The sequence below is a fragment of the Helianthus annuus genome, chromosome 3, assembly GCF_002127325.2.
Source record: "Helianthus annuus cultivar XRQ/B chromosome 3, HanXRQr2.0-SUNRISE, whole genome shotgun sequence".
Taxonomy (NCBI): domain Eukaryota; kingdom Viridiplantae; phylum Streptophyta; class Magnoliopsida; order Asterales; family Asteraceae; genus Helianthus; species Helianthus annuus.
This window is the reverse complement of record NC_035435.2, coordinates 150,850,192-150,922,280: the sequence shown is the minus strand read 5'-3', so window position 1 is coordinate 150,922,280 and position 72,089 is coordinate 150,850,192. Positions and strand designations below refer to the sequence as shown.

At 38.2% G+C, this 72,089-nt stretch overlaps 3 protein-coding genes across 3 annotated transcripts; 1 reads left to right on the top strand and 2 right to left on the bottom strand.

The window, feature by feature from the left end:
• The first annotated feature begins 21,880 nt into the window (after window positions 1-21,880).
• Window positions 21,881-24,957, top strand: LOC110930206 (protein NUCLEAR FUSION DEFECTIVE 4). Its single transcript, XM_022173455.2, has 3 exons — window positions 21,881-22,274; window positions 23,100-23,961; window positions 24,169-24,957. The coding sequence occupies exons 1-3, from the start codon at window positions 21,957-21,959 to the stop codon at window positions 24,576-24,578; spliced, it is 1,590 nt and encodes a 529-aa protein (XP_022029147.1). The 5' UTR covers window positions 21,881-21,956; the 3' UTR covers window positions 24,579-24,957.
• A 218-nt stretch (window positions 24,958-25,175) lies between these two features.
• LOC110930205 (uncharacterized WD repeat-containing protein C17D11.16) lies at window positions 25,176-36,509 on the bottom strand. The gene is made up of 17 exons (XM_022173454.2): window positions 36,408-36,509; window positions 31,211-31,333; window positions 30,059-30,240; window positions 29,759-29,838; window positions 29,571-29,666; window positions 29,375-29,495; window positions 29,136-29,194; window positions 28,968-29,048; window positions 28,830-28,888; window positions 28,654-28,750; window positions 28,488-28,562; window positions 28,229-28,327; window positions 27,062-27,205; window positions 26,950-26,979; window positions 26,785-26,847; window positions 26,402-26,479; window positions 25,176-25,416 (listed from the first exon to the last, which is right to left on the bottom strand). Exons 2-17 carry the CDS (start codon window positions 31,330-31,332, stop codon window positions 25,339-25,341), a joined length of 1,464 nt encoding a protein of 487 aa, XP_022029146.1. The 5' UTR covers window position 31,333; window positions 36,408-36,509; the 3' UTR covers window positions 25,176-25,338.
• Window positions 36,510-40,673: 4,164 nt separating this feature from the next.
• Window positions 40,674-42,165, bottom strand: LOC110930204 (xylulose 5-phosphate/phosphate translocator, chloroplastic). Its single transcript, XM_022173452.2, has one exon. It carries the CDS (start codon window positions 42,042-42,044, stop codon window positions 40,830-40,832), a length of 1,215 nt encoding a protein of 404 aa, XP_022029144.1. The 5' UTR covers window positions 42,045-42,165; the 3' UTR covers window positions 40,674-40,829.
• Between the last annotated feature and the right edge of the window lie 29,924 nt (window positions 42,166-72,089).

Below are 72,089 nucleotides of genomic sequence, written 5' to 3'. Positions count from 1 at the left end.
ATTTCTTACCATCAGAAAGGCAGCTTACCCAGCTTCAAAAGCATGGTATACATAGTATGTCTAAGATGAGTTTGGGTCCTGTTAAGGCGTATAATGTTATGAAGACTGTTATTGGTGCTTTTGAAGATACTGGTACAAGTAATGTTATGAAGACTGTTATTGGCGGTTTTAAAGATACAAGAGGCAAATAGATTTGTTCATTGGTGAATATGATGTAGACATGGTTGTGAGACATCTACATCAGAAGAAACAATCTCAACCTATTTTTCCGTATGATTATTTCACAGACGATGACAATCGTTTGAAAGGACTGTTTTGGTACGATAATCAATGTACAGGTAATTGTCATGTTTTTTGGGATGTGATTTCATTTGATGCCACTTATAGTTCCAACAAGATTGAATTACATGTGTTTGGTGTTTTCATGTTTTTATGGTTTTGGTGTTTTTACATAGTGTTGTTATTATTATTTTTTTTTTGGTCAGATATTTTATGGTGTTTGTGATTTTTATAGGTATAGACAAACACCATAAAAATGCCACTTTTGGTATTGCATTACTGGATTTAGAAACGGCTGACACTTATATATGGATGTGAGGTTTTTTTTAAAGTTGTTGGTGAGCAACCGAAAGTATTTTTCTATATATACAACCTGAAGTAATTGGGATTGGGGATTGCATAAATTCTAGTTGCAGAGATCATCTTGATGGATTTGTTAAGTTTTTCCAAAATGATTTTCAATAGCCATGTTCTTCGTTATTCGAGGTAAGTGATGTTTTTTTCACAGATAATGGCGTTTTTATCACTTAAACTAGAAATTATGTGGGTTGCATGACTTTTGTCCCAAAAACATTTTAGTGATTAGTTTATCACGTTTTTATTGTACTTTTTCAATAATGTCACACCCCGATATTTCCACGTATTACCGGTGGGCCCGGTGGGGAGTATCGTGACGTAGTTGATATCATCATAGTCAATAATCACAGTTTAATGCATAGCGGAAGTCTAAAAGTAATAATATTACAAACCGAATGAAAAGTAGCATGAGTATTACAAACGGAATATAAAGGATCCACAGGCGGATCAAAACAAAGGAAAATATTGTTCAACAGATTTTAAAGTGATAAAGCTCGCATAACTCTTTATTTAATTCACTCAGGAGTAGCCAGCCTATTCCGCCTAGTACATGCACTTAACCTTTTGGAAAATACGTCAGTTTATACTGGTAAATACAATTAACTGACACTTTTGAAAATGTTTTAAGAAAATTGATTTAAATGCACAAGGCACAAATAATCTTTTATAACTTGGGATAATTATTTAAAAATAAACTTGTAAAAGAATTATATGTCTGTTATACGTTCAGTAGCCCGGGCTGAATACCGGGTTAAAGATTAATAGACACACCACATAATATACCCCACGGCGAGTTATTCTCGAACAGGCGGGTACATTAATTTACATATGCACCGGCAGGTGTATGCCTACACCCCGTGCTTAAGTCATGGCCATTTAATGAATGAGCCGAGGATATCTAGGACATGGTCATTAACCCCCCAAAGGCTTAAAACAAACAAAACAGATTAAACGGGTTATCTCCGACCAAGCGGTATTTTATATACCGTACCCCAAGCCGGTATAAGGGAAAATAAGTTAAAAGTATTTACCTGAGCAAAATATTCAAATTTATCTCAGCCGTATATAATCAGCAAGTGCAAATATCTTTTACTGGGCTCCTAAATACGGAACGAAGGTTTTAATAACCTATTAGATTCCTAACGGGTCTTACTTAAGTTTAAACTTAGACCGGTTAGTTTTAAAGAAGGATATACGGTTCAAAACGCAAGATTAAGCGAAGACCGGATTAGAATGTGATTTAGACCCGACAAGTTTAAAGACTTGTATAATATAGGTAAACTAAACACATTCTGGATTTCGAGGTAAAAATGATAAGGTTTGACCCGTTTCGGTCAATTTAAGCAAACTAGTCACATAAACCGTACCGAATGCGAAAAATGCATAACGGGTAACCAAATGAGTCATATTCAGGTTTTACAAGTTAATATGCCTTAAATATGTTGTGATATCAGTAGGATACCTTCCACTATGCCCAAAACGAATTTAAAATCAATTTATGCCCCGTAGGGGTATTTTGGTCATTTTAAAGGTTATAAAAGAGATTAAATATTAATTTGAGGTTCTGGTCTGAATTGAACAGTAAAAATATTTCTTTTTTCAAGCCATATCAGTAGGGTATTGCACATATGTGAAATTTATCATTTATAACCAAACTATGTGCCATAGGGGCATTTTGGTCTTTTCACATAAGCTTTAAAGGTCAAATTGGGAAATCTGAGTTCAAAACTTTTCTTACTGTTAAAGTATAAAAATTTACTTAAAAAATCAGTAGGTATTAAGTCTTCTATGCCAAAAATAGTTTTAATCCATACTATACGTTTAAAACGCGTAAAAAGTCGGTTTTAAGCGATTTTCAGGTCATATAAGGAAACCTGAGATTTTTATCAGTCCGGAAGGCTCAAAATATTTTATTTATCATATAAAATTAGTAGCAAAAGGTTTGGTATCAAAATGTTATGTAAAACTCATTTTATTAGCAAAAAGGGTATAACCGTCAATTACCGAATCAAAGCAAGAATCCCATGTTATGATCAGTTTAAAAATAAATAAAAATCTTCAAAAATCCCAAAATATTATATTACATTAGTGGGTAAAAGGTTTGGTGTCATAATTTGGGTTTAAATAGGCTTTATGCTATATATGCCGGTTAATTAATAAAAAGCTTTCAAATTACGATATCGAGCATAACTCCTAATTTAGACCTCAAACTGATGTCAAATTTTTAGGACATGTTTATAAATCAGTAACAAAGGTTTTTTTCCTCTCACATTTTCAAAAATCTCGTTTTAATGTCAAAAGGGTATAATGGTCAATTTTGGGCATTTAACGGAAACATGCAATGAACTAGGATTACAAAGGGACCATGTTGTATAAACTCAGAGGGTTATACTAACATGTAATATGGTCCTAATGGAACCTGAAAGGCATTTCTAAAACAAGCCAAATCGGGTCAGAATTGAAAGTCAGGGCAAAAGTCTACTTTTGCGACTTTCGGTCCCGAACCGAGCCTAAACTCAGAATTGTCGGGTTGAACATGCTTAGACATGTTCTTAGATTATTTACCAAGTTATTTTAGTGTTAAAACAGGTTCCATAACTTCTACATTGCTAGTTACGAATTTGTTTGCAAAATAGCTTTCTGTTGACTTTTTAATATTAAGTTTGACCCGACAATTGACCAAGTTAGAGTGATAATCAGGGGGTACCCTTTTAAGGACTTATTACCCCCATAATTACCAACTCATAGCCACTTTTAATTCGAAAAATGACTGGACCATTAGTGATTAATCACTAAGTCAAAGCTTAATTATGACGACTTCGACTTTTGGTCATTAAGCTAATAAAACTTGAACTAGGAAGGCTAAGAATGCTTACAAAGGCTCTTAGCATGAATTAGGAGCTGAAGGAAACTTGCTTAAGTCCAGAGAGCTCCAGAGAGTGAGTTGTGAATAATTTTTGAGAGTGAGCACATGAACTATCAAACAAGAACTCTTATATAGGAAATTCAAACTCACAATATCAATCCAACAAGGTCTACAAGTGATTCCTGATCATCCCAGGTGTCCCCTATGCATGTAAAACCATTGGTTCAGTCCTCGAATTCGAAAACCACCATGCAAAGGCGGTGTAACTTGCTGTACATGCAGCTGTCTTGTTTTTCTGCATCTGGCAGTTCTACGCGGCCCGCGTAAGAACTGCCTTGATGCATACGCGGCCCGCGTCAAGGCTATCACCGGTCACCAAGTTTCAGTTAATTGCAATATCAGTCCCTGGTCCCTCTAAACTTATTTTAACTTTCATTTATTGCACTTATAACCCCCAAACTTGACTTTTAAGGCTCTTGAGTCTTTATACATTTAACAATAAGCCTTCGGTTAGTTACGAGGTCACCCGAACGGTGTTGAAAATGCAATATTAACGCATTTGGCCCTTATTACTTATAATTACCGCTTTGCATATTTATATGCGTCGAAACTCCTCGAATTTAATATCTGATATTCTTGGGATCAAAATAAATTAGCACATTGTTTTTGGGATTGTTAAAAGGTCACTCAAATGTTACTTTCAACATGTTGACACTTTTAACCCCTATGTTTCACAAGATCCTTATTTCGAGCACAAACGACTTTTCAAGTTCGATAAATTATTCTTTAAAGAATACGAACGTCGTGTGAGGTCAATCAGAGGCACAAGAATGGCATGTTGACACTTTGGATCCCTTTATTAACATATTTACATTGTTTGACAATTTCAGTCCCTCCAGAAATAATTCCTTACATGTTTAAATTCCATGACACGCGTCTTCATTATATTGGTCGTGATTTTATGAGGTGTTACATCCTCACCCCCTTAAAAGAAATCTCGACCTCGAGATTTACTGAAATAAATAAGGGTACTTCTGTTTCATTGTGGACTCTACCTCCCACGTGTACTCGGGACCTCTACAGGCATCCCATTTAACTTTTACAATCGGTACATGCTTCTTTCGAAGCTTCTTAACCTGTCGATCCTCGATCGACAAAGGCTTTTCAACAAACCTTAAGCTCTCATCAATGTGTACATCTTTATGTGACATGGCTAGCGATTCATCAGCTAGACACTTCTTCAAATTGCAGATGTGAAATACATTATGGATTCCACTGAGCTCTTCAGGCAGATTTAACTTGTAAGCCACTGTTCCGACACATTCGATGATCTCGAATGGTCCTATGTATCGTGGGCTTAGCTTGCCTTTCTTGCCAAAACGCATCACCCCTTTCCAAGGTGATACCTTAAGTAGCACTTTATCACCTACCTCGAATTTCAGAGGTTTACGCCTTTTATCGGTGTAGCTTTTCTGCCTATCCCTGGCAGCTTTGAGACGATCACGTATCTGCATAATCTTATCTGTCGTCTCCAGGACTATATCAGGTCCTGTTAGTTGGACATCTCCAACTTTCGCCCAGCAAACCCGCGTCCTGCACTTTCTTCCATACAAAGCTTCAAAAGGTGCAGCTTGAATACTTGAATGATAGCTATTATTATATGAAAATTCAATCAATGGAAGATGATCATCCCAACTTCCACCTAAATCAATAACACAAGCTCGTAGCATATCCTCGAGCGTTTGAATTGTACGTTCGCTTTGACCATCCGTCTGAGGATGATATGCAGTGCTGAAATTTAACCAAGTGCCTAGGGATTGCTGAAAGCTTTTCCAAAAATGCGATGTATATCTCGTATCCCTATCAGAGATGATAGACACTGGCACCCCGTGGAGAGATACAATCTCGTCCACATACAGCTGAGCTAACTTATCTGAGCTGTGTGTTTCCTTAATAGGTAAGAAGTGGGATGACTTAGTTAACCTATCAACTATAACCCAATTAGTATCATTTCCTCGCTTTGTCTTTGGTAACTTAGTGATAAAATCCATAGTCACCATTTCCCACTTCCAGGTGGGAAGCTCAGGCTGTTGTAGCAAACCTGACGGCTTCTGGTGTTCTGCCTTAACTTGAGCACACGTTAGACATTTAGCCACATAAGTGGCTATAGATTTCTTCAAACCTATCCACCAGTTATTTGCCTTTAAATCCTGGTACATCTTGTCACTACCAGGGTGAACATAATACTTGGAACTATGGGCTTCTTAGAGGATAACGTCCCGAAGTCCTCCAGAGATTGGAACCCATATTCATCCATTCAATCTGAGGATCCCATCCTTGCCATATGATAACTATTCATCACTTACTCCCAACTTTTCATTTGGATAGTTGGCTTCTAATACAGCTTCCTTCTGAGCGGCTAACAACCTCTCATTCAAGCTGTTCCTCAACTCAATGCTTTTGGCATTGATTCTAATGGGCTTAACCCTTTCCTTCCTGCTTAAAGCATCAGCGACTACATTCGCCTTGCCTGGGTGGTATCGGATTTCACCGTCATAATTATTCAGTGTCTCCATCAATCGACGTTGTCTCATGTTCAAATCCTTCTGGTTAAACAGATGCTGAAGTCTTTTGTGATCAGAATAGATCACACACTTGGTACCATATAAATAATGCCTCCACAGTTTTAGTGCAAACACAATGGCACCCAATTCCAAGTCGTGGGTGGTGTAATTCTTTTCGTGCACTTTTAATTGTCGGGAAGCATAGGCAATAACCTTGACCTTCTGCATGAACACACATCCCATACCAGTGTGCGATGCATCGCAGTAAACCACAAATTCTTCAATCCTTTCAGGCAATGTCAACACAGGTGCATTGCTCAACTTCTGTTTAAGAATATCGAAGGATTCTTGTTGCTTAGGACCCCAATCAAACTTGATATTCTTGCGAGTTAATGAAGTTAGGGGTGCTGCAATCCTTGATACGAATCTCTATGGGCGTCTTCGGCTCTTGCCAATTCATGATAGCTTCAATCTTAGCGGTATCCACCTGGATACCACGCTCGCTAACCACATGTCCAAGAAATTGGACTTCATGAAGCCAAAACTCACATTTTGAAAACTTGACGTAAAGCTTCTCATGCTGAAGAAGTTTAAGAATACAACGAAGGTGCTTTTCATGGTCAGCCTGGTTCTTTGAATAAATAAGAATGTCATCAATGAAGACGATGACAAACTTGTCCAAGTAGGGTTTGCAAACGCGATTCATGAGATCCATGAACGCTGCTGGTGCATTAGTGAGCCCAAAAGGCATCACTAAGAACTCGTAGTAACCATAACGAGTTCTGAATGCAGTCTTATGTACATCTTCATCTCTAACCTTCAGCTGATGGTAACCTGATCTCAAATTAATCTTGGAGAAATAACTTACCCCTTGCAATTGATCGAATAGATCGTCGATCCTGGGCAATGGATATCTGTTCTTGATTGTAACCTTGTTCAGCTCTCGGTAATCAATGCATAAACGCATTGATCCATACTTTTTCTTCACAAACAGAATCGGTGCTCCCCAGGGAGATGAACTAGGTCAAATAAAACCTTTTGCCAACAAATCATCCAGTTGAGTTCTCAAATCTTTCATCTCAGTCGGTGCTAACCTGTAAGGTGCTCTTGCAACTGGTGCTGCTCCAGGAATAATGTCGATTCTGAACTCTACTTGTCTATCTGGTGGTAAACCAGGTAGTTCTTCAGGGAATACTTCTGGATATTCAGAAATGACAGGGATGTCTTCAACCTTGGGCTTTGGTTCATCAATAGTTACTTGTGCCATATAAATGACACAACCCTTCTTCAAACACCTTGACGCCTAAAGCATAGACACTTGCTTAGGCAACCCATACTGAGTATCTCCTTGTATGGTGAGTGGCTCACCATACGGAGTCTTGATAACCACTTGTTTCTTGTCACAAACAATCCGGGCTTGGTTATGAGATAACCAATCCATGCCAATCACTATGTCGAACCCAGCTAATTTTAAAGGAAGCAAAGATAACGGAAAGGAGTAGTTCCTAATGGATATAAAACATCCATCTAACACAGTTGAAGCAGTTTCTATGGTACCATCGGCTAATTCTACTTCATATTTTATGCTTAGGGTTTTAACAGGCAGATTTAACAACTTACAAAACTTATCATCAACAAACGACTTATCTGCACCTGAATCGAATAATACCCTTGCATAAACATCATTATAAGAAAGGTACCTGTTATCACGTTGTCATTTTGAATCGCTTCTTGTGCATTCATCTGAAAGACCCTAGCATTGGTCTTCTTACCTTTTTCAGGTTTCTTTGCATATTTTGGGCAGTTTGTCTTAATATGCCCCTTCTCGTTACAGTTGTAACAAGTTACATCCTTTATCTTCTTGCAATCCAAAGTCTTATGCTTACTAGACTTACAAATCCCACAAGCCCTAGGCTGCGAGTGGGATTTTGATTCATACCTGCACTTTCCCAGATGACGCTTCTTGCAGGTCTTGCATTTGGGCTTCTCACCCAACTATTGGTCATCTTTCTTAAATCCCGGACTCTTCTTGTGATCCGAGTTCCCTTTACGCTTCTTATTTGAATGGTGTGAGTTATCATCCTCACGTTTCTTTTTCCCCTCATTAGAATTCCTAAGCGATCTCTGCCTAACCGCATCGAGGGTAAGGGATAATGACAAATCAGCTACTGACCTAAAGGTCTGGATGCTTGCACACTAGCTTTGATCTCCGGGGCTAAACCCCCAATGAAACGGGCTATACGTTTTGGTTCCGGTGTCACCAAGTAAGGAACCAATCGACACATGGTGTTAAAACTCGTGAGATATGCCTGACAGTATAAGTTCTTCATAACAATGTCGGGAAGTCAGTCTCGATCTTCTCAACTTCATGTTGAGGACAGAAATTCTCTTTGATCAAAGCAACAAACTGAGCCCGTGTTAAGTTGTACAACGGAATCTTTCTAGTAGCTTGGATTAATGACCTCCACCAAGCTAGAGCTTCTCCCTTGAACAATTGTGAAACATACTTCACAATATCTTACTCTGCACACCCGCTAATTAATCAACCACTGTATCCATCTCGTCTAACCACGTCATGCAATCAATGGCTCCTTTTTCCCAGTGAAATCCCTTGGCTTACAGGAGACGAAATACTTATATGAACAGGTCTTTGCACGTGGCTCTTGGTTGAATATAATCTTCTTAGACAAAACACTATGCTGATTTGAGGAGTGTTGGGCATCGTCCTTTTTCGACTCATGAGATTTAGAAGGTGGCTTACTATGAGCCATAGAGTGAGTCTTAGGGTGTGATTTGGACTGGGGTACAGATAAGGTCTTGTTGTGTGTACCACTTGATTCTCTAAACTGCTTGTCCACAGCTTTAGAAACAGCATTGTCAATCAATGCTCGAAGTTCCACTCCAGTTATGTTGATTCTGGCAGTATCATGATTTTCTAGAGGGTGACTGTTGACTTCTTCAGATTCTGCCATGTAGCTTGATTGCTACATAAAATAATGACAATGTTTTATTCAGAAGTCGATTATGGGATTGTCTTTTATGGCAATCTTTTAACCATGGTAAAATTTAAGCCATATTGGTTAATTTTAATTTATTTAAATTTTTACTATATTTTATCCCAGTTATAAACTATTTAGGATAATAGGGTGGCATACAAAAGGCCTAGTCACAAGGACAATTTTTTTAAATTATAAGCCATGATCTTATAGGATCAAGGTATTAAGGCTTGAATATAGTTCATTACCTTATCTTAACAGGGAGTCGTAGACTACAACTGTCTTTTTGTCTCAAAGGACAATATGGCCCGTAGGCACTTCATCACTAATGGATGATTAAATAAAATAGAGAATAGGAATTGGAAGGATCCAATATAAGGATGACTTATGCGATTTTATCGAATCACATTTGCCAGGAGTGTTAACATGTTTTCAGATGTTAACAAGGATTTGAATCTTAATAAGGAACTACCATCATGGCCCTGTCTTAAAAAGACACATGGCTAGGTTTGGCCTTTAAGATTTTGTTTAATATATAATAGCAGATCTTACAAAAGGAATGATGTTTTTGATTTATTTCATATTTTATATTCATGCATATGATGACAGAAATGAAATTTAAACTTAAACATCCCATTAACTTAAAAAGGGAGTACATATTTGCCCTAAACGGGACTTTAACAGAAATAACTTGCCCACGCAGGGGCTAAACTGAAATACAAGTCCTCGCAGGGACTAAGTACATAAATAGATGTCCACGCAGGGACTTAATTGAAAATTAAAGAAATACAAAACAAACAAACAAACAAACAAGGAATTTCAATGATCCCTTCTGTTCTTCCCTTTGATTAAACTTGCCTTACCCTTAGGAAATCTCCGGTGGCTTCTATGCTCCTCTTGAACCTCACGCTCCACCTGGCTCAACCTCTAAAGAATCTCCTGCCTGTTGTGGTGGTTGGATCTGCGGTGGTTGCGGTTGCTGCTGCTGCATAGGTTGAGGAGGTGGCGGGTATTGATACCCATATGCTGGGTATCCAGTCTGATAGGGAGCTCCGTAGGGCCCCTTAGGATGAAGAGCATTGTAGTTTGTCGCTACAAGGTATGGGTCAACGTCGGGGACATTGTAGTAGTTATTGCCATAATGGCCTGGCTGCTCAAAAGGGTTATACGCTGCTGCACCGGCGTATGATGGTATTGGGTTATCAAAACCCATATGTGGTGGTGATGGTGGTGCGACTGGCGCAGAATCCACCTCGAAAACAGGGTTTGAAGGCCCACCCACCTGTGGGTCTTCATACAGTGGTGGGTAGTGACTGCCACTGTAGGGTTGGGGGGTGCTGAAATGGAATCCCCCTCGCACGGACATCCGTGCGTTTGATCTTCTCCCCCTCGGTGGCTCCGGAGGCGGCTGCTGCTCTGGCGGCGGTGGCGGTGGCGGAGTGACCGCCTGAAAACGAGAATCCTCAGAGGGATCCTGCTACTGCTGAGGTGCTGGGTTAAAAGGGGGAGTAAACTCCTAAGGGTATGAGGAAAACCTTCCTTCATAGCTGTCTGGGCCTCGGTATGGTGCACTGTGAAAGGACGATCCATCTGAAATTTCGATGGGATGCGTCGGTGTCCCACTCGGCGGCATCTCCGGATCGGGGTCATCATCCATATCCATAGCGTGGTCACCGGAGAAATGATCTTCTGGTCCCAATGGGTTAAAACCCACTGGTTCTTGCAACTGATTTGCCTGATTGAACCGACTCTGAAAGTACGGGGTCGGGTCTTCAAAGGCACGGTGTGAACCTGACCGCTGCAACGGCAAAAAGGAGTGGCGAGAATGATCGGACTCGTTGCCTTGATGGAGCCCAAAAGAATTATGGTACGAAGGTGAGGAGCTTAGCGAGACAGAACGCCTCGCAAGCTCTAAGTATGTCCTCCAGTCTTCTTGGGGACTCGTGCTCATCGTCACTGAAGGAGTTCGCCGGTGAGATGGCCCGGCTTCATGGTCGTGGCTGGTGAAGATTGGGGCCTTACCGCTTCTTCCTCGTCCTCTAATACGTGGTGGCATCTTCTGTTCCTGTCAAACAAACAAAGGAAACAACCAAGAAAACAATAAAGGACAAAATAAAAGATTAGGATTAGTCCTAAGTCCTTTGCCTAGACTCGGAAGTCAAGGAATGTGCAACTGTGTCATTGAGATTAAACACAAAAGGCTAGTGTTTAATTCACTCAATGTTGGCTCTGATATCAACCTGTCACACCCCGATATTTCCACGTATTACCAGTGGGCCCGGTGGGGAGTATCGTGATGTAGTTGATATCATCATAGTCAATAATCACAGTTTAATGCATAGCGGAAGTCTAAAAGTAATAATATTACAAACCGAATGAAAAGTAACATGAGTATTACAAACGGAATGTAAAGGATCCACAAGCGGATCAAAACAAAGGAAAATATTGTTCAACAGATTTTAAAGTGATAAAGCTCGCATAACTCTTTATTTAATTCACTCAGGAGTAGCCAGCCTATTCCGCCTAGTACCTGCACTTAACCTTTTGGAAAATATGTCAGTTTATACTGGTAAATACAATTAACTGATACTTTTGAAAATGTTTTAAGAAAATTGATTTAAATGCATAAGGCACAAATAATCTTTTATAACTTGGGATAATTATTTAAAAATAAACTTGTAAAAGAATTATATGTCTGTTATACGTTCAGTAGCTCGGGCTGAATACCGGGTTAAAGATTAATAGACAAACCACATAATATATCCCACGACGAGTTATTCTCGAACAGGCGGGTACATTATTTTACATACGCACCGGCAGGTGTATGCCTACACCCCGTGTTTAAGTCGTGGCCATTTCAATGAATGAGCTGAGGATATCCAGGACATAGTCATTAACCCCCCCCCCCAAAGGCTTAAAACAAACAAAACAGATTAAACAGGTTATCTCAATGATTTAATCTTCATATGATTAAAAATTCAATACCCAACCAAGCGGTATTTTATATACCGTACCCCAAGCCCGTATAAGGGAAAATAAGTTAAAAGTATTTACCTGAGAAAAATATTCAAATTTATCAAGCCGTATACAATCAGCAAGTGCAAATATCTTTTACTGGGTTCCTAAATCTGGAACGAAGGTTTTAATAACCTATTATATTCCTAACGGGTCTTACTTAAGTTTAAACTTAGACGAGTTAGTTTTAAAGAAGGATATACGGTTCAAAACGCAAGATTAAGCGAAGACCGGATTAGAGTGTGATTTAGACCCGACAAGTTTGAAGACTTGTATAATATGGGTAAACTAAACACATTCTGGATTTTGAGGCAAAAATGATAAGGTTTGACCCGTTTCGGTCAATTTATGCAAACTAGTCACATAAACCGTACCAAACGCGAAAAATGCATAACGGGTAACCAAATGAGTCATATACAGGTTTCACAAGTTAATATGCCTTAAATATGTTGTGATATCAGTATGATACCTTCCATTATGCCCAAAACGAGTTTAAAATCAATTTATGCCCCGTAGGGGTATTTTGGTCATTTTAAAGGTTATAAAAGATATTAAATATTAATCTGAGGTTTTGGTCTGAATTGATAAGTAAAAATATTTATTTTTGCAAGCCATATCAGCAGGGTATTGCACATATGTGAAATTTATCATTTATAACCAAACTATGTGCCATAGGGGCATTTTGGTATTTTCACATAAGCTTTAAAGGTCAGATTTGGAAATCTGAGTTCAAAACTTTTGCTTATTGTTAAAGTATAAAAATTTACTTAAAACATCAGTAGGTATTAAGTCTTATATGCCAAAAATAGTTTTAATCCATACAATGCGTTTAAAACGCGTAAAAAGTCGGTTTTAAGCGATTTTCAGGTTATATAAGAAAAGCTGAGATTTTTATCAGTCCAAAAGGCTCAAAATATTTTATTTATCATATAAAATCAGTAGCAAAAGGTTTGGTATCAAAATGTTATGTAAAACTCATTTTATTAGCAAAAAGGGTATAACCGTCAATTACTGAATCAAAGCAAGAATCCCATATTATGATCAGTTTAAAAATAAATAAAAATCTTCAAAAATCCCAAAATATTATATTAAATCAGTGGGTAAAAGATTTGGTGTCATAATTTGGGTTTAAATAGGCTTTATGCTAAATATGCCGATTAATTAATAAAAAGCTTTCAAATTACGATATCGAGCATAACTCCTAATTTAGACCTCAAACTGATGTCAAATTTTTAGGACATATTTATAAATCAGTAACAAAGGTTTTTATCCTCTCACATTTTCAAAAATCTCGTTTTAATGTCAAAAGGGCATAATGGTCAATTTTAGGCATTTAACGGAAACATGCAATGAACTAGGATTACAAAGGAACCACATTGTATAAACTCAGAGGGTGATAATAACATGTAGTATGGTCCTAATGGAACCCTAAGGCATTTCTAAAACAAAGCCAAATCGGGTCAGAATTCAAAGTCAAGGCAAAAGTCTACTTTTGCGACTTTCGGTCCCGAACCGAGCCTAAACTCAGAATTGTCGGGTTGAACATGCTTAGACATGTTCTTACATTATTTACCAAGTTATTTTAGTGTTAAAATAGGTTCCATAACTTCTACATTGCTAGTTATGAATTTATTTGCAAAATAGCTTTCTGTCAACTAATTAATATTAAGTTTGACCCGACAATTGACCAAGTTAGAGTGATAATCAGGGGGTACCCTTTTAAGGACTTATTACCCCCATAATTACCAACTCATAGCCACTTTCAATTCGAAAAATGATTGGACCATTAGTGATTAATCACTAAGTCAAAGCTTAATTACGACAGCTTTGACTTTTGGTCATTAAGCTAATAAAACTTGAACTAGGAAGGCTAAGAATGCTTACAAAGGCTCTTAGCACAAATTAGGAGCTGAAGGAAACTTGCTTTAAGTCGAGAGAGCTCCAGAGAGTGAGATGTGAATAATTTTTGAAAGTGAGCACATGAACTATCAAACAAGAACTCTTATATATGAAATTCAAACTCACAAGATCAATCCAACAAGGTCTACAAGTGATTCCTGATCATCCCAGGTGTCCCCTATGCATGTAAAACCATTGGTTCAGTCCCTGAATTCGAAAACCACCATGCAAAGGCTGTGTAACCTGCTGTACATGCAGCTGTCTTGTTTTTCTGCATCTGGCAGTTCTACGCGGCCCGCGTAAGAACTGCCTTGATGCTTACGCGGCCTGCGTCAAGGCTATCACTGGTCACCAAGTTTCAGTAATTGCAATATCAGTCCCTGGTCCCTCTAAACTTGTTTTAACTTTCATTTATTGCACTTATAACCCCTAAACTTGACTTTTAAGGGTCTTGAGTCTTTATACGTTTAACAATAAGCCTTCGGTTAGTTACGAGGTCACCCGAACGGTCTTGAAAATGCAATATTAATGCATTTGGCCCTTATTACTTTTAATTACCGCTTTGCTTATTTATATGCGTCGAAACTCACGAATTTAATATCCGATATTCTTGGGATCAAAATAAATTATCACATTGTTTTTGGGATTGTTAAATGGTCACTCAGAGGTTACTTTCAACATGTTGACACTTTTAACCCCTATGTTTCACAAGATCCTTATTTCGAGCACAAACGACTTTTCAAGTTCGATAAATTATTCTTTAAAGAATACGAACGTCGTGTGAGGTCAATCAGAGGCACAAGAATGGCATGTTGACACTTTGGATCCCTTTATTAACATATTTACATTGTTTGACAATTTCAGTCCCTCCAGAAATAATTCCTTACACGTTTAAAGTCCATGACACGTGTCTTCATTATATTGGTCGTGATTTTACGAGGTGTTACAAATAATGTCTTTATTGTTGTATACTTACTTTATGTTTTTGTATTACATGTTATGTTCCAGAAAACGTTTTTGTATTACTTTATGTTTTTTTATATATATATTAGGGGAGAGTTATCTTGAGAACGCTAAATATTGCGAGAACGCTAAGAACGAATGAAAAAACCAATTAAAACCAAGTTTTTTTTTAATACAAACCTCATTGTAATTAAGATACAACTATCAAAAAAAAATTTACAACATGAAATAATTCATTTCACCTCTCAAAATCACTCTTATTAGATTTTTTACACGTATGTATAGTTTAAAATTGACTAAACACATATAGTATGTTATCAAATCTTGAAACATACATATATGTATATAGTCAATTTTAAACTACATATATGTGTATATTACGGAAAGTTTAGAAAAAATGTGTGGTCTAGAATGCTTCTCAAATTTTCTTAATTCGCCTAATGCTTTTCACACAATCCTAACCCCCCTATATATGTATAGGGATGAGTTAAAATGAGAATCACTACGAGTTGTAAGAACCGTGAGAACTTTTTGATCTGGCGCGAGTTGGGCCAAATTTTTTTTTGCACAAACGTAGATGAAAACATTATAAACACATCTATAAAAAAAGTAAAAAAAAAATTGTCGAGTCGTTAGTTTTGACTGATTCAAGTTTTTTTTACGCTCTGATAAAAAAAATAGTTATCAACTATAAAATTTTACGCCAATGCGTAAAAAAACTTGCATCCGTCGAAACTAACGCCCTGACAATTTTTTTTACTTTTTTTACAGACATGTTTTTAATGTTTTCATCTACGTTTGTTCAAAAAAATTTGGCCCAACTCGCGCCAGATCAAAAAGTTCTCACGGTTCTCACAACTCGTAGTGGTTTTCATTTGAAGCGAATCCTATATATATATATATATATATATATATATATATATATATATATATATATATATATATATAGGATTCGCTTCAAATGAAAACCACTATGAGTTGTGAGAACCGTGAGAACTTCTCAGGTGCAGGAGCAGGATATTATCGGTTCTGGGGGTACAAGTAATGATGGCGCCGGAGAGGGGCGATCAGCGACGAGGTTTCCGTTGAACAGGAGGTTACAGAGACTGTCAAATTGGGAGCCATGGTGGGTATGGAGTTGGGTAACAACGAAGATCTGGTGAGGAATGTGATTCTTGGAAAGGGTATTAATGAGGTTCAAGTATGAATTTCTTATCTTTAAACATGAGAGGGTTGGGTGGGGATGAAAAAGCTAGATGGATTAAAGGGCTGAAGGTCAAAATTGGGGTTTGTTTTGCGGCGTTTCAAGAACGAAGTGCAGTGCGATGGATGAGAAGGCAGTCTCAAGGCTCTGGGGTTGCAGAGACGTCGGTGCGGATTGGGTGGACTCTAGCGGCCTGTCGGGCGGTTTGGTTAGCGTTTGGGATAAAAACGTGTTCGACTTCAGTGATTCGATAAAGGAAAGGAATTTTATTATCACCAGAGGCAAGATTAAAGGTAGTGGCCATCATATTAACATTGCGAATATTTATGCTCCACAAGATGTGCAGGCTAAAAAAGTTCTTTGGGATCGGCTTCTGGATGTTATTGAGGGCTCAACGGGTCTGTGGGTTCTTCTCGGAGACTTCAATGCGGTTCGGACGCCGGAAGAAAGACTGAACACTCGCTTTATTCACTCTTGTGCTGGTAATTTCAATTCCTTTATTTTCAATGCTCGGTTGTTGGAGTATGATATGAAAGACAGGAAATTTACTAGATGGGCTGATAAGGGAAGGAAATGTAGTAAGATTGATCGTGTCCTCGTCTGCCCGGATTTCTTTGGGTTATGGCCGAATGCTTGCCTTAGAGCTCTTCCGAGGCATTTGTCTGATCATAGTCCCATCATTCTTGTCACTAAGGAGTTTAATTTTGGGCCGAAACCCTTTAGAGTGTTTAACTCTTAGATCGGTCGGCCGGGTTTTGATAAGACGGTTAGAGATGCGGCTAGTTCGTTTGCTGGTGATGGGCCTGCCGATCTCTTTTTGCTGAAAAAAATTTGAGTTTATTAGATCTCGTATTAAGGAGTGAAGGGATGAAATGCTTAAGAAGGAAGGGGATATAGAATCTTCTGCCAGAACTGAGTTAGAAGAACTGGAGAAATTGATGGAGGCTAGGGATTTATTAGAGGAGGAGGAGTGGGTCCTTTCGGAAAATTTGAAGCTTGTTAAAGAAATCGAAGAGAATAAGACAAAAGATTTGAGACAACGTTCATGGGTTAAATGGGCCAAAGACGGAGACGAAAGTTCGAAATTTTTTCATACCATGATTAATTGTCGGAAAGCTAGGAATTCTATTCATGGTTTGCACATTAACGGGTCTTGGTGCTTTAAACCGTCCTTAATAAAAAAAGGTGTTCGAGTTTTTTCGGGGTAAGTTCAAGGAGGAGTTGGCCGATCGACCGACGGTTTTATTGGAGAACCTCAAAACCCTAAGTTAGGAGGATGCCGATAGTTTGGTCACGGAGTTCAGTGTGGAGGAGTTAAAACAGGCGGTTTAGGACTGCGGTAGTAATCGTGCCCCCGGCCCAGACAGGTTGAACTTTGAGTTTCTAAAGTATTTTTGGGATGTTTTCGAGGCCGATTTTTTGCAGGTCTTGAACGATTTTTTCTCGAGGGGGTCGTTTAGTAGAGGGTGTGCATCGGCATTTATTACGCTCATTCCGAAAGTTCATGACCCTACGGACCTGATTGAGTATCGCCCAATCAGCTTGATTGGTGCGATTAACAAAGTGGTTTCTAAGGTCCTTGCCAATCGGTTGAAGAAAGTCCTTGGTTAGGTCATCTCGAAGAATCAATCAGCTTTCCTTAATGGGAAGTTTATTTTAGACGGGCCCCTTATTATAAACGAAACTATGAACTGGCTCAAGAAGAACAAAAGGATGGCGTTTTTGTTCAAATTGGATTTTGAGAAAGCCTACGACAATGTCAACTGGGGTTTCTTTATATCGATTATGACACAGATGGGATTTCCTAGGTTGTGGTGTAAATGGGTTTATGGGATTCTGTCTTCAGCTAGAGCGGCGGTCTTGATCAATGGCTCTCCGACTTTTGATTTTCATTGTCAAAAGGGCATGCGGCAAGGTGACCCCTTATCCTCCTTCCTTTTCCTTATTGTGATGGAGGCCCTTACGTGTTGTTTCAAGAAGGCTTCTGAGAGCGGTATTGTCAATGGGGTTCGTCTTCCGAACAATGGGCCGATCCTTTCTCATCTTCTCTTTGCGGACGATGCGCTAATTATTGGGGAATGGTCCAAGGACAGCGTTTCTAATGTGGTGAGGATCCTTAGAGGCTTCCACATCTGCTCGGGGCTCCGTATTAACCTCCAAAAGTCGAGTATCTTTGGTGTTGGTGTTCCAGATTCGGAGTTGATCTCTTTGGCTTCGATGATCGGTTGTAAATCAGAGCTTCTGCCTTTCAAGTATCTTGGGTTACCTATGGGAGCTAACATGAATCGTATCTCCAACTGGCGATCGGTGATAGAGACTTTTGAGTCTAGGTTGTCGCTTTGGAAGGCTTCGGTTCTGTCGATCGGAGGAAGAGTCACCCTTATAAAATCTGTTTTGCAAAGCCTTCCTATCTACTATTTCTCTGTGTATAAAGTTCCGGTTGGTGTTGTTACCCACCTGGAGGCCATCATGAGGAAGTTCTTGTGGGGCAGTTCAGGATCGGACAGAAAGATGAGTTGGGTTTCGTGGGATTGTGTGGCGTCCCTGTTAGACAGGGGCGATCTTGGTATTCGAAAGCTTGGTTCCATCAATTTTTCTCTCCTCATGAAATGGGCGTGGAGGTTCAAAACCGATGTTAATTCTTTATGGGTGAAAGTTATCTTGGCGATTCACTTGCACCCTGGATCCTGGGATTTTCTTCCGCCTAAGGCGTCTTTAGGTGGTGTTTGGAAAAGTATTGTCAAATCTGTGGATAGGCCGTTGCGGGGGCTGGATCGGTTTCGGCACTTCGTCAAAGGGATCGTGGGGGATGGGTCGAATATAGCTTTCTGGCTGGACCCTTGGCTGTGCAAGGAGCCGCTGAGGTTTTGTTTCCCGAACCTGTTTCAGTTGGAGCTTGAAAAGAGGTGATGTGTCCGAGATCGGATCATCAACCCCTTCTCTAATCCGTCTACCGCCTGGCGGTGGAAAAGACCTCCGGATAGTAACATTGAATTGGCGGAATGGTCGGCTATTTGCTTGCTTCTTCGCGATACTTGTTTGTCCGACGATAGTGACAAATGGCGTTGGGCGAGTGATGTTTCCGACGTTTTCTCGGTGAAGTCTGCATATGCTCTTTTGAGCAATGAGAATATTGACATCAGTAGGGTCGTTTGGGATTGGTGTAGGTGGATACCAATCAAGTGCAATGTGTTTGCATGGAGGGCGGTGCTGGAAAGACTCCCTACGAGAGTGGAGTTATGCAAACGGAACATTTAGGTCCCGGATGTCGTGTGCCCGGTGTGCGAGTCTGGGGACGAGACGGTGGTCCACTTATTTACGGCATGTAGTTTTGCTACGACGATTTGGTCAAAGGTTAGTACTTGGTGCAATGTTCCCTTTCCAGTGGCGTTTTCATTCAAAGATGTTGTGGAAGCTTATCGTTACTGTGGGTTGAAAGGGAAGAATCAACTGGCGTATCAGGGCATTGTTATAATTGCTTGTTGGTTGATTTGGAAAGCTAGGAACGACTTAGTGTTTAATGCTAAAGTTCCGAAGGTAGAGGAGGTTTTTTGCTCGATTAGAACGCTCGGGTTCCTTTGGTTTAAGAATAGATCGAAATGTATAGATGTCATGGAAAGATTGATGTAAATTTGTATAGTCGGTTTGTGTTGTTTTGGTCGCCCGTTTTTCCGGGTTGGCCGGTTTTTAATAAAGTTATCCTTTCAAAAAAAATTATTTTTCAATCGCATAAAGAGTATCAAATGGGGTCGTGGAAAGTCAAGGCAAGCATAAATAAAACGGTGAAATGTGCCAAAAGTTGCTCAAATGTCTAGTTGACAAATACCATATGTCCATATTGCGGGGTAAAGGACATGAGTGAGAAGTTGAACGTTATGAAAGGCACGTCAAAGTTGAATTTTGCAATTATTAGACTTCTTAGTTCATACGTGTAACAAGTGGATTTTCAACTAGTTTATCTTTATAACATGTCACTATGTATTCCTTCGTATTCGCATTCGCGTTTGTATGTTCATGAATCATATTCATGTTGATAATTCTATTTTAAGTACGTTTTATTAATGTAGGATCTTCGCTCATAATCATTTCATCATTAACTTTGTTTTTAATCACAAAATTTATCACCTACAGGGTAGAAAGTATAATGAATGTGAAAGATTAAGACAAGAATCGTTAGAAGTCTGAACCAAGTTATGAATCCAGATCACAGTCTCTTCCGTTCAAATTCTAGTTTTCGTCGGTCGACTACGTCAAAGATTGATCAGTTATACTGATTGATGAGAAAAGAGAATGAAGCCTATATTTTATTAAAAGTTGGTAAAATAAAATTACTCGTCCGTATTATTGTGATCCATTATGAGAGTCTGCTAAAGCCCATAAGAAAACATATATATGCTCCATGAAGAGTAATTGTTGTTGCTTTGTTGGAGCCAACCCAAATAACATTTGGGCCTAATCAAACATCCAAACTCCACTTGATTTCCTTTTCAAATTTCAATCTTCTTTCTTGAAGCTGTTTGATTCTTCTTCATGGCTTCCAACTTGGGAAGTATACGCTTTGGTTTGAAAGCGTGAAACCACCCAAACCAGTAAACGGTTTGGTTTCATGGTCGGCTTTTTTTCTTAATTTTTGGTCAGTCGGTCAGTTTCAAAAGTTTCAAACCGTAGCGAACGGTTCAGCTTACGGTTTTACTGAAAACCCGGCGTATAAAACGAAGCGGACCAAAAATATTTGTTATGTTTATGTTTTTCAATGTTATAAATGATATATTTTACTTTATTATACTAGCCTAATTAAATATTAACTGGGTTAACATTAATTAACTGAAGTGGGCTAAGCCCAATCTCACTTTTGTTGAAATACATTTTGTTGTTTATGTTTTCATTTATGTTCCATATTTCTGCTGTTTGTATACTGTCAAAATATATACACTTGGTACGTTATCAAAACAATCCTAAAACTGATAACATAATCTTTTGGAAATTTTTATTGTTTGGGTGTCATACCTAGTTTCAGTTACAATAAGGGGCGGACTTACATTGAACGGATCGGGGTCCCCGAACCCTAATGTTTTTTAAAAAAATTAGTAGATCTGATATGTTAAATTGTATAAGAACCCCATAAATACAATTAGGTGGACACCATAGAAAAAAAAGAAAAGTTGGTGTAGTGGTAAAACCTCCTCTTTACCAACAAGAGGTAATAGGCTCAATCCTTGTATAGCCTGTTTTTATGGGTTTTTTTTAAATAATTCAAATCTCGCTCCGACCCGACCCGACCCGAATGAGGACCGACTCGAAAATTTTAACGTTTGGCTATGAAAATTTTGACCACCAAAAAAATGGACCCCATGAAAAAAAACCCTAGGTCCGCCACTGGTTACAATATTAAACCTTAATTTCATGCTTTAGTTTTAGTTTCAAATCTTAATGCTGCACATGACATAATTTAACAGAAAATTCTAATTGGGTTTGTCTTAAAGGACATAACGTGCAACATTTTCAAACATTAAGTACAAAAGTTAACAATTTTAAAGGTAAAGGACAGCGCCTGAAATTTGCTACAAACAAAAAGGACAAAACTTATCATTTACTCTTTTTTTTTTTTTTTGCTAATTAATACAGGGGTTAGTAAATTAATGGGTTTTAAAATGCAAATAAAAACAATCCAGGGACGAAACTTGTAGTTCACCCTAACTAACCCCACAACAACACCTTTAAAACATGCATGTAAGTAAATATTACATCAGTCAATAATTCCCACAACTCCTCCTCTGTTTCCTCGCCCGGAGACGTTGCCGGAGAAGTGAAGAATGAATGCACCAATAATTGAATGGAAAAAATGGACAATATTAGTAGCAACAATATGGATACAAGCGTTTACGGGTACCAATTTCGACTTCCCCTCCTATTCAACCCAATTAAAATCCGTACTCCAGATATCTCAGGTGGAGTTAAACTACCTATCAATGGCATCGGATTTTGGTAAGCTGTTCGGGTGGTGTTCGGGTCTCTTGTTGTTGTATTTTCCTGTAGGTGTTATTGTCATCATGGCTGCTTTCCTTGGCTTCTTTGGTTACGGTCTTCAATGGCTTCTTATTCAGAGACTCATTTCATTGCCTTATTTCATGGTTAGCTGTTTTATTAATTTATTAATTAATTTCAGTTGTTATTTAGTTGTGAAAATTGATGGGGATTTGGTTCAGAATAATTGGGGGAGAAAGAGGATTTTGACTTTTGTGGGTCAAATGTTTGTTAGTTTGACCCTTGGTAAAGAAAGTCAAAATGTGATTTAATTTGGTGTCCTAATGAGTTGTTGGGAGTTGGCTACACATTTATTATATAACTTGGTTGATAGAGCAAGCAAACTTGTTTGGTAGTTTGGTGACTAGTAAGTAGGTGAATGAAGATTTTTTTTTTTTTTTTTTTTTTGTTCAAGAAATAGAAAATTATGCAAGAAAATGAGAAGAGTGTAATATAGATGTGCTAAATCCTATTTAAACAACTCTTTTAAAAAAAAAATCTAACTTGTATGCTATATGATATGATATACGGGGATGCATGCATTAACACACTTTTGACGGCTTTTGACCCGTTTAACCTATTCCCTTTACAGGTGCATTTCTTTCTTTGACCAACTTGAACTGTTGGATATAAAACTTCACCCAAACTTACCTTACATATGTAAATGGGTTAAAAATAGCTAACTCTAATTCTTTCCTTCTTGTTTAAAAGAGATCAATGGTTGACTCCAACTTAGACTTCAATGCACGTCGTTATTATTCATTTTCAACAGTTCGTGTAAAAGTTGGTCTGCTTGGGTTAAAATTTATTGCTAATGGTATGGTTAAATAAACTCAACCCATTTCTCAAATGTGTGTTTGTGTTCCTTTAACCTTTAAATTGATCTCCTTATAATTATTTATAAACTATACTGCAACCTTTATTCTTGACAGGCATTTATTCTGTGTTTATCTGCCGGTTGCAGCATCACCTGGTTCAACACCGTTTGTTTCGTTTTATGCATCAAAAACTTTCCAAACAACTCGCCACTCGCGCTATCCCTCAGCATTAGTTTCAATGGCCTAACCGCAGCCTTGTACAATCTCATCGCCACTGAAATAAGCTTACACGGTAACATTAACAGCACCTCTTACCTTATTCTAAACGCATTTCTCCCGCTGATCACATCTATTGCCGCAATATTCCCCATCCTCCAAAGCTCTGGAAACAACCTTCAAACAGATGACACAGACAACAAAGACGACGCACATACATTCACGTTTTTGTATATACTAGCCGCCATTACGGGACTTTATCTTTTCTTTTTTGATACACCGTCACAAAGCATACTTCTTGTCGTAATGTTGTTGGTAGTGTTTCCGTTGATGTCACCAAAATTTGTTTATGCTCTCAAGCGGGCACACCATGTTGAAGAACAGAGTTACCGTTTGGTTGAAATGAACAGTAACAGTGAGTTTTTCGAAGAGCAATCAACTTCTATCTTGAAGAGGTGTGGTTTTGGGATGTTTGATAAGATGATAGCGAAAGATCAATTGGTGGTTCTTGGTGAAGAACATGCTGCTAGTGTGCTGGTGGCCCGGATCGATTTTTGGCTTTACTACATTGGTTATTTTTGCACGGGTACTATTGGGCTCGTTTACAGCAATAATCTAGGACAGATTTGTCAATCACTTGGGTACAGTTCCGAGACCGAAGCAATTGTTACAATTTATTCGACATGCTCATTTTTTGGTCGTCTTATTTCGTCCGTCCCGGATTTGATCAGCTGCTTTTACTCACCCCATATGAATACGAGTAAGTATAAAGTTTGTATGTTCATCGTTAATGCATTGCGTCACTAGTTATTTCTAGTAGAGTAAGATGCAAGGGTTAGTTGGATAAACAGGTCAAACGGGTTCGGGTTAAAAAGAGTCATTTTTTTAGTACGGGTCTAAACGACCCATTCACTAGTAAATGGGCCATAAGTGTCACGTTTAACGTTTAGCTTATAACTTTTTGCAGAAAGGTATACTACTAGAACCGGATGGCTAACTCTTTCACTCGTTCCAATGCCCGTTGCATTTCTTGTGCTATTTTTCTCAGGCAGTAAGAGCAGTCTTAGTTTAGCCACCGGGTTGATCGGTATCTCTTCTGGGTTCGTGTTTTCAGCAGCCGTATCAATTACTTCCGAGCTGTTTGGTTCAAAAAGCACGGGTATCAACCATAACCTTCTGATAACCAACATTCCGTTGGGATCATTGTTGTATGGTGTTCTTGGAGGTGTTATTTATGACCACCACATCAAAGGCTCAAATGAGGTGGTTTTTGTAGGCGGGTCGAGGGTGTGTATGGGTCGAGAATGCTATAACGAGACGTTTGGGTGGTGGGGTTGCATTTCTTTGTTCGGTTTGGGTTCGAGTTTTCTTCTTTAACAAAAAGGGCTTATCAAGATTATTATCAAAGAAGAAACTTGGTCTTATGTGATATATAGAGATGCGCCTGAATTGGAATGTTGAGTCCGGAAATTGTATTTTGATTAGGCCCGAAAGAAGGTAATTTAGGCCTTATACACAGTCGAGCACCCGAGCCCGATGGTTTGATCTAATATATGACTGAAAATTGTGGGTTGGTCCGAGCCTGGTTAGGCCTGGTCCTGGAAATGAGTAAGCCAAGTCTGGTCTTAAAAGGCCAGTCTTTCGAGCCCAATATTGTTTCTTATGTTATATAAATGTAACTTTTTTTGTTTTTTTTATGTTTTAAACTATTTATTGTATTTTAAGGGGCTAATGACACATTTACTCTTCCTAATCATGTTAATTATGTCGCTATAAGAACTCGACTATTGGTCTCAAGAAATGGTTAATACAGGTTTGACCAAGATGTGGTTTTAGTCTGAGTCAAAAGAGTTCGGGTTAGGTTGAACTACAACACTTATGGATATTTTTTTCGTATTTTATAAATAACTGAAAAAACAAAAACAGTATAAAAACAACTTTATAAGTTTGGAATTCGATTCGGAACTTGTGAGATGTAATAAATATATATATTTTTTTATGAAAATAGCTTTTATAAAGTGTTAAAATATAAGATAAAAGTTATAATTGAGCATAGAACTAAACCCTCGATGAAACTATTCATCTATACCCTGCAACATGTCCATTTATCGGAATCTAATAGGTTGAGTATAAAAAATCAAGATGATGCCATATTCTGTCTAGCGTATGTCCCGTATCTTTTTGAAACGCCAGCATCCGATAATGTGTCCCACAACTGCAAATATTTAAGTACCGCATGAGATGATTTTAAAAACATTCTATTATATACAATTACTTAAAGAAAACATAAACGGAAAAGGCCAGTTTTAACTGGTAAATCGATTTTCCATTACATCGTTTACAAATCAACCGTTTTACCAATAATATTAGACTGTTTGTCAATTATGATACACTTCCATCATGACAAGATAGGAGGAACCCTAGATCATATTCAATAGCATTAATATTTAGGGTAAAGTTCTTCTACAAATAATCTTAACATACTAAACATACAAATTGAAGGAAAACTCAAAAAAACAAGGTGGCATTTTTGTAATTATCAATAACTATTAAAGTTACTCTACAAATATACCTAAAAAAACCTAACCACTCCCCCCACCCCCAAAAAAAACCTAAACCCCCCACCCCCCAAAAACCTAAAAAAAAACCTAACCCCCCCCCCCCCACCCCCAAAAACCTAAAAAAACCTAACCCCCCCCCCCACCCCCACCCCCCAAAAACCTAAAAAAAACCTAACCCCCCCCCCCCAACCCAAACTAAAATGCTAAAAACTAAACCCCCCAAAAAACCTAAAAAAATCTAAAAAAATAAAAAAAAACACACAAATTATTTTATTTTATTTTTTTAACATTTTTTATTAAAAAATCGCTACTTTTAGTAGCAGCCAAAAAAAAAATTAATTTTTTTTTTTTTTTTGCTAACGAAATGTAGCGATTTTTTAATAAAAAATGTTAAAAAAAATTTGTGTTTTTTTAGGTATTTTTGTTTGTAACTTTGATAGTTGGTGGTAATTACAAAAATGTCACCTTGTCTTTTTGGGTTTTCCTTCAATTTGTATGTTTAGTATGTTAAGATTATTTGTATTTGATCTTTTGCCTTAATATTTAATTAACTAATAACTAATGTAGGCAAACAGGTAGCTTTAACAAAAATATTTGTCAAAACTGGTGTGTCAAAACAAAAGTTATAGTAATGTTTACCTTCAAGTTTCCTCTAGAGCCAGCAATGGCCAGCAAAAAAGGACAGTCTTCCGAAAACGACAAGGTAAAAACAGCTCCCTGACAAATCAAAGCAAAAAAAAAAAAAAAAAAAAAAAAAAAAAAAAAAAAACATATGTCAAAATTGAAAAACTAACATGAAAATCATTCAGATAGAACATACATCCAATGTTGTAAACAGGAATAGTCTAATTTGTGAAATTCAATGTGAAGGCTCACACAATGAGCCCGACGTGTGTGTAAAATCCATTATTACTTTTGGAAACCGTGAGAACCCGTTAAGGAAAACTTACTGGACCCTACCAATACCATGATAAACCCGTTAAGCATGAAACGTGTGTGTAAATAAAAGTCAAGACACATACAGCTTTGAGATTCTTTGAGGCAACACATGAAGGTTGGTTATTTGACAAATCCCATAGTTTGACCTGTTATTTCACAGAGAAGAAAATATTACTCCAATGAGAAGCTAGGCGAATACGTCATGACTTGAGATAGAGTTAAAGTTAATAAACCAAATACTAATTTACCATTTTGTCTTCGGAACCAGTTGCAAGAAGCTGGAAAGAAACAATATAATGTTAATGTTAATTTTAAATACATAAAAATAAATACAACACTAGAGCTAAACCGAAGGCTTACATTCGGCACCAAGGGGTTATAAGAAATAGCACAAACGTTTTTATCATGCGCATGGAGAGTGAATTTTGGCTTTAATTCTGTAGATGAATTGGACGTTGCTGTTCTGATATCAAAACCAACAATGGTACCATCGTCGAGACTCGCCTGGAAACAAAAATGGGTCAAATAAAAATCCAAAAAAAAGATATGGGTCGAACAAAAAATCTACCAAAAAAGAGAGACGGGACAAATGGGTCAGACGTAACCCAAAGTGCATTCAGACTAATCCATATATTTTTAACTTCTTATATAAACATTAGATTACTATTGAAACAACAAATTTGTAATCATGTTTGGCTCATTAACTATTTCACATTTTTAATAAAGGGCATAAAAGTGTTTGTGGGTCAACAGCAGTTGTTTCAACATGAACTGATTTCAACTCGTCATCCAACACACCGATTTCAACCTCTAATGTTTTGCCTGATACAACAATTAGCAAAGAGAAAAAGCTTTATTTAACCACTTGATTTTACATCTGACGAAATTTTCTACCACTCGAGCTTATTTTAAATGTAGGACTGCAAACGAACCAAACGAACACGAACAAGATCTTGTTCGTGTTCGTTTGTTAAGAAATAGATGTGTTCGCGAACCGTTCACGAACACTTATCGAACGAGACTTTATGTTCGTGTTCGTTTGTTAAGGAAATGAACTTGTTCGTGTTTGTTTGTTAATTTTAGGCAAGGAACGTTGACGAACACAAATGAGCACAAACTAATGTTCATGAACACAAATGGAAACAAACGAACACAAACAATCGTTCGTGAACAGAATATATAATACACCAACACTTATTAGATATTTAATTTGTCGGAATTTTGAAGTATTTAAATAAATATAAAAACTAAAAACACTAATGAAGTATTGAACACAAACGAACACGTTACCGAACGTTCACGAACATAAACGAACGAACACGACCTCTGTTCATGTTTGTTCATTTAACTAAACAAACGAAATTTCTTGTTCGTGCTCGTTTGTTTAGTAAACAAACGAACACAAACGAACTTCCCACCGAACGGTTCACGAAATGTTCGCCGGATGTTTGGTTCGTTTGCAGCCCTATTTAAATGTACAAACCCATAAACTTTCAATCATGTAAACACCAAAATTGTAGCACTAACCACAAACAAGTGTTGGTCGTGTGGGTTCCATGCCAAGCTTTCGACATCCGCACCAACAGACCACTTAAACCCAGAATGTGAAGGAACCCTTCCATCTCTCTGCAATATAACAATAATATCATCAACCAACAATGACAAGAAATATTTATAAAAAAATAACTACATAAGATTAATAAAATCATTTTGTGAAACTAAACCGGTAAATGAGTGTTGGTGATTACGAATGCAATTTACATAAGATTTTTGGCAAGATATTCACCATGACTACTGTATGATCAACGGATCCGCTGAGAAGAACTTCATGCTCCTTATGATTCCATGCAAGTGCTTGAACCTAAAGGTCGAACACAAAGATTGATCATTTTACTAGTTAATTTATAATTCCAAAAATAATCAAGATTTTTACAAGAACATCTTATGATTGCCTTATCAGTATGGTGTTCCATCGTAATCTTGCATTTCGCAGTTGCCACATCCCAGATCTTCACCGTTTTATCAGCACTACCACTCGCAAGAATATTCCTGATCATCAAGGTGACAAAATGACATCAACATTTAAAAACCACATCTAAAAAGTTTTATTTAAAACCCGATAACATACCTATAGACCTTGTTCCAAGCTAGAGCAAGTACAGGACCAGTGTGACTATCTTCTTTGTACTTGATAATTTGTAAGAAAAAACAAAATAAATAAATACATAATTAAAAAAAATAAAAAACGTAGTAAATTAATGAATACCTTGATCTTGTTTCCTTTCTTATTCATCTGAATCTCAGCGAAACCACCTAAAGTGAGTGCCGCACGTTCGTCTTCGTTAATCTAAAGAATTGGAAGCACATGTTAAAACAATTTTCAAATATATTGATTAAAACCTACAATTGATGACAAAAGTCGAAATCTCCATACGATATCAAGGTCCCATATTCCTATTCCGGGGTTCATCATTCCCACTGCCATGAAATTCCCTGCAGGCATACGATACCATTGAACGATCAAACATCATGCCTACTATCCAACGATAGAGAACATTTTGAGTAACAATACTAAAACATTTTTAAGACATAAATATCAAAGGGTATAGAAAATAGACAATAAAACATATTTATCAAAATCATTAATAAAAACTGGAACTGCATGCATGTTACCTTTTTCTCCACCTTTAATTGGGCAATCAAGCCATGCTGTGCAAAGAGGAAAATCAGCGATATCAATATCATTGCGAACATATTGATTTATCTCACCGTCCGGGTCCTCTATTATATTAACCTGTTTAAACACTCGAATTAGCACATCAAAATATCAAGAACGACTAAGGTGTAATATTCTATTACAATTACATACCAATAACTGACCCTTCTCATCCTTAACATGTGCACAAACTACAACAGCATCTTCGGGTTTGATGACCATGTCTTCAGCCTCTTCAGAGTCATTATCCTAAAGAAAAGGAATTGAATATATTAAGGTTGCAAATTTAACCTCAAAATCAAAATGCAAACAGAAGTTTGATTTGGAACTATGCAACTTACATTTGAATCTTTAAGATAAGGATCTAATTCATTGCTAGGATAGAAGGTGTCCCCAATCCCCATACCAAGTATGTCAATCGCTGGTCACCACAAAAAAAAAAAAAAAAAAAAAAAAAAAAAAAAAAAAACAGAATAAGTGGTTGGATAAAAGTGATTATGGTTATGATTTTCTGATCATTTAACTTAACGAACTACATGTCGGATTCTGATCCATCATGTCACAATAATTATTTTGAAAACTCTCATCCAAGCAATATATTAAACAAGAGTGAAACTAACAAGTGTTGGCAAGTGAAATACCATCATCCTCATCATCATAAGCATCCATGTTTAGTTCATCTAAACCATCTGCAATGTCAGGGAAGCTGGATCCACCGGCTTTCTTTCCAAGTGCATTAGCTGCACCCAATGCTTGCTCGATTGCAGCCGGCTGTTTGGACGCATCAACACTCATATCTTCCTCACTTTCAACATCTTCTTCACTACAAACATCAAATACAGGTTTGAACATTTTTGGTTCAGTTTTGAACTACCTGAATTCGGTTTCGACCAAATAAACAAAATATTTTTTTTTAACTTTTTATTTTATTTTATTTATTTATTTTTTGTTATTGAAGTGGGTTAGGCTAAATTTGTAATTGGATGAGGCTAAATGACAAAACTCAAATAATCATTATTTGTGAAACCTTGGGACTTCGGTTTTGGTTTGAAACTGAAGCAAAAACCGAATTTATAATTCGGTTTGGTCATAATGTTTCAAACCAAATAATGATCACCCTAAACACACATGTAAAATATTCTTTAAAAAATATGAGTTATTCACTATACAAAAACCAGGGCCGGCCCTAGAGGTGGGTGGGGAGGACCACCGGCCAAGGCCCGTGATTTCGTAGGGCACGTAATTTTAAAAAAAATCCAATATTATATATGTAAAAAAAATTAATAGGGTATAGCCAAATAAATACTAACATAACATAGGTCTACTTACAAAAAAAAAAAAAAAAAATCATATGTTTTAGATTAGTTAGCTTATTGGGATTAGGTTAGTGAGCCCAATACCCAAATGATTGTTGAAGACTAAATTGTTGGTGATTTATACAAAAACGATCGTCAAATTCAGGCCCGTATTCTTTTTCTTTTTTTTGGTCGAATTCAGGTATGATTTAAACTGTGAAGAGTTGATTCACCAATTTGCTATCAAGAATGCAAGGAGGGTTTCACGAATCATTGGTTAGCTATTAGCTTATTACTTTTTACGTTATGTCACTCATTCGAATACTATATTTTGTATTTTGTTAATTGCATTGTTTATCGAATGTTGTATTTTTGTCAACGGTTCATGGTTGTATAAAAAACTAGTTTAAATTATTTATTTTGTTAGGGCCTGAGGGCACGTTTGTTCGAGCTCGAACAGGGTACAGGAATTCTCAGGCCGGCCTGACAAAAACATACCTATTTTTCAAGAGTGCCAACTTCTTCTTCATCTCGTCGATTTCGTCTTTCGAAAGAGGATCGGGTACAGAAGGGATGGGATTGAAAGCCCCTTTTGGAACCCATGACAATGCCGTAATCATTCTTCAAAAACACACAATAAATCAATAAGTATTGAAAGAGCTTGTGCTTATTATTATGAGAAAAGAAGTATTACTATATGACGACACTGAATGCATGAATATTATAACAATGAAAGAGCCCTTTAAGGTGATAAGGTAAGAAGCTAATTGAGAGAGGAATTAGGAAACTTGATTTCTGAATGAATCAGAAACCTTATCACGCATGCATTTAAATCAAAAACAAATAACCAAGTTTACAAAACAAACCCCAAACTAACCATGAAGGCCATAATGGTCCCTCAACATGCAAACGAAAACAAACAGAAAACAAACTGGATTAACTAAACATAACGCGATCGTAACAAGACTCCCTCCTTAGCACTTTTTGACCTCAAGAAGTGAGCTCCGAAAAATCCGGAAACCGTAGCCTCATCTCGTCCAGGTATTCCCACGTAGCATCTTGTTCTCCCTGATCCTTCCACTGCACTAAAACCTTCATAGCGGCCCGATTCCGACGCTTAACCAACTTCCTCTCCAGCACCTTCTGCGGTTGAAGAATGAACCTAGACGCTGTCGGCAACGGTATTATTTTACTCGGCTGTCCCTCCGCTTCTTTCAGCAACGACACATGAAACACCGGATGAATTTGGGCCTCCTCCGGTAGATCCAACCGATAAGCGACATTCCCCACCTTCTCAATCACCATAAACGGCCCGAAATACTTAGGTGTCAGCTTGGAATGCTTATGAACCCGGAGTGAATTCTGCATGTACGGTTGTAACTTGAGATATACCCATACCCCCGGCTCGAATACCCGCTCCGACCGATGTTTATCTGCTTGTTGTTTCATACGGTTTTGCGCCTTGAGTAACGCTTGTTTAACCACCTTTATGGTACTCTCTCGGTCCTGCATGACTTCATCCGCCTCCGTATCCCTCGAGTCCCTCGGAATATACGGAATATGCAACGGAGGTCGGTACCCGTACAAGGCCTCAAACGGTGTTCTTTCCAAGGACGAGTGGAATGTGGTGTTGTACCACCATTCCGCCAAAGACACCCATTTGACCCAAGTATGTGGTCTCTCCATCACCATACATCTTAAGTACCCTTCCAAACATCGGTTAACTACCTCTGTTTGGCCATCCGACTGTGGGTGGTACGCGGTGGACAACCCGGCCTCTATCCCTTGCAAGTTTAAAAATTCCGTCCAAAACGAACTGAGGAATATTGGGTCCCTATCCGACACGATGGACTTAGGACACCCATGTAGCTTAAATACATTATCAAGAAATACCTGTGCTACATCCTTAGCCGAAAACGGGTGACACAACGTCATAAAATGGCTATACTTCGTTAGTCGATCGACCACCACAAATATCGTGTCCTTTCCTTTAACCTTCGGTAGACCCCCAATGAAATCCATTGATATATCTTCAAAAATCGCATTAGGTATCGGGAGGGGCTGCAATAAACCCGGATACGCCACGTTCTCATTTTTCGCTCTCATACACACATCGCATGCCCGCAACAACCGTCGGACCACTTTGGATATACCCTTCCAAAAAAACATTCCCTTGACCCGTTGGGTCGTAGCCCGTAACCCGGAATGCCCTCCTATCGCGGTCTCGTGACATAGCCTGACTATCTCCTCTCGTAATTGTATATCGGCCCCTACCACCATTCGATCCCCCTTTGTTAACCACCTTTCGTTCCAGCGAAACCTTGGTACCGTTTCTCCGTTTTCAATTTTTTGTATTATTCCCTTCACTTCCACATCCCCTTGCTGGCTCTCTATTATTCTCTTTAGCAACAACGGTTCTAACTGTGACACCGCCATCTCGAACAAAACCCCCCCTTGCACCCGAGAAAGGGCATCCGCTGCTACATTCTCACGTCCCTGTTTGTATTCGATGCTGTAGTCATAACCCATTAACTTGGCCAGCCACTTGTGTTGTAACGGTGTAGTGATTTTCTGTGCCAACAAATGCTTCAAGCTTCGCTGATCGGTACGGATGACGAAAGGGCCTGTGATGAGATAGTAATGCCATTGTTTCACAGCCACCATAATCGCTAATAATTCTTTTTCATAAACTGACAAGGCATTTTGCTTTGGAGATAAGGCTCGGCTCAAAAAAGAAATCGGGTGGTTGTCTTGCATCAAAACCGCCCCGATACCCCCAGCCGATGCGTCTGTCTCGATGACAAAGGGTTTTTTCGGGTCCGGGAGCGCTAAAACAGGGGCCGAGGATAAGGCTGTTTTGAGTCGTTCGAAGGCGTCTTGTGATTCGTCGTTCCATTTAAAGGCGTCTTTTTTAAGCAGATTCGTGAGAGGTTTAGCGATCATACCGAACGAACGAATAAACCGCCTATAATACCCCGCTAACCCCAAAAACCCTCGTAGTTGTTTAAGTGTTCTCGGTGTGGGCCACTGCTGTATGGCTTCAATTTTGGTTGGGTCGGTTTTCACCCCGTCACCCGATATGATGTGTCCCAAGTACTCCACGGCTCGTCCCCCAAAAACACACTTTGATTCCTTCGCGAACAACTTATTTTCTTTCATAATGGCCAAAACCCGTCTCAACTGTTGTACATGTTGTTGCTCATCACGGCTGTAAACCAAGATGTCGTCAAAAAAAACCAATACCCCTTTTCGTAACATCGAACGGAAGACGTGGTTCATAAGGGCTTGGAACGTTGCCGGGGCGTTCGTTAATCCAAACGGCATAACGAGGAACTCATAATGGCCCTCGTGGGTGCGAAATGCCGTTTTGTGTACATCTTCCGGAGCCATGCGAACTTGGTGGTACCCGGAACGTAAGTCCAACTTAGAAAACACGGTAGCCCCCCCAAGCTCGTCTAATAATTCTTCTATTAACGGAATTGGGAACTTATCTTTTACGGTTACCTCATTGAGACGGCGGTAATCCATGCACATGCGCCACTGTCCGTCCTTCTTCTTGACCAACACAACGGGGGCTGCGAAGGAGCTGTGGCTATTTTGTATAACCCCCGTTTCCAGCAGTTCGCGGGTGGTTCGTTCGATTACATCTTTTTGCACCGCTGGGTAACGGTAGGGCCGTTGGCTGATCGGGGCCGTCCCGGGTTGGAGGGTAATACGGTGGTCGAACGGCCTCGGTGGTGGCAGCCCTTGCGGCGTTTGGAACACTTCCGGGAATTCTCTGATGAGACGCTTCCACGTCTGCTCTTCGTTGGAGGCTGTCGGGTCTCGTATAACCCGTGAAGACTGCATGGAGGACTCGGCCCCATACTCGGCCATATGTAATGCAAACAACTGCAGGTGGCTGCCCTTCGCTTGTTTAGACAACATTCCCTCGATCTTTTCTGTGGAACACACGAAAAATTTGTTGTTTTGCAGGCCCTTGAGTTCGTACAACTTACCCTCCAATTCGAATCTCATAGTCATCTTTTGGAAATTCCATAATATATCCTGCAATGGGAGAAGCCACTGTACCCCCAAAATCATGTCGTAGTTCTCAAGAGTAAGAAGCAATACCTCCGTTTTAAACCAATAACCTTGCATCGCCCATTGAAACTCCGGGCAAAACTGCTTACATTCTAACTTCTTCCCGTCCGCCACCCCGACTTGAATGGGAGGTATGTCTCGCACCTCGCACTGGAGTTTTTTGGCCACCCGGGTGTCGATAAAATTATGCGTCGACCCGGAATCAATGAGAATATGAAGTTGACGATTTCCCATTGACCCTTGGACTCGCATGGTTGAATAAGATGGCATCCCGGTGAGCGCATGTATCGAAATATGGTGCTCCTTCTCCTCATCTTGTACCACCTCAGCCTCGGTTTCCTCCTCCTCTTCCATCTCGATCACAAAAACCTGCCCCTTCGTCCGTGCACATTTATGACCCGGAACGAATTTTTCCGTACACCAAAAACACTCTCCTTTGGCCCTTTTTTGTTCGAGCTCCTTGCTGCTCAAACGGCGCTGCGTAGAACCCGGTTTGGAGGCTGTCGTAACGGGTCGATTGGGTGTGGGTAATAGTGGCAACTTGGCTGCATTGGAGGGTGGGGTAATTTTAGTGTTGTTCGCTTTCTGGGAACCCATACTCCATTTCCCATTGGCGAATTTTTCTTCCAGCGTATCATTGTTCAAAGCTTGTGTCTTGGCCAACCCGTAGGCCTCATGCAATGTTCTAGGTTTGAACATCTTGACCGGACCCTTAATATCCGGTTTAAGGGCCTTGATGTAGAGGCTAACCGCTTGAGGCTCGCTTAGTGACACCTTGTTCAAAAGTGCATCGAAAGCATTGTTTAGCTCTTGTAACGTACCCGTTTGTTGAAGTGAAGCCATCTCCTCGAGAGGATCTTCGAATAGGGCATCCGAAAACCTAGCCGAGATCGAACGGACGTACTCCGGCCAGGGAACTTCCGCCACCGTGGCGTTTCTAGTCTTCATATAAGCCCGGTGCCACTGCAAAGCGTCCCCCTCCAAGTGAACCGCTGCACATCTCAACTTAGCGTCGTCTGCGGTCTCATCCATTGCGAAAAAATGCTCGCAACGATAAACCCACCCCTCCACGTCTTCCCCCGAGAACTTGGGGAATTCAATTTTGCCGATCCGGAACGGTTTCGATCCCCTAGCGTCGGCGTCGGGACCGGACGATCCAAACGAGCTGTCCGACGAGTTGGATTTGTCACGAACAACCTTCAAGATCTCTTCCTGTTGCTTTGACGATTGTTCTTGGCTCTTCATCAGTGCGGATAAGGCGGCCCGGATCTCCGTGATCGCCTTGTCGTGGGACTTGAGAGTACTGTCGATTTCACTGTTGCGCGTGTTGGTCATGGTGGCGGCGGCGGCAGAGCTCCGATGAGGAATCGGTGGCTCTGATACCCTTGATAAGGTAAGAAGCTAATTGAGAGAGGAATTAGGAAACTTGATTTCTGAATGAATCAGAAACCTTATCACGCATGCATTTAAATCAAAAACAAATAACCAAGTTTACAAAACAAACCCCAAACTAACCATGAAGGCCATAATGGTCCCTCAACATGCAAACGAAAACAAACAGAAAACAAACTGGATTAACTAAACATAACGCGATCGTAACATAAGGTCTTACCGTGACGTCAGCCGGCGATTGGCGGGGTTTGTTGACGGTGGAGTGTGGACGAAGAGGTTTTAGAGGCGAGGGTTGTGAACGTTTAAATAGTTTTTCCTTGTGATTATAATTACTATTGTTTTTTTCTAAAAGGCTATTATGTATTATATTTTTGGGTCAGATATAATATAATAAGAAGTTTATTTTGGGGTTAGAAAGTAATCTTGATTATCAATTGATTATTCAAACGCTTGGATTAAAATTTAAATGGGTATAATTGATAAAAAATAAAGAGCCGCATGAGTTTGTGTAGGGGTATTCTAGTCAATTCAAATCAATAGTTTTTCTCTCCTCCGATTACACCTCATTTTTTAAACGTTGTTAATAACTTTTTCATACGACATTATTATTTTTTTTAAAATTGCATTAAAAAAACGAACGTTTTTTATCTATAAAACAAGTATACTATTGCTATATTTAAAAAAAAAATCGAAAACTCAGATGCATAAAACGCAATGGATAAAAAGGATAAAAATGACTTTCTTTTTTTTCTAAAATGCAATTGACAAAAAAACACAAAGAAATGTCTTGTTTCTAAAACGCAATGGACAAAATCACAATTCTAAAACGCAACTGACAAAAAACACAAAGAAATGCCTTGTTTCTAGAACGCAATAGACAAAACGACAAAAGAAATGTGTTATTTCTAAAATGCAATGGCAGAAAAACATAAAAACAGTTTATTTTTTTTTTTGTAAAACGCAATGGCCTAGAAACACAAAGAAATGTTTTTTTTTTTCAAAAATTCAATGGCCAGAAAACACAAATAAATGTCTTTTTTCTAAAACGCAATGGTCAGAAAACATAAATAAATGTATTTTTTTTTAAAACGAAATGGACTAAAAACACATAAAATGTGTTTTACCTAAAACGCAGTGGACTAAAAACACAATAAAATGTGTTGTTTCTAAAACACAATTGACTGAAAATACAAAAAGTGTTTTTTCATTCCTTTGTAAAACGCAATGACTCAATTCAAAAACCCAAATTGTAAAAATGCAATTCAGAATTTTCTTACATAGATCGAAACCGATTTCTTCACATTTCTTCAATGATTGACGAAATTTGAATAGTAGAAACACTTATCAGCGATCGAATCGAACGAATCGAGTGATTCGCTTCAAAATCACGTGAAAAAATGAGATATTGTATGAAATTAAACTGGGTTTCTTAAAAAAAAAGTTGAAGAACACGTTGATTGGGTGTTTGAATCATTGATTGGTGATGAAAATCGCACTATAATGTAGTGATTATTGATATAGAACGTGAAGAAAAGGTTGAAGGTGGAGGGTTTTGAAAATAGTGGGTTTTAAAGTTACATGGAGAGAAGAACGGAGAAAATTGGATAAAATTGACTAAAATACCCTTCCCTTTTATTTTTAAGTTTTGCCACATGTCATAATCTATTGCTTCTTATCCTTGATATCCAAACTAAACTTCCTATTTGTTAATCTCCTTTATATTTTGTATATATTGTTGACGAAGGACGATTTAGGGGTGAGATAAGGCTTAGAGACCATTAGGTATTGGGTTCGATTCTTACAAGAAGGTTTTCTAGATTTATTGATTTTCTCTTGAATTCATGTATAGACATTATTGTCTAGTGAAGATACATATGATCGAGTTGTTATCAGTGATTAGTAATAAATACTAATTTCATATTTATAATAAATATTTTATCATCCAAAAGTCTAAATAGGGAGTTATAAATTCCCCATCTCATTGGGACGGTTAGTTTTTTTTTTTAAAGGTAAATTTCTTTTATTCCTGTCGTCTGTGAGACGGCTAGTTTTTTAATGTTTTATTATTTTAATACTTTATTATTACATTTTTTTAATATATTTACTTTTAAAAAAAAACATATTCCCTTTGTGTTTACCTTTTATTTTTTATAATTCTTTTCTTTTTTAAAATTATATTGCCTTTATCAATGAATTTAATATTTCTTTAGTAACTTGCATTCGTTAACTTTTTTTAATAAAAAACTTAAGTAGACAGTTGTGCTTATTTTTTCCTCTGGACATTCCGATATAAGCATTGTTAAAAATGAAGTTGTATTCAAAATATAGTATTTATTTGGTATCATTTTACGGTACGATGATAAACTGAACAAATTCTGCTGATTTAGTTTTCTAAACAACATGCTTCATTTTCAAATAACGTTTGTTTAACATTATCATTTGCTCTGTTTCACCGCAACGCGAAAACTCAACACATAGTATAGATTGTCGATGAATGATCATGAATAGTAAGTTTATTTTTATAATAATATTTTCTTTTTATATTTTATTATTTAGTATTATAATACTTTATTATTATATTTACTTTTAAGTTTTAACATATTTTTATTTTTGTTTTAGTTTTTTAAAAACTATAATATTATCTATTTCATTTATCATTTGTCTTTACTAGTTCTTTTTTATTTTTTTTTCTTAAATTGTATTTCTTTTATCAGTTAGTTTGATATTTTTTTAATAACTTATGTTCGTCAACTTTTTGAAGGACCATGAATCGTGATTTTATTTTTATAGTAATATATAGCTTTTTAATATATTATTATTTAATATTATAATAGTTTTTATTATATTTACCTTTAAGTTTTATTGTTTTTTTACTTTTTTTAAAATCACATTTCTTTTATCATTTATTTTTTTTGTTTTTAACCATTCTTTTTTATTTTTTTTTAACTAGTAAATTACAAAAATCGTCTTTTATGTATGTCACTTATTGCAAACTGTGTCCTTTATCTTCAATAATTACAGAAAACGTACCCGATGTTTACAAACCCTTGCAAGTTATGTTCTTTAGCCCTGACTCAATTAATTTATGTGGTTAAATCTGCCCAAACCCCACATGAGGGTATTTTTGTGCTTAAATATGACGAAATTGACCTCACATGAGAGTAAAATGACCAAAATACCCTCACGTGAGGTCCATTTGGTCAGATTTAACCACAAAAAATTAACTGAGTTATGGCTAAAGGACATAATTTGCAAGGGTTTGCAAACATCGAGTACGTTTTATGTAATTATTGAAGATAAAGGACACAGTTTGCAATAAGTGACATATATAAAGGACGGACGATTTTTGTAATTTACTCTTTTTTAAATCATACTTCCTTTATCAAATAATTTGAAATTTGTCTAATAACTTAAGTTCGTTAATTTTCTTTCTAAAAACTTAAGTACATAGTTGTGTTTGATTTTTTTTTCCTCTCAATATTCAGGTATAAGTTTTGTTAAAAATGAAGTTATATTCAAAATTGAGTATTTATTTGGTGTGTAAATGTATGTGTTGTGCATAAACTGTAGGGGTGTTTAAAAATTGTTGACATTGTCCGAACCGTTCAAACCAACCCAGATGGCCGCAGTGAGGGTTCAGTTTACGGTAGTGAAAATCGATTTTTACGAATCCAAACCAGCCGCGAAAACCGGATTGGCCGAAAAGAACCACAGAATTTTTGAAAAGATAATCTTTTCCCTTGTTTAGAATCAAACAATTATAACACATATAAATATTTTCTAATTATAATACATATATGTTAATAATTTAACTAATTTCATTATATTAACCTTTTTTAGCTTTTTTCTTTTGTAAAGGCTTTTAACACTCAAAAGGTAAAAAGCTTGACCATTTTCTCACCATTTATTAAACTTTGAAAGATCTAGTGGTACGATTTGGTGCTTAAAAAAACCAAAGAAAGGCCCAACCAGCAAACCAAACCGTTTCGACTTGTCTCCAGGACCCAACCACTCTGGCCGATTCAAAATTTAATTTTTCAAAAAATCGGCGTACCTATCAGTTCGGCCTAGAACGAAATTCCTTCAAAGCCAGCCGAAACAGACTGTGAGCGCCCCTACATACAAGTAGGTATGTGTATGCAACAAGAAAACACCTGTGCCTATAACAGCGGCAATGAGCCCGTACATCTACTTGCACACAAAGTATAATCACGTCTGGCCCATGGTACAGTGTACTAATAGGAATCACAAATCCAAATAAAAGAACACATCGTATCATAAAGAAATACTCAACAAGCTATGAGTAATCAGTATGTACACATGGCTTGCGAGTTGGGATGAGGGTACACACGCATCCTACCATAAAGAAATACTTAACACGCTAATGAGTAATCAATAGGGCTTGGGCGCGTGCGCGCACACATCGATCCACCAATGAAAGTAACAGTGACAAGAGACAGTAACACCAGATTAGCAATTAACTGGATTAAACAAGTAAAAGATGGTTGGATTTCATCGAAGTCAACACCAAAGTCTAACAAAACCACAAGTGATAAAACAAGGAAACCCTACTCCAATCAAGAATACAAAACCGAAAACTATTATTGCCAGTAAAACAAGAAATAAACCAAACAAAAACCTCTCAATCCTTCTTCTCAACAGCAGCCTTCTTCTTTGACGATGCCTGTGAATACAAAAATGTACCGAAAATAGCAATGGCCGACCCAAGCGCATTCAGAGGCCTAACAGGATTTCTAAACACAATTACAGTAGACACGATCACAACCACCCGTTTCATCGTGTTCCCAACTGAAAACGTCAACGGGCTAATATCATCAAGCGCTTGATACGACGACTGATTATACAGATGATAAAACACCCCGGATATCATCACCCACAGATAAAAAGTCGAAGGTGTCCCAATACTCGCAATCGCTTTATGATATCCAGAAACCCATTGAGACCCTTCAACAAAAACCGCAACTGGAAACAGATAAAAGAATGACAGGATTGTAATCCACCCATAAAGATTCAACCCATTCACCTGCTTGAAGTTCTGCAAACTCTTTTTCGAGTAAATGTTTCGCAACACGAACCCGACATTACTGATCATAGCACCCCACAACCCACCAAGATTGAATGAAACCTCAGTAACAGCAGCTAAAGAACACCCCATAACAATTGGCAAAATTGATAACCAAACAGATAAAGGGTAAGTATCACCTAAAGCAGAGGAGAACACCACAGAGAACACAGGCTCTGCTGACTTAATAACATGAGTGAAAGAAACAGCAACTTTAGAGAATGAAACACAAGCAGAAATGTGACCAATTGTGTGAAAAAGTGCAGGACCTAACAGAGCAATAATAAAGGACTTATCAATCTTGGGGCAAGGTTGAAGCTTTGTAGCCCAAAGAACCAACATCCAAACAGACCCAACAAAGAGCTGAAAACTAGCAAGTAACCATGGATATGGGAAAATGTTCAAAGCTTTCTTATTATAAATATTGAAAACAATGTTCTGAAAGTACCAGAAACCAAACACAATGGCAAGCTGCAGAGTCTTGTTAGGGTTTTTCTTGGTTTCTCCATCTGGGGTCAAATCTTGAGGACTCTCAGAGGCTGATTTAACAATCTGTGAAGTGGGTCTTGCACCAAAATTGTTAAACTCAAATGGGTTTTCAAGAAAGTTGCTAACTTTATGGATCTGGGAAGTGGGTTGATGATTCTTGATTTTGTTAAAGTTGAAGACTTTAAGGTTTGCATGATGAGAAATGTGGGTTCTGGATACAAGATTGGGGTGTGCATGCTTGTTGAGAGTGAGAGATGACGATGGAAGAAGATTCATTGACATCATTGTTGTTGTGCAAATGAAAATATGAAGAAAACAAAGGGCAAAGATTGATGAAGAAACCCTTGAATGAATGGGGAATCTGAGTGGGGTTGGTGGTGTTTAAAGTGTTGGAAGGTAGCGGTCCCAAGGTAGATAATTAATATAGTTTAGGGAAGTTGGGCACATGTTTAGCGAGATTAGGGGTGAAAAGGGCTGATTAGTGATGGGGACTGGTTTGGGCTGGGCCATGGAGATTTAATAAATTTGGGCCATGGAATCTGGCATACTTCATTTATGATTTATGACTGATTTTGATATGACATTTTTCAATTTTCATTTTAATTTACGATTTGGTTCTATCGGTTTTGATAAAAATTTTGAGTCGAACTTAACTATGGTTTCGGAGGATGAATGACGAACACGGATGGTCTAACGGTACGTTTTTGACGGTTTGAACCATTATTTTGTGTTTTCTTCAGAGTCATTAGTTTATATTAACGTTTTAAAAATTGTAAAATGTTTAATGTATGTATGTATCGAAAAATATATTGTGAATAACTTTAGTGTGTGAAAAGAGAACAAAAATAGACCACTACTTTTATATTAAATCTTAAAAACTATAAATTAAATAAAAATATATTATAGTAAAATATTAAATAGTTGATCTTTCCTATTAATTGGTTTATTTACCCTCACATTAATTAATATGAAGATATTGTAGTACCATATAATTAAACCAAAATTAATGTGGTCAACATTAGGGTTAGATTCAAATACGTTTTCTTTTAAAACTAGAAAGTCGTGGAAAGGGTATCAAACGGACTTCGACTGAAGTCATTCTAATAGTATTGGAACAGTCTCGTCGAGCTTTAGATTTTAGGTTTTAACTTTTGAATTTTTAGCCTGTAGTTTTTATTTTTTGTTTCATATCAGTGTGTCTTATTATTTGACAATGTGTTAATTTCGTTCATTGTGTCTTTTTTTTGCAATTTATTGTCTTTTTTTCCTCGGCATTCTGTTATATTTTGGTAGACATTGTATTATATTTTACGATCCATTTTATCTTTATACACTTCCTCTATTTAGGAAATTGTGTAGGATAACTCAATCCATAAAAATTAATACCAAATCAATTTTTTTGAATGACTGCTAATTCAAATATTACTTTCTTTTTTTCATTTGCCATGTAACTTAATGCAAAACATCAACTTTCACATGACGTTTATATATCAAGTCAACGAAGAAAATATACCATTATTCATTAATACATTATTACTAGTGGGTTGACTCGCGTTATGCGACGGGTGGCACAAAAGCTTTTATGGAAAACGTAATCTAACCCAACAACACTAATTATATTTGGGCATCATCGTCATCGTCGTCATCAATTGGGTTATTATTATTTTACTTGTTATTAATCACCGATTGAAATTGGGTTATTATTATTTTACTGTTATTATTATTATTATTATTATTATTATTATTATTATTATTATTATTATTATTATAAAACTCAATAATAATACAATTAATTATATTTGGGTATTTTGGAATGAGATCAAATACCAATACTTATGTTTAAGAACTGTAAGAACCAACACATAATTGACAAGTGTCCCTCAATAAAAAAAATTAGTTTAGGGGTAATTTAGAACTTTTGAGCCTATTTTGTTTATAACCAATTAAAAATAACTAGGAACAAGACCCGCGCGCGTTGCGGCGTGGGTACATTGCAAACATCGGATGAATTAGTCCAAACGTTATGTGATGCGTTAATCATATGAAAACATGTGTTTCGACGTAACTTATTTAACTCAATGCAACCTATATAATTATTGCGATTGGATCAAAACATAAAGAAATCAAATTTATATCGTACAATTATAACGTATTATATGTGGCCCGAGTCATACATAGAAAATGTAACAGTTTTAACGGAAATGCTGTCACGTATAATTATAATAGATTAATTGAAACTTTAAAAAGGAAAAAAAAAAAGAAACCGCAACTTGACCCCACTTGGATGGAAACAAAATTTACAAAACATTCATAAAAGTCACGAAAACATATTATATTTGAACAGACTTGTTTCCCAAAAAGTTTACGTCGAAACATACACCAATTCGAATTTATACCGAAACGTACATAAAAATATGTACGTAAAATTTATTTTTTAAACGAAAATGTATTATATTTAACCAGACTCGTTTCCATAAAAATTTCACGTCGAAACTTAGAACTAATCAAATTTATATCGAGGCGTACATAAAAATATGCATATAAAAGTTAGTTTTTCTTAAGTAAAGGAGATATAGTTGTAAAGTCGAAACAACTACGTTCGTAAAAAATCGTGCCAAGTAGCACTAATGCCACAACAATGCCAACGACCACTAACATTAGAAGAGCTCGTAAAATTAAAATAAATAAAAAAGTAAAAAATAATACCAAAGGAAAAACAGACGTAAAATCGTTGAACCACGCACGCCTGTTGCAGCGTGTTAATACGAAATAATAGACATAAATCTAAAAGTTAGAAAAGAATAACTAAGTCGATCCAGGACACGCGTGTTGCGGCGAACTTGTCAAATGAAGAAAAATACACGTGTTGCGATTGCCTATCAAACAGGAAAAAACAGACGAAAAAACGTTGAATCCTATACGCACGTTGTAGTGTGTTGACTCGAAAAATTTATAACGAAACTTAAAAAGAAAATAACTTGTGAAAGATGAAAAGTATGGGGACCAAAGTTGAAAATAAAAAATTGTTGGGGTTAAATTGCAAAAGATAAAAAGCTTTTTGTTAAAAGTAAAAAAGTCCAAGGGGTAAAAATGCAAAAGATTAAAATCTTTGGGTTAAAAGTGAAAAATACAATTTTTTTTTGAAAAACTCCCAATACCAATGTTACAACCACCTAAAGCATATATTTGTTGCTAATTTATAGTTTTGAAATTATTGTCGCTAAAATCCATGCAAGTTTAATTCAAATTAAGGCTTGAATTTTTTTAACATATCCATGATCTGGTAAATCTCCATGATCGAACCAATATGCAGTAACCACTACAAAAAAAAAAATACAATCGGCACTACACTATATAATTAGCATAACATCCTCAAGCGGTCTCCATTATCAGCACATCGTCCTCAATCGTTCTCCATTATCGACATAAACGACACTAGCACAACATCCTCAATCATTCTCCATTATCAGCACATCAAATGTGCTGATTATATCTACTTTTGGTTTTCATATTTAACACGGATGTGCTGATTATATCTACTTTTGGTGTTTGTTTATATTTAATTGTAATTAATACATAATCAGCACCCACCCGTGTACTATGTCGGCACATGAACAACCAACTCATCTATCCCACATCTATGGTAATTAACACTTTAACAGTACAAAGCCAACATAAAGCCCATCAGAAAAACACCTTACAGACCACCGAAAATTCCCAATATATGAAACATTACAAACCCTATGTTAATTAACAATTTATCAGCACAAAACCCACAATCCTACCCGGCACAAAAACCCTCAAACATTATACACCCATACAAGAACGCATTATAGAAGATTTTACCTACCAAATATGTAGTGATGATGCTAATTGTTGATTATCGTTGGACGTTGGCTTCGAGGCTGAAAGCACAACATCTTGTTCAGCTTGTTCGTATTCAATCTGTTGTTCGTCTTCGAGGTTGATCGCATAACGGGGTTTTATATGGAATTGAACTTTATCGCACAAAAGGGATTAATGTGGGAGAGTTGTTTTGATATTGATCCTCATAAAAATTACACAACAAAATAAGAACATACGTATAGATTTAAAATCAACACAATACATTTTTCATACTAGCACATTCCAACTACATAACTAGGACAATTATAAAACACCTTTTTGTAACTCTTTTAAAAGTCACTTTTCTAAATAAAAAACGGTATAGCAATATGGTACTCATATTAAAGATAAAAAAGACTTGGTTTTAAAGTATAATTCTTTTTAAATAATGAAGTATATAAAAGTTATTTTAGTTAAAAAAAACATGGAGGAATTAGTATTTAATGGAAAATGGCTAAATGACTAAAATGTAACAACCCCACTTTCCGGATCGTTACCTATCGCTGTCTTTTCTTTCGTAAACGCTTGTATTCTTGGGATTCGATTAACGCTATGGGTTAAACTACATTTTTAACGCTTTATTAAACGCAACTTATAACGCTTATTACTTAGACGCATTTTGTCGCATTTTACAACGCTTATCACTTAAACGCTATTGCAACGCAAACTCAACGCTAACACGAAACGCGGATTTACTTATGTTATGTGCATCATTGGTGTGATTATTTGTTTAGAATGTTATATGGTATCAATGCAATGCTTATACGCTCACTCGCAACTCGATTAAACGCAACGCAACGCTCAACAAACGAACCAAAATTTGAAAACTAGCAAACACGCACCCGGCCGTCCGAATGGACATCCGTCCGGATGACCATTCGTCCGGATGAAGCCACCCGAACGCTGCCACTCGCACCGACTTAACCTCGCCCTCCCCCCTATAAATACTAGTCGTACACCCTCACTCTCAGACTTTGACACTTCCATCCGCTCCCAAGCTCTTAGTCGCGATTCAAGGCCAATTTGTTAGCTTTTTCCCTCAAATCTTCGTTAATCCTCATCCCTATTCACTTCTACTCCATCTTCTTCATCAAAATTACACACACATTTAAACTTTTTTCTCGAAATCATCAGATTTGGACCTCTTGAAGGTGGTTTCACTCGTTTTGCTTAGGCAAACTGTGGTGGAGCACATTTAATCAAGATTGGTTCCAGATTTAAAGGATTTTCACACTTTTCAACTAAGTTATGAAATATTTTCACACTTTTGCAACTTGCTTTGAACTTTTCTTCAGTTTTTACGCGATATTGATGGAATCTGGACTCAATTACACTCTCGACTCGTTCTATAGTTGTAACACCATGCAAAAACGTGTCCAATTATGTAAAGACACGTGTCCTAAACTCTAAATATGTGAAAGTTTGAGTTTAAAGGACTAAAGTCGACAAACGATGAAAATATGTGTCCGAAGGGACTAAAAGTGTCAACATGCCAAACTTGTGCCTCTGAATGACCATACACGAAGAATATATTCTTAAACGAGTAATTATTTGGATATAAGGAGCCGTTTGTGAAAATAATCAGAAGATTATAAACTGCAGGGGTTAAACGTGTTAACATGTAAATTCTTACCTCTGAGTGATCTTTTAATGAACCCGAGGCTTCGTAATATTCAAATATACTCTCAAGAATAAGTGATATCAGTTTCACGTGGTTTCGAGATCTTTATGCAAGTTTTCAAGAACTTGGGTTAAAAGCGTCAATGTTTAGAAACTTATGATATCGGTGATCATTTAATGAAACCGGGCTTAACAGAGTTTGGTTATACTCCCATGATCCTTTACAAACTAACTACAAAGGTTAAAAGTGCCAATAATGAAGTTAAATAAAGTTACAAAGGACTAGGGACTGAAACTGCCAAAGTTGAAACAATTTTAACCTGAAAACAAGGTTGTCGCGAGGTGCATAGACCCCCCTTAAGTCCTACGCGGCCCGCGAAAAAGTGCCAGTTCTGCAAAATGTTGACAGCTGTGGGTTGCAGCCTGTTCCACCGCCTTAAACCCTTCCAAATCGAAACCAGGAGCATGTTGTCGGTTTTATTATACCACCAGGACACCTGGGGGTGATCCTAAACACCCCATAACACCTGTGATGATCCTTGAGCATAACATTCAACTATAAATATGCACTTATGGTGCACTAGTTCTTTGCTCATATCATTCCAATCATCTCTACACCCTACTCTGGAAGTTCCTGATTAAGAAGGGAGCTCAAGTTTGTAGAAAAGATTGATAGGACCCTTTGTAAGTGTCTTAGCCCCCTCTTTAGTTCATTTTTTAATTTAAAAACTGAAAAGTCAAAGTTATCGTAATCTGACTTTGACCTTCGGTTTAAACTCAAATGGTCCAACCACTGTTAGAGATGAATGTGGTTATGTGACCATAATTAGGTAGGTGATTAACCCTTAAAAGGGCACCTCCTAATTATTTTGTTTGCTTAGTTAATTGTCGGGTCAAACTATTTAGTTAAAAAGTCAAACTGGACAGAATTATAAATAATAATTAAAACTAATAATACAGAGGTTATACATTATATTTTAACACTCTAATAACTTAGTAATTATTATTAGAACATGTTCAAACAGGTTCAACCTGACAATTCTGAGTTTAGGGTCGGTTCGCAACCGAAAGTCGCAAAAGCTTGACTTTTGCTTTGACTTTCAGTTCTGACCCGATTAAGCTTAATTCTTCTATGTTTTAAGCTTCCATTAGGACCACATTATGTTGTAGTATAACCCTCTGGAGTTATATTACCTGGTCATTTATGTATTGGATTATATGCTAGTTTCCGTTAATATGCTCATAAATGCCCATTTTGCCCTTTTGACATATAAACGAGATTTTTGAAAATGTGAGAGGAAAAAAAGCTTTATTACTGATATATAAGTATCTCCCAAAAATTTGACATAAGTTTCTGGTCTCAAACTAAAGTTATGCAAGATATCGTAAATTGAAGCTTTTTATTAATTAAATTACGCTATCTTGCATAAGGCATGTTTAAACATGGATTTTGACCCAAAACTCATTACGTACTGTTAGGATATTATTTTTAGGGATTTTTAGGATTTTTGGTCAGATTATAAACTGACCATATCATTGAATTCTTGTATAATTCGGTAAATGATGATAATATCCTTTTCATGCATAAAATGAGATTAACATATGATTTGAATGCCAAACCTTTTCCTACTGATATTATATATTAAATAAAATATTTTGAACACTTAAGACTGATCAAAATCTCAGATTTCTATAAACATCTTAATTATCGTCAATTAGCGATTTTTACGACAATTAAGTGCATAGTATGGTTTAAAACCATATTAAACACCTAAGACTTGTTACCTACTGAATTTCTAAATAAATTTTAATATTATTACAGTAGGTATAAGTCATGAACTCAGACTTCCAAAAATGTCCTTAAAAGCATATGTGAAATGACCAAAATACCCTTTCAGGGCATAGTTTGGCCATAAATGTTAAACCTCACATATGTATGATATCTTACTGATGTAACTTGATAAAATAAATATTTTTACTGAATGTTTTAGACTAGAACCTCAGTTTACTATAAAATCTCTTTTATAAACATTAAAATGACCAAAATGCCCCTACGGGACTTAAATTGGTTTTAAATACTTTTTGGGCACATATGTTAACATCCTACTGATGTATTAACATATTCTAAGCATAATAACATATGAGACCTGTATATGATTCATTTGGTTACCCGTTATGCATTTATGCGTTCAGATCGGTTTATGTAACTAGTTTACATAAAATAGCCGAAACGGGTTTAACCTTATCATTAAATCTTCAAAATTCAGAACATGTTTAGTTTACCAACATTATACTAGTATCAAAACTTGTCGGGTCTAAATCACATTCCATTCCGGTCTCCGCTTAATCTAGCGTTTAGAACCGTAAAATATCTTTCAAACTAACCGGTCTAAGTCTTTGACTTAAATAAAGACCCGTTAGTATCCTAATAGGTTAATAAACCTACCATACAGATTGAGTAGCTTTGGTAGAAGGTATTTTCATAAGGCTTTAGGAAATATACGGCTGAGTTACATCCTTACACATCTAGCACAGGTAAATACTTTTAACTTATTTTCCGTTATACGGGCTTTGGATAAGGTATTATAATAATACCGCTTGGTCGGGTATGAAATCATTTAATCGGATTGTGATTAATAAATTTACATAATCCATTTTAATCTGTTTTGTTTGATAACATAAACATTGGGGGTTAATACGACCGTGTCCTGAATATCTTTGGCTCATTTCATTTATAAATGACCACGACCTATGCACGGGGTGTAGGCATACGCCTGACAGATGCAAATGCTAAATAACCCACATGTTGGGGATAACTCCTTTGTGGGTTTTATAGTGGTGAGTCGGTTAATCATGACCGGCTTCCAAACCGGCCCCATATGTATGTCAAACATGTAAAACGGCATACAAGATTATCTTAAGTAATTGTCCCAAGTATAAATGGTTTGTGCCTTGTGCACTTAAATCAATTTTCATAAACTCTTTTCAAATGAGTCGGTTAATTGTATTTACCAGTGTAAACTGACGTATTTTCCAAAGTCTAAGTGACAGGTACCTCACGTAATTAGGCTGGAGCTACTTTGTGTCAAATAAGAGGATCTTGCAAATCCTTAGATGCATGGAGTCTGTTATTTCAGTTTCTTGTATTTTATTTTATGATCCGTCTGTGGATCTCTATTACAACCAAGTTTGTATATTCTTTTATTTGGACACTCGGACACTATGGTTTGTAATAGTAATTAATTATCAAGCCTTCCGCTGTGCTACTATATTGTGTGTATTGACTATGATGATATCAACTATGTCACGATACTCCCCACCGGGCCCACCGGTAATATGTGGAAATACCGGTGTGTGACAGGTTGGTATCAGAGCCAACATTGAGTGAATTAAACATTAGCCTTTTGTGTTTAATCTCAATGACACAATAAGCACATTCCTTAGACTTCCGAGTCTAGGCAAATGACCTAGGATTATTCTTAATTTTCCTTTTGTCGTTTATGTTTTGTTTTACTTGTTTTGACAGGTTTGCTAATTAAAAATTCCACCGCGCGTTCGAGGAAAAGGAAAAGGTCCTATGAGAGGAGGACCATCTAGCAATGCTGGACCCTCTCACAGGCGCACTCCATCCGCGTCTTTTACTAGCTCCGATTCGCGAGACAATTGGGGACATTCATTTGCGCCCGCGAGACACTCGGTCTCGTTAAGTTCTTCACCATCGTTTCACCCTTCCTTTGGGCCGCCTATTCAAGACGAGCCCCAACATTCTCACCATTCCCAACATTCACACCATTCACATCATTCATACCACTCTTAACACTCCCATTCTTTTCATCATTCTGACTCAACTTATTCCCCGGCTCAATTTAATCCAAACGATTATATTAACGAATGATGTATGTAAAATGCAACATATAAATTACATCAAATGAGGCATAAAACTAACCCTTTTTTAGTACTAAGTTGGAAAAAGTGTGCTTTTGTCTTTCTTTTGTATTTTCAGGGATAAATGAGCTTAATTGAACAAAAGAAGCAAAAATGCAGCCAAATCTAACAATAATACAAGAAAAGGAATAAACGTGGCATGCCCGACCCCTCGACAACATCTTCCCAAGCAAAAACAAGAGAACAGAAGACTGAACACGCCCCGTGCTCATTGAACACAGGGGCGTGCCCAAGTGTCTGCAGAAAGACAAAGTTGTAGAAGCTTCTATTCCCAACATGGGGGCATGCCCAGCGGACACAGGGTCGTGGTCAATGCAAAGATTCACATAATCCAGGCAAGTCTTGATAGTACAGATACGCTTCTGCACACGGGGCCGTGCCCAGCAGAGACGGGGGCGTGGTCAACTAATGCAGACAAACTGCATTTAATGAAGAAAGAGAAGATGGATGGACATGGGGTCGTGCCCAATGGACCCGGGGCCATGTCCGGGCTTCTGTGCAGGCTATAAATTGAGGTGCTTGGTTCACTTCAAAGGCATCCTTTGGCAAACCACCTCTCTCACACTTCACCCACCCACCACCACCATCACAACCCACATCCACCACCATCATCCATCATAGAGTGTGTGTAGTAGTCTCGGAATCTAAGATTGATAGTAAGAGTTCTTGACAATCAAAGGCCATGTTTGCCTAAGTCTCTTACATCACTTGGTGAAGACAAGCATTTAGTGTAATACTTTTTATTTTTAATCTTTTAGCACTTTTTATTTAGTTATGTATTAATGACTTTAATAACTAGTTTCTTATGTTGAAGGTGAAACTTCCTTATCATTTGTCTGTGGTGTCTTGGCGTTATTTTACTGTCTATATAAAATAAAAGATTTACACCATTCATATCTCCACGGTCTATATGGAGATATGTTGGCTACCTGGTCAGGGGTTAAGGGAATGGTTTGGTAAGCGTCTTGCCTTGTTCAGTGTATAGATCCTGCAAGGACCTGGGTCAAGCTTAGTAGGACCTCCTTCAATACCCACTGGTATTGGATGGCAGGGGTTCGAATTTCTTGATCCCCTCATATGTAAACTACTATTAAAACATTAACCCGACTATTTAGGATTGTATCCCTGCTGACTCAAACTACCTAGCCGAGGGTAACGTCACCTTCAAAAGAGGGGCCTACCACATTACGCATTAATAACTTAATTAATTATCTTTCAATAATCCAACCCTTATGATTGTATCCTTGCTAACTCAAACTATTGGGTTCAGGGTAACGTCACCTTCAAAAGAGGGGCCTACTACTATAACTAAGATAACCTCTTAAAAAATGCAAAAGTCTGGAAATAATCAAAGGTTAAAATAAAGGCGAGTCGGATCCAAGTGATTCATCTTGTCTATCTGTTTTTATTTTTATTTTTATTTTTTTATTTTTCAGCATTTTTTTTATTTTCATGTTTAAACACTTTTTCTAAAATTTTGATTTGATTAGACGTTGAGGATAAACCGGTACTAAAAGCTCTTGTGTCCTTGGACGACCTCGGTATCTTACCAACGCTATACTACGCTCATGATGGGTGCACTTGCCCATATGTGTGTTTAGTGTTGGTAAAATATCGTGTTTTATAAATTTAAAACTTGACTAAAGTGTAAAAATGGCTAAAAATATACATAAAAATATATAACGCTACACACGCATCAAGTTTTTGGCGCCGTTGCCGGGGACACAAGGATTTTAAGAAAGCTTAAAATCGACGGCCTAATCAGTTTTTCAAAACCTTTTTAAAACCGCGCGCACATTTTCTGCATTTTAGTTAGTTTTTGCATTTACAGTATCATGAACACGGGGTCGTATTCACTGAACACGGGGCCGTGCTGCATTTTTTCATAAAACACCCAGATACAGAGTCTAAACACGGGGTCGTGCTCACTGAACATGCCCCCGTGCTGCACAAAACCAGTTACTTTTATTAAAAAAGCCCAGATACAGAACCTGAACACGGGTCGTGTCCACTGAACACGGGGCCGTGTCCACAGCCTCTGTTTCCGTTTTTATTTTTTGTTTTCTGGTCTCGAGACTCTGTTGTGGTCTGTTGAGTGATTCTTATGGATCAATACTCAGGAGATTACAACTACACCTATGAGGAGGATGATTATAGGGAAGACTATTGCACCATTTGTGGTGACCCTCACTCGGTACAATATTGTGACCTTTTCCAACCATCCACTTCATACACCTACTATGAGGAGCCCAGGTACGAGCCATCAACTTCATACACACCCTATGAAGACCCAAGGTATGAACCTTCTCCCTCATAATCATATTTTGATGAACCAAGGTATGAGCCTTCATACTCATACTTTGAGGAACCAAGATATGAGCCTCCACCTTCATATGGTTATTATGAGGAACCATGGCGTGAACAACCCACCTCATATGAGTACCATGAAGAACAAAATTACGACCCTTATCCATCATATACTTACAATGAAGAACAATGGTGTGAACCATCTACTTCCTATAAGTATTATGAGGAACATCGAACATCCGGATTCAAGCTTTGAGGATCCTGATCCTTACTCTATCACCCACATAGCCGATAAGATAATAGAACACATTAAAACTATCGAACGTTGCATAAAAGAATCTCGCGCAAGGGAAGAGGAGTCCCGCGCAAGAGAAGAATTAACTTGTAATAAAGAAAAGATAGTTGAAAATGTAAAAATAGAAGAACAAGTAAGTGAAAAACCGACACATGAGTTAAACAACGAAAAAGATGAGTCTGACAACTTTAAAATTCAAAAAGAGTCTAATTTTGAAAAAAAATTAATCTCTTGTCACCTTATTTCGAAAATCATTGTTTAGTACCCACTCATGCTAAGTTTTTAAAAGAGTTAAACACTAACACTAAAATTGACGAAACGGTAAGCATTAAGTTAACAAATGATCAAACGTCGCTAATAAAAGAAGACCCGTTTGAAATTAACATTACACCGGTTCCATGTTTTTTTCAAAACTCCTTTATTAGTAATATCACAATTGATAAAGATCTTTGTCTTAATATAATGCCAAACTACATTTTCGAAAGTATTAGTGATTTTTCTCCACTTCAAATACCCATTTTTCTATCTAATCGGAAAGTAATAAAATCAATAGGCGTAGTTGACGATATCTTGGTCCAAACCAACCAAATGGTAATCCCAACCGACTTTGTCATCCTTGATGATGCTCCTCTAGTGTTGGGATGACCTTTTGTAAAAACCCAGAAGCTTTGAAAAATCGGAAGTCCAACAATCTATCTATTCAATTAGGGGCATTTAAAAAGAATGTTGATCTTGAGCATTCAATGAAATATCCATTCGACAATAATGACCCCCTAATTGAAGATGAAGATGAACCACCCGATACAAGAGAAGAAGTTGACCACTTTGTTGAAGAAGAGGTTGCCGTAGAACAAACTTTGTGATTCTTGATAAAAATGAGCAACCAAATAAGGAGTCTCCTAAAGACCCACCTCTTGAGCTCAAAGAACTCCCAAGAGGTTTGGAATATGCTTTTCTAGACAAAGATGGTAAATCACCTGTAATTAGAAAAAGAAAAATTAATTACGCTTTTGAAAAAACACAAAAATGCGATCGCTTGGAAGCTTGTAGATATTAAAGGAATAAGTCCCTCCATGTGCACGCACAAAATGTTAATGAATGATGACTATAAATCGATAATACAACCATAACGTAGGGTTAATCCAAATGTCCAAGAAGTGGTTAAAAACGAAGTCATAAATTACTTGACGTCGGACTTATTTACCCAATCTCCGATAGTCCTTGGGTAAGTCCTGTCCAAGTAGTTCCAAAGAAAGGAGGTATGACGGTAATAACTAATGAGAAAAATGAATTAATACCAACGAGAACCATCACAGGATGGAGGGTATGTATATATTATCGTCGATTGAATGAAGCAACAAGGAAAGATCACTTTCCTTTACCTTTTGTTGATCAAATGTTAGAAAGATTATCCAGTCACAAATTTTATTGTTTCTTAGATGGTTTTCCAGGTTACTTTCAAATCCCGATAGCACCCGAAGACCAAGAAAAGACAACATTCACATGCCCCTATGGAACTTTTGCTTATCGACGCATGCCTTTTGGTCTATGTAATGCCGCCGCAACATTTCAATGTTGCATGGTGGCCATCTTCCATGCTATGATAGAAAAGACAATGGAAGTCTTCATGGACGGCTTTTCTATCTTTGGAGATTCATACGACCAATGCCTCGATAACCTTGAATGAATGCTATCCCGCTGTGAGGAAACTAACCTCGCCCTTAACTGGGAGAAATGCCATTTCATGGTAATAGAGGGAATAGTACTCGGTCACAAAATCTCAAGCGAAGGAATGGAGGTTGATCGAGCAAAAATAGACACTATTTCTCGGTTACCACCACCATCCTTCGTTAGAGCTATCAGAAGTTTCCTAGGGCATGCCGGATTCTATAGACGATTTATCAAGGACTTTTCTAAAATCTCAAGGCCTCTAAAAAATTACTTGAAAAAGATGCCCCTTTCATCTTTGACAAGGAATGCAATCAAGCATTTCTAACACTAAAGGAAATGCTAGTCAATGCACCTATCATGATAGCGCCTGATTGGAAATTACCTTTCGAAATCATGTGTGATGCAAGTGACTTTGCAGTTGGAGCCGTCTTGGGACAAAGAAAAGATAAGCATTTTCACCCAATTTATTATGCTAGTAAAACACTTAACGATGCACAAGAAAATTACACAATAACAGAAAAAGAGTTACTAGCGTTGGTATTTGCTTTTGATAAATTTCGTTCTTATCTTGTTCTTTCTAAAACAATAGTTTATATAGATCATGCAGCCATTTGATTTATCTTCAAGAAATAGGATGCTAAACCACATTTGATTCGGTGGATTCTACTCCTCCAAGAATTTGACATTGAAATAAAAGACAAAAGAGGAGCAGAAAACACCGCAGCAGATCATCTTTCGCGCGTGGAAGACCCAGCCTTGGAGGAAACCAGGGACGAGCAAATCAATGAAAAGTTCCCAACAGAGTCCCTGGAAATGGTGGAATACTGAGAAGAACCATGGTACGCCGACTATGCTAACTACCTAGCTAGCGGTATAGTCACAAAAGGATGGCCACATCATCAAAGAAAGAAATTCTTTACCGATGTAAAGCAACCACTGTTGTTTCCTTGGGTACCCTTCTTGAATTTCGAGAACATCCTCTTGTTCTCTCCTGACGACTCAACGTGAGTCTCCTTCTTCTTTCTATCAGAGATCGAAAACTTGTTCAATCTGATTGCCTCTTCAGTCAAGGCCACACTCAAATCAATGGCCTCAGTGATCGTTGGAGGCTTTGAAGTAGTCACCATGCTCATAATTTGGGGTGCTAATCCCCAAATGAAACGCTCCATTCGCTTGAATTCCGGTTCTACCATGTAGGGGACAACACGAGACTGGTCATGGAATCTTTGCACATACTCAGCAATCTTAGGTCCATCCATTTTCAGATTCCAAAACTCGGTTTCCAGCTTCTAAATCTCAGCTCTCGAGTAGTACTTCTTGCGCATCAGTTCTTTCATTTCATCCCAAGTCATAGCATATGCAGCCTCCTCTCCCAGAGTCTGAACCTGAAGGTTCCACCATGATAGAGCTCCGTCTAGGAATAGCCCAGAAATGTAGGTGACCTGGTGCTCTGGCGCACACTTGCTCATCCGTAGCACAGAATCGGTTTTCTCCGCCCATCTAACGAAGGCTACATCACCTCCAGTGTCGTCAAAGTTCAGAGGCTTACAGTCAAGGAACTGCTTGTAAGTACAACCTGTACAAGCAACATCATTCACAGAAAGCATTAGCAAGCGCGCACATGGAATGTCCAAACGTATCGTAATGTGTCCTTAATGACTTAAACATTACCGTGAGGTGGGTTATTTCCTGAGGTACCTCCGCTATGTTCAGAGCGCAAGGCCTCATTTTGTGCGATTGCTTGTGAAATCCGTTCTTGCAGTTCTGCCTCTGTTGTGGGCAACTGATTGTTCCTTCGAGGAGGCATCTTCTAAGAGAAGATTGTATAGGTCAGGTCTTTGTATATAGTAAGTATTACGTATATAATAGCATTTGCTATAACAAGTAAGCAGGAAATCATAGCATAAACAAGTAAGTTAACAATGTATTTAATGAGAACATTACGATTGAGCTTTCATTAATCATCAACCACAAATACAGTTACATGTTTTACATAAATATCGTATCAAAAGGGAACACAGGGTCACACTACCCTTGTCCAAGATGTCTATCAATCTACCATAAGTCATACAGTCAAAAGGTGGTCTCCAAAAGGCTGTACTAGCTCAGCTCAATAGCGGTGCTCTCATCAAAAGCAAGCTACCTACATAAAACCAAAAACCGTCTATGCTGATGGCGGTGGAGGAGGAGGTGGAGGAACAAAAAGCAAGTTGCGCACATGCGTAAGCTCCTCCTCAAGATCATAAGCATGACGCAACAGATAACTAATCTGCTGCTCAACAGTAAGAAAGCGAGTGTCAAACTCGGGAAATGGACTTACTGGAATCGACGTGAACCATCCTATCCATGAAGTGCACGAAAACCCTCGTCATCCATTGTATCGGAACATACCACCACCGTAACCAGATGCGGCGGAACCCTAGCCCTTACTACATTGTTGATCCATCGGAATTTAGCTCCCCATCCAAACACCCTCCAAACCTACCACATGCATTAGATCTAGTGTTTAGCCGGTAAATTCGCCACCGTATCCAATCGTTGATTTTGGATTTCATCTATTAAGAACACCTTTTTTTCGCGGTGGTCGGAGTCATGGCAGAAGTGATGGTGTGGTGGAGGAGGTGGCCAAATATCAGAGTCGGCAATAGTGAGCTCAGAATTGAAACAAATAAAAATCGAGAATAGATTGTCTGCGGCTGTTTAGACGTCGACTATCCAAAGTGATTCAACTATTCACAAGACTCTTGGTACACACTTTGGCCTTCGGGACTATGCTCTCGCCTCGAATTTGGGCGATCGACACGCATCCTTCCAGTCATATCGTGACTTCAAATCGTGACTTCAAGTCGTTAGAGTCCGTCGAGACTTTGGTGAGAGGTTTTTTGTAAACCAAAGTAGAGATCGGAACAAGTCGTCAAGGTTCGGGTTTCACCCCTGACTTAATAACTTTGTTCTTGTTTTGATAAAATAAAGAAGAATCATGCATCAAAGTATGGATTTCACTCCTGTTTCAACGCAAATTCTCCTGTTTATAGATAAAAATGCGAGTCGAGCAGCAATTTAGTCGAGAGTTTGCGGTTTTCACACCTAATCTCGACTTAATTGCTCGTTCATTTTCGAAAATTAAAGTGCAGTGATGGTGTAGCGCAGGCGAGAATATCGAGAAGTAGCAAGTAAGCTCATACATAATCCCTACAGGTTATGCACAAGTCGGTCTGTTGGTACCTAACTATAGACTAGGTCGTTACTAAGACATCGACCCGGACTAGGTCGAGTCTTGCCTAATTCCCTATAGTTATGGCTCTGATACCAATCCGTCACACCCCAACCGATGGCGGAAACATCGGGGCGTGGCACTGAGCGAAACAGATTGTCCAGAAGTTTCCATAACAACTATAATTACCAATTATTTAAAGCATCATGTCCCATACCATGACATAAAAAGTAATATAATTATTACAGACAAGATCTAGTCAAATTGTTCTGTTCCGACAACTCAGATTTCAAATACAGGCAATTCATTTATTTGTTCCTAGACCTTTCCTAGCCTCGATTTCACAGCAAGCCAAGCATATAAACATCTTAAGCACCTGCCACATACGTTAAAGTAAAGGTCAATACACATAGTTTAAAGGTGAACATACAAGTTTAATAGATATAATAGAGTTCGAAATCATGTACGCATAACAAGCACGTACACAGTGTGAAACGAAGCACGTTATTTATCGACATGAACCTATCGATACTAATGACTGCGGGTTGACTGCCCAAGGCAGTTCGTAATACACACTCACCACTGTGAGCCATGTAACAAATTGTCCTTAACAACCCCTGAGTGAACAGGTGCTGAGTCCAAACTATAGTACTATCATTGCTAAGGCAGGTAGACAACATTCCATGTGTAAACATAACAAACAAGCATTCATTAAGTCACGTATAACATGCGGTAACGGTTAGCGTTAAAGTATTGCGTAGTGTGTTCGATGTGATTTAGAATAAGTAACGTATGTAACACCCAAAAGTGCGTAAAGCAAAAAGGGATCGAGTATACTCACAACGATTGATGGGTTGAAGGGAGCGCTAGAGAGTAAGGTTAGCCTGATCAGAACGATAGCATAAACGATAAGCGACGCGTAAAACGATGTAAAGTGCCAAAGGATCGGACAACAATCCGATTGGGTAGCAATCTGATCGGGTGGCCACTCGATTGGATTGTCATCTCGTTTGGGATGGATGTGTTTGTGTATGATGGCTTGTCTTTTGAAGTTTTCGTTGTAGCATTTTAAAAATAGAGAAGAATCTCTACCCTTCAGGTTGGTCGATCGAACAGACGTTCGATCGGACAACAATCTGATTGGCGAGGCTTCTCAGGTTGAGAACAAGTTCACCACAGAACGGTCACTCGATCGGATGGCAATCCGATCGGGTGGCAATCCGTATGCATTGAACATGTTGAAAATTGTTTAAGTGTTGAATTCAGAACATCACATGGTCGGGTGGTAATCCGATCGGACGACATTCCGTTCAATGTTCAAAACCTCAAATGTTGAAATAAAAGTTAAGTGTGGGACCCAAGGTACAATCCTATCGGGTGGCAGTCCGGTCGGGTGGCAATCCGATCGGACAGCAATCCGTCCCGGATGACCTGGTCGTCTTCCTCCTTGGTTGTTTTGATAGTTTGTCGTTTTCTGGAGATTGTATGATAACGTGCTAAACAACAGAACTTCGTCAAGACTTAGTGACCCGATCGGACAGGAACCACCCTAGTCCGATCAGTTAACTGTTCGAGACGTGTTTCATGTTTAACCCGAAATCTGTAATCTCTTGGATAGAATCTAGATCTTGAACCGACACGGCAACAAGAAGTAGAAGATCAGAACAAGCTCCGATTCTATCAGTTTTGAGTGCATTGAGTGTAAAAGAGTTGAAAGAAAGTTGGAAAACCATCTTTCAATCATTTTCACCATAGGAATGCGTGAGCGTCTGAGCTGCTTGGTTTGGCGATCCATGATCTCGACAGGCTTCTCCACGAAGTGTAGTGTTTCGTTTACTTGAAGATCTTCTAGAGGTACATACAGATCATGCTCAGCCAGGCACTTTCTGAGGTTCGACACATGGAAAGTCGGGTGAACGTTGCTAAGTTCCTCCGATACTTCGAGTCTGTAGGCGACTTTTCCGATTCTTTCCAGAATTTTAAAAGGTCCAACATATCGAGGCGCTAGTTTCCCTTTCTTGCCGAATCTGACCACACCCTTCCAAGGTGATACCTTTAAGGGTACATGGTCGCCAACGTCAAATTCAAGGGGCTTGCGTCGTCTATCGGCGTAACTTTTCTGACGACTCCGAACTTTCAGCAGATTGTCTCGAATTTGGAGGACTTTGTCAGTCGTTTCTTGCAATAGCTCAGGACCGGTTAATTGCGAGTGCCCGATCTCATGCCATACAATAGGCGATCGACATTTCCTTCCATATAGAGCCTCAAACGGTGCCATTTGAATGCTGGAATGATAACTGCTATTGTACGAGAATTCGACTAAAGGCAAGTATGCGTCCCAATTACCGTCGAAATCTATGACACACGAACGGAGCATGTCTTCAAGGGTACGAATCGTTCTCACAGTCTGACCGTCGGTTTGAGGGTGGAATGCAGTACTTAGATTAAGCGTAGTACCGAGAGTCGTTTGAAACGTTTCCCATAGATGCGAGGTAAACCGAGCATCACGGTCACAGATGATGTCGCGAGGCGTCCCATGTGGATAGATGATCTCATCGGTGTAGATTCGGGCTAATCTTTCTACCTTGTAGTCTTCTCGTATTGGCAGAAAGTGAGCGGATTTGGTCAAACGGTCAACGACAACCCAGATGCTGTCGTGACTTGATGGCGTACGCGGAAGTTTCGTTATAAAGTCCATAGCTATACTCTCCCACTTCCACATAGGGATCGGGGGTTGTTCAAGTAAGCCAGAGGGTCTTTGGTGCTCGACCTTGACCTTCGAGCAAGTCAGGCACTTCCCAACATAGAGAGCGATATCCCTCTTCATGCCCGACCACCAGTACTTGTAGCGAAGGTCCTGGTACATTTTATCGGCACCGGAATGAATAGAATACCGGGAGTTGTGGGCTTCGTCCATCAATATTTGTCGCAAATTGGTCCGCTTAGGGATCCAAATTCGGTCCAGATAATGGAATATCCCATTCGACTCATTCACAATATGGGCTCCATCGTGGTAGATCCTTTCCTTCTTCAAAGTGCGTTCGGTAAAACAAGCGTGTTGGGCTTCGCGGATGAGGGTTTCGAGATGATGTTGGGCTGGAACATTACGAGCGCTATGCAAATAGCTTCGTCGGCTTAGAGCATCGACAACGACATTTTCTTTGCCTGGGTGGTAACGAATCTCACAGTTATAATCGTTGAGAAGTTCTACCCCTCGGCGTTGATGCATATGGGTAAGTAGCGCCAGCGAAACCAGTAGTAGCCTGCTCGTAGATGGTGCGGTTCGCCATCTCAAACAAGTAAGAAGACTCTAACAACCGACTCACTAAACTAGAAAAGACACTAAAATGTAAGGTCCGCATTTCTTTAATGTTAGACTACTCACAAAAGGATGATTTTTCGGACAATTAAAAATACCAACTTAACACCTAATGAAAAATTTTACAAAAATTGGGCATGACCCGTTCGTAAAACGGACGTCACCCCTGTTTTTTTTTTTTTTTTTTTTTGACATAATAGACAACGTTCACATAAGACCCTTTTTACACTAAACCATCCCAAACAAAACAACAAGTTTTCAAATCTAAAACTTTTAACAAAGTTTGACAAGTAACAAAAACTTGGACCCAAAAGCATGCATGTAAACTTGCGGAAGCACTTGGTTTAATGAGGCTTGAACTTGTGCTCGCTCCATATCCCCAAATCGCCTATAGAGGTGCTTTACCTACATAAACATTCAAAATTTAAAGAAAGTTAGTTATCACCATAGTAAATCATAACCTTTCGTTATAGCTTTATCCATATAAAACATTCTTACTTTTACGCATTCAACAACCCAATAGTTGGGTTAGGCATAAACACTCTCGTAGAGAGCTAAGCATACACATTCAACCCGTTTAATTGGGTTTTGCATAAACACTCTCGTAGAGAGTTAAGCATACACATTCAACCCGTTTAGTTGGGTTTAGCATAAACACTCTCATCGAGAGTCAAGCATACACATTCAAGCTATCCGTTAGAACGGATGGCGTTTATCTTTACTTGACACGATTGAATTCCAATCGGTCAAAAAAAAGCATAGCTTATCACCACTTTCGTTAGCATACCCAAATCCACTAGGGATTTGTCGCTTACTTACTGCTTGTCGCATTTGTTATACAAGGATAGTTTTACATCAAATTATATAAATAGAAAATGTAACAAGGACTTGTATGCAACGAAACATACCTCGATCTTGTACACCTCCCGCTTTGCTAGTGTTCGAGCTTTCTTCCTTCACGCCTACATCACATCATTCACTTAGTTAATTCTAGTCATTCCATCTTTTCTTCTCATATTACATTTAAAACCCTCTCTTAAGCATTTTATCAAACACTTGGTAGGCGTCATAATTAATGCATAAGGTACTAGTCTTTTTAGAGCATATCTTTACTAGTTCATCATCACCCAACATTTACATCTAATCTAATTTGCATAATTATACCATCCTATATCAATTTTTCTAGCATTCATGTGCTACAATGAGATTATGTAACTAAGTAATATACATTCATAATCATTATGATCTTTCTAGTCATAACACAAATTCACCATGTGGGTTTTCACTACAACCTTTCATATAACCTAAATCAAACATGATCCTTGTTCTAGAAAGCATTTATTAACTCAGATTTTCCACAATTGATATAAGAAATCGTGATTGGTTTTCACCCTTCATTCTAAAAATCATAGATTCAGAAAATCAAGCTTACCACTTACGAAATTGAGGTTAGTTATTCAGATTTATGGACTCATGCACTGGATTATCTTGAGAATTAAGATCCAATTGCTTGTTTTTGCTTGAGCTAGGGTTTCTCCCCCTTCTCTTGCTTGTTCGATCGATCCCCCCAACACACCAGTGTGTTGGTTTTTGTTAAATCATTATTATTATTAAAACTTTGTCACAATCACAACTTTAGTCCCTAGGGTTATAAGTGTGGATAGTTATCACACTAGCTTTCTTTCTTGTTAACTAATACCAAAATCTTTTAACTTGGTTAATTCTTATAATTTATACACCTTTAGTAAAATAAGTAAATGAATAGCATATTTTGGGGTGTTACAAGTCTACCCCCTTACAAGAGGTTTCGTCCCCGAAACCTGAACACATAACAATTTAAATATTGACATACCGAAAAGAAAAGGGTAGTGCTTCCTCATTTCGTCTTCAGTTTCCCATGTAAGATCCGAACCTTTTCGGTGTCGCCATTGAACCAACACTTGTTTAACAGCTTTATTGCGGAGATTCTTCACCTTGAAATCCTTAATGGCTATGGGTTTTTCAACATAATTTAACCCTTCGTCCAACTCGATATCATCGAGTGGTACTAGTGCTGTCTCATCCGCAAGACACTTTCTTAATTGCGACACGTGGAAGGTATGGTGAATCCCGTCTAGAGCAGGCGGTAATTCTAGTCGATACGCAACCCTTCCAACCCGAGCTAAGATTTTAAACGGCCCGATGTAACGAGGACCTAACTTTCCCCGTTTGCGAAAACGGATTATACCCTTCCATGGGGACACTTTTAGCAAGACAAAATCTCCGACTTGGAATTCGATAGGACGCCTTCTCTTGTCTGCATAAGCTTTTTGCCGATCTTGAGCTGCTTTCAACCTTGTTCTAACCATTTCGATCTTTTCATTCGTTACTGCTATTAAATCACTTGGTGCAAGCTCTCTTTGTCCTACTTCGCCCCAACATACGGGAGTCCTACATTTTCTCCCGTATAATAGTTCGTAAGGTGCCATTTGAATACCACTATGGTAACTGTTATTATAAGAAAATTCGACCAGTGGCAATTGGTCGTCCCAACTTCCCCCAAAATCTAAGGCACACGCCCTCAACATATCAACGAGTGTTTGAATGGTTCTTTCTGACTGGCCGTCAGTTTGAGGGTGGTAGGCGGTACTTATGTGCAACTTCGTACCCACACTCTCGTGAAACTTTCGCCAGTAACGAGAAGTAAATCTAGTGTCCCGATCCGAGACAATCGACACGGGCACTCCATGACGGGATATGATCTCGTTCATATAAATTTCTGCCATCTTCTCGGAAGAGTAAGCTTCTTTGATGGGTAAAAAGTGAGCGCTTTTTGTAAGTCGGTCTACGATTACCCATATTGTATCGTGCCCTTTCTTTGTTTTAGGAAGTTTGGTTATCAAATCCATCGTTAGTTCCTCCCACTTCCATACCGGTATCTCCAAAGGTTGTAACTTCCCGTACGGCTTTTGATGTTCTGCTTTCACTTGGGAGCATGTTAAGCATTTCGCGACGTATTTAACTATGTCACGCTTCATACCCGGCCACCAATAATTGGCTTTCAAGTCCCGATACATCTTTGTAGCCCCGGGATGGACCGAATATCGAGACTTATGTGCCTCGTCGAGCAAGGCAGCCTTGACTTCACAGAATCGCGGAATCCAAATTCGGCCGAACCGTGTCTTAAGCCCGGTCGAATTCTCTTCTAGATTATCGATCACACCTTTTAATCGTTCCTTCTTCAGGTCTTCCGCTCCGAGCGACTTTATTTGGGATTCGCGTATCGCCTCGAGTAATCGTGGCGTAACTATCATCTTCATGGATTTCACTCTTATGGGAGATGGATACTCTTTACGGCTTAACGCATCGGCTACTACATTTGCCTTCCCCGGGTGGTAGAGGATATCACAATCATAATCTTTGATAAGTTCCAACCACCTCCGCTGCCTCATATTTAGGTCTTTCTGTTCAAAGAAATATTTAAGGCTTTTGTGGTCTGAGTAAATGGTGCATTTTGCCCCATATAGATAATGCCTCCAAATCTTTAATGCGAACACTACCGCCGCTAATTCTAAGTCGTGGGTGGGGTAGTTCACCTCATGTGGCTTCAATTGTCGTGAAGCATAAGCGATAACTCTCCCTCTTTGCATTAGAACGCAACCCAATCCCTTGTGTGAAGCGTCTGAATAGACCACCAGGTCTTCGGTTCCGTCTGGTAATGTTAAGATCGGGGGACTTGATAGTTTCTCTTTTAACATTTGAAAAGCCTCCTCCTGTTCTTTTCCCCATACAAACTTCTCTTTCTTTCTTGTCAATTTTGTTAAGGGTAAGGCTATCTTGGAAAAATCCTGTATGAACCTTCTGTAGTATCCAGCAAGACCCAGAAAACTTCTTATCTCTGTTGGGTTTTTCGGAGAAACCCACTTCATTACAGCATCGATCTTTGAAGGATCAACCAAAACACCTTCCGAATTTATCACGTGCCCCAGAAACTGCACTTCCCTGAGCCAAAAGGCGCATTTTGAAAATTTTGCGTAGAGCTTCTCCTTACGGAGAACTTCAAGTACTTCACGCAAGTGTACTGCATGTTCGTCTTTGCTTCGTGAATAAACCAGAATATCATCTATGAACACAATCACAGACCTATCCAACATGGGTCGGCATACACGGTTCATAAGGTCCATAAATGCCGCCGGCGCATTTGTTAACCCGAAGGACATAACTAAGAACTCATAATGTCCATAACGGGTTCTAAATGCGGTCTTTGGAATGTCTTCTTCCCGTACCCTAACTTGATGGTACCCCGATCGCAGGTCTATCTTGGAGAACCAACTCGCCCCTTGTAACTGATCAAAAAGGTCGTCAATTCTAGGTAAAGGGTAGCGGTTCTTTATGGTCAGCTTATTTAACTCCCTATAGTCGATGCACATGCGCATCGACCCGTCTTTCTTCTTAACAAATAAGACAGGCGCTCCCCAAGGTGACACACTTGGGCGTATGAAGCCCTTGTCTAGGAGGTCTTGTAATTGTGTCATTAATTCCCGCATTTCCGTGGGAGCTAACCTATAGGGAACCTTCGCGACCGGTTTCGCACCCGGATTCAGTTCGATATTAAATTCCACTTCTCGCTCGGGAGGGAGACCCGGCAATTCCTCCGGGAATACATCCGGAAATTCGTTCACAATTTCAACATCTTCAAGCTTCGGAGAGCCTTGTTGAGTATTTATCACGTAAGCTAAGTATGCTCTACTCCCATTGAGCACATACTTGGTAGCTTGAATGAGGGTACATAACTTCGCTTCCATCTTTCTTTCGCCTTGTACATTTAATCGCCTTCCACTTGGAGTTTGGAGATGTATAGTTTTGGTTTCACAGTTTATCTCCGCGTGGTTTTGGGACATCCAATCCATACCCACTATTACTTTAAATTCCCCCAAGATCATGGGTATAAGATCGATAGCAAACTCCTCATCCTCAATGGTTAATTTACAATTCTTACATATTTCGTGCAACAAATAATTTTTACTATCTGCTATCTCTACTTCTAAGGGCATCGACATCCGTTCAATCTTAAAGGAAGGATGTTGTACGATTTCACTAGAGATAAATGACATAGTGGCCCCGGTATCAAACAAAACATAAACCGGCATTGAGTTTATTAAAAAGATACCTGAAACCACATTCGGCTGGGATTTGGCTTCTTCCGAGGTGATTTGAAACATTCTCCCCTTCGCCTTAGAACTCTCTTGTTTCTTATCTTCTTTCTTTAACTCTTGCTGAAGCTTCGGGCATTCCGACTTGATATGCCCCCTTTCAAAACAGTTGAAACAAGTCTTTGGGTTGTTCGGGCATTGATAAGACGAATGCCCCTCCTTCCCGCATTTGAAGCACCCCTTTTTGCCTAGCAAACATTCTCCGGTATGGATCTTTCCACACGTCTTGCATGGTGTAATTCCACCTTTCGACTTACCCTTCCTTCCTTGATCCTGAAACTTCCCCTTTTTAGATGGACTAAAACTTGCACCCTTTTCACTCGGTCTCTTTTCACCTCGTTCTTCTTGCCTTTTAATCTCGATCTCCCTATCCCACGCTAAATCAATGAGCTCCTCGAGGGTTTCACATTTCGAGGGAGTGATGAATTCTCTAATTTCTGCCTTTAACACGCCATAGAACCGATTTATCTTCATTCTCTCGGTTGTTACCAATTCTCCACAGAACTTCATCTTATCCATAAAAGTGTTTGCTATTTCATTTACTGATTCGTTTTTCTGTCGGAGGCGTAAGAAATCCTCCTGAATATTGTCGATAGCTGACTGAGGGCAATGATATCTCATGAAGGGCCCCTTGAACTCTTGCCAAGTCATAACTTGCAGCCTATCGTCACCTATTTCCTTGCTGTGCGCATCCCACCAATCTTTCGCTTGATGGGTTAGTAGACCGGTAGCGAACATCACTTGGTCCTCCTTATCGCACCGGCTTCGTATAAACACCGCCTCTATATTCGAGACCCATCTTTGACATTCGACTGGGTCAATTTTACCGTCATACGTCATCGGATGGCATGCCATAAAATCCTTATAAGTGCACCTTCATTCCTTACCTCTACCCTTGGATCCTTCGATTAATTCTTTCAACTCTTCGAACTTACTGGTCATCATAGCATCCACAACCCCCAGAACTCGGCTTTCTACTTCTTGAGCCAACCGTGGAAGATTGTCTTGTATAACCCCTTCAGCTACTTCTGTAACTCTGTTCTCGAATGCTTCTTGTCTAGCCATATCATTGTTATCATCATTATCATCGTTAATATTTCTTGCATCAGCCATCTACACAATGTTAATATTTCGTTTAATACAAATCACAGACTTTCAGCATATCATTACTCATTAATCATCATTCACTTAATCCATTTCATGTCATTTGCTTCGTTTCTTTTGATTCTTACGAATCCATTCTCGTTTTGTTCGCTAATAGTGATTACATACACTTGTTAAACCTTATATGGACACAACGTAGCCATGAAATAAGCTTTCGGACAAACCGGTAACACAAAACATGAAAAACAAAACAATTCAGCGTTTTGGCATTAGGTAAGCCGTCGGCGACGGCTATGTTGCCCGTCGGCGACGGGCTTGTGTGATGGCCGTCGGACAGGTTTCCCCGTCGGCAGTTAATTTGGGCGTCGGACCAGGGCAGGCCGTCGGCGACGGGGGCTAACCCGTCGGCGACGGGCCTTCGTTTAGCAGAAACGCTGCAGGTCTCCTAAAGCATTCTATTTCGATTATTTCCATTCCGTTTGGGATCTACAGCTCCGAAACTTCTCATTTAACTTTCCCACACGTCTTTTTAATCATTTCCACTAACCTCATAATAAACACTTGTAACTTTATTTATAATTTAAATGTTACCTCATGGGCGACCTCGGAGCGAGCACTTCTTCGAACGAGCCATCGGTTTGAGTTCAAGCATCGCGTTTAACGCTCGAATCCCTCAAACCTTGGCTCTGATACCAACTTGTAAGGTCCGCATTTCTTTAATGTTAGACTACTCACAAAAGGATGATTTTTCGGACAATTAAAAATACCAACTTAACACCTAATGAAAAATTTTACAAAAATTGGGCATGACCCGTTCGTAAAACGGACGTCACCACTGTTTTTTTTTTTTTTTGACATAATAGACAACGTTCACATAAGACCCTTTTTACACTAAACCATCCCAAACAAAACAACAAGTTTTCAAATCTAAAACTTTTAACAAAGTTTGACAAGTAACAAAAACCTGGACCCAAAAGCATGCATGTAAACTTGCGGAAGCACTTGGTTTAATGAGGCTTGAACTTGTGCTCGCTCCATATCCCCAAATCGCCTATAGAGGTGCTTTACCTACATAAACATTCAAAATTTAAAGAAAGTTAGTTATCACCATAGTAAATCATAACCTTTCGTTATAGCTTTATCCATATAAAACATTCTTACTTTTACGCATTCAACAACCCAATAGTTGGGTTAGGCATAAACACTCTCGTAGAGAGCTAAGCATACACATTCAACCCGTTTAATTGGGTTTTGCATAAACACTCTCGTAGAGAGTTAAGCATACACATTCAACCCGTTTAGTTGGGTTTAGCATAAACACTCTCATCGAGAGTCAAGCATACACATTCAAGTTATCCGTTAGAACGGATGGCGTTTATCTTTACTTGACACGATTGAATTCCAATCGGTCAAAAAAAAGCATAGCTTATCACCACATTCGTTAGCATACCAAAATCCACTAGGGATTTGTCGCTTACTTACTGCTTGTCGCATTTGTTATACAAGGATAGTTTTACATCAAATTATATAAATAGAAAATGTAACAAGGACTTGTATGCAACGAAACATACCTCGATCTTGTACACCTCCCGCTTTGCTAGTGTTCGAGCTTTCTTCCTTCACGCCTACATCACATCATTCACTTACTCAGTTAATTCTAGTCATTCCATCTTTTCTTCTCATATTACATTTAAAACCCTCTCTTAAGCATTTTATCAAACACTTGGTAGGCGTCATAATTAATGCATAAGGTACTAGTCTTTTTAGAGCATATCTTTACTAGTTCATCATCACCCAACATTTACATCTAATCTAATTTGCATAATTATACCATCCTATATCAATTTTTCTAGCATTCATGTGCTACAATGAGATTATGTAACTAAGTAATATACATTCATAATCATTATGATCTTTCTAGTCATAACACAAATTCACCATGTGGGTTTTCACTACAACCTTTCATATAACCTAAATCAAACATGATCCTTGTTCTAGAAAGCATTTATTAACTCAGATTTTCCACAATTGATATAAGAAATCGTGATTGGTTTTCACCCTTCATTCTAAAAATCATAGATTCAGAAAATCAAGCTTACCACTTACGAAATTGAGGTTAGTTATTCAGATTTATGGACTCATGCACTGGATTATCTTGAGAATTAAGATCCAATTGCTTGTTTTTGCTTGAGCTAGGGTTTCTCCCCCTTCTCTTGCTTGTTCGATCGATCCCCCCAACACACCAGTGTGTTGGTTTTTGTTAAATCATTATTATTATTAAAACTTTGTCACAATCACAACTTTAGTCCCTAGGGTTATAAGTGTGGATAGTTATCACACTAGCTTTCTTTCTTGTTAACTAATACCAAAATCTTTTAACTTGGTTAATTCTTATAATTTATACACCTTTAGTAAAATAAGTAAATGAATAGCATATTTTGGGGTGTTACATAAAACAAATATTTTTTTTTTTAATTTAGACTCCTACGACTCAACGAACAAACAAATAGCACGTAATATGTCAACTAAGTCCAAACAGAGTAATCAACGCAATCGCCAAAGAGTCCCCGGCAACGGCACAAAAAACTTGATGTGCTAAAAGTGGTTCAATTAAATTAACTAAATTAAACCCTAAACTAGACTCTCTAAGCTTTAAATTTATAAAACTAAGACTCTCTAAACCCTAAACCACACGACCGGCAAGTGTACCGATCGATGCAGTATAGCCTAAGGAAGTCCGAGTATCGAACCTAAGAGACTCTACTAAATTACACTAACGACTCTATCTAGACTTAGACTGACACGACTTAACTAATTTGTTTATGGAAGGGGGGGGGGGTTTCTAAAAGTCCTAAATAAAATATGAAAATAATGCTAAAAGACTAGACACGAACTCGAACGAAGGTTTTGACCGGTGGTGATGAAGACTACCTAGGCTAGAAGCAAGTTTAACTCGGAATGGATTTCTATTCGATAATTTTGTGGTATGGAACCGGGATCTTTAAATGCTAAACCTATTAAGACACCACTAAGCCCCTCAAACACTCTCAAGGCGATTCTTGTGGCACTACCTAGGCTGTTACGCTTACCGGTTTTCTAGATTTCCTCACAGTCCTCTAGTTTCTTGAAAGTGCCTATATAAGACGCTCTACCTCACAGCGCGAACGTCTAAAGCAACTACGGGTTGTAATCTTGGTTTAATAGACAATGGAATGTTAAGGACGTATAACCAAACCGAGACCTATTAATAACCTCGGGCCTCACAGCGACAAGTTTAGCAGAACACTTGATTTTATTAAAATACCGAATATTACTTCTAAGGTTACTTACTCGATTTTCACCCTAAAGGATTAATGATCTATTACGTGATAAAGACCGTCACCTAAATCAAGAACTCTAGCACAACCCTATTATGTGATAAAGACCGTCACCAAGGATTATACAAAGCAAAAAACAGTGATAAAATAATCGTCAAGCACGCATATGCACCAAGTTAAATTCCCGAAGCTTTTACAATACAATAAAAATCCACAACCACGCCAAAATCGAATAAAGAACCAAACTTTATTTAACTATTGTCATCACCTAGGTAGTTTATGAAGTTTTAGCCAATAATCATGTCAACAATCATAGCAACAATCAATATTAATTCAGAATTCATCATTAAAAACTAAGAATAAACGAAACCGAAAGATAAACGGAAGTATAGAACCCGAAAATCTTCAACTCCGAGTGTTCCCGAGCTTCCTAGATGATTCCTTGGCTTCCCGAACGTTCC

Coding starts and splice junctions, on each gene's coding strand:
- LOC110930206 (XM_022173455.2), top strand. CDS start 21,957: ATGAATGCACCAATAATTGAATGGAAAAAATGGACAATATTAGTAGCA. Junction 22,275..23,099: donor TTTCATTGCCTTATTTCATG/GTTAGCTGTTTT, acceptor TATTCTTGACAG/GCATTTATTCTGTGTTTATC. Junction 23,962..24,168: donor CTCACCCCATATGAATACGA/GTAAGTATAAAG, acceptor AACTTTTTGCAG/AAAGGTATACTACTAGAACC.
- LOC110930205 (XM_022173454.2), bottom strand. CDS start 31,332: ATGATTACGGCATTGTCATGGGTTCCAAAAGGGGCTTTCAATCCCATC. Junction 29,496..29,570: donor ATGAGAAGGGTCAGTTATTG/GTATGTAATTGT, acceptor GTGTTTAAACAG/GTTAATATAATAGAGGACCC. Junction 26,848..26,949: donor CTGGTTCCGAAGACAAAATG/GTAAATTAGTAT, acceptor GTGAAATAACAG/GTCAAACTATGGGATTTGTC.
- LOC110930204 (XM_022173452.2), bottom strand. CDS start 42,044: ATGATGTCAATGAATCTTCTTCCATCGTCATCTCTCACTCTCAACAAG.